Below are 72,089 nucleotides of genomic sequence, written 5' to 3' on the forward strand. Positions count from 1 at the left end.
CACCTCTGGAGAACACACGGGAACATTCATGTGTGGCGGCAGGGGGGCAGGGGGCCGGTTGGCCCTCCGGGGCCAGGGTGAACAGGAGGTCACAGCTATATTTACCAACATGACTCTCCAGATTTCGTCACACATACACCCTGAGAGAGAGAGAGATCTACTCTTCATCACCACAGACCCCCCTCTCTCTCATATACAAAATGTTTCTTTCTGTCTTTTTTCGCTCTGACTCAAAGACAAACCCACATCCCACACAGACACGGCCCAGCCCAAAGCACCTGGACCTGCACAAATATCTCACACCATCCACGATCCACCAGCCACGATGCGGCCTACAGAACACCCTGCGGTACGCCTCGCACCAACCAGGAAGTGGGAATACCTGCGTGTGTCTGTGCCTTGCTCCGGCCAGGACCAGTGACTCAGCGGAGCGACACCCTGCCTCTCCCCCTGCAGGGGGGCCGGCCTTGTGGGAGACAGGTGTGTGTGTGTACGCCAGCCTCACTATCCAGCCTCGCAGAAGGATGTCTGTCTGCCGGCCCCTGGAGAAAACCTTGCAGAGGTGGCAAAGATAGCGGAGGAAAAAGAGCGGGGTATGCGATTAGTCTTATCTGACGTGTGTGTGTGTGAACACGGCGGGCCTTGAGACATAGACGCAGGCAGCAGATATGTCACATGGTCAGACATTACTCAGCAGTCTAGGCTGAAGATGAAGGGTGACCTTTCACCTGGGCCTGAGACGCAGGTCTGGGGGCTCGCTAGCACACCCAGAGCAGGTCTGGGGGCTCGCTAGCACACCCAGAGCAGGTCTGGGGGCTCGCTAGCACACCCAGAGCAGGTCTGGGGGCTCGCTAGCACACCCAGAGCAGGTCTGCCTGCCAGGGAGAGGGCCAAACCCACCCTCCATGCCGGAGGGATCGAGAGAGGAAGAGCGGGGAGAGTTGAGGAATGCTTTTGCAGTGAGACCCATCTCGACTGCGCGCTGCCTTATAAGGCAGGGGAGACTCGCCCTGCCTCATTCACAGTAGCCAAGCCCGTAGAGGAATTCAACAGAACCAAAATAAAGTCAACGTTTATCAAGCGGGAACGGATATGCGTCGTGTGAAAGGAGAGAGGGGCGGGAGGGGGGAGAGAGGAAAGGGGTGTTTGGGGGAGGGGGGGTGCTGGGGTTTTTGCCAGGAGCAGAGAAGGGAGGCATCGTGAGGAGGAGGAGGGGGGTAACTTGTACCTGTGCCAGTAACACAGTCCACCTCAGATTGCCTGTGGTCTGTACAGAGGTGTGGGGGGAGGGGGAGGGGGGGGGGGGGGGGTCTGGATCTGTGCCGTGACGAACACATGCTGTACAGCTGTTGTACATCCCCTCCTGGACAGAGGGGGGAGGAGGGGGGGAGGGTCTACCTGTCTTAGCCAGACCTTTTGGATGCACACCATACATCCCCCCCACCTCCCTCTCGATCTCCTCCCTCCTCTATCCCCCCACCTCTCTCTCTCTCTCCCCCACCTTTCTGTCTCTCTCTCTCCTGTCTGTCTCTCTCTCTTACCCCCCTCCTCTATCCCCCCACCTCTCGCTCTTGTCTCTGTCTCTCTCTCTCCTGTCTGTCTCTCTCTCTCCTGTCTGTCTCTCTCTCTTACCCCCCTCCTCTATCCCCCCACCTCTCTCTCTCGCTCTTGTCTCTGTCTCTCTCTCTCCTGTCTGTCTCTCTCTCTTACCCCCCTCCTCTATCCCCCCACCTCTCTCTCTCTCACTCTTGTCTCTGTCTCTCTCTCTCCTGTCTGTCTCTCTCTTACCCCCCTCCTCTATCCCCCCACCTCTCTCTCTCTCCCCCACCTCTCTCGCTCGTCTCTCTCTCTCCTGTCTGTCTCTCTCTTACCCCCCTCTTCTATCCCCTCACTTCTCTCTCCCTCTTTCTCCAGAGTTAAGTGAGCCAGGACACTGTCTCTCCACTAAGGATGGAAGTGGATGATTCTGTACAGATGGTGTACTTCTGTGCGTCCACACTGTGGAAGCTGGCCAGCGTCTTGTTAGATGGGAAACGATGAGGGCAGGTAGGAATGGGTGGATGAATACAGGAGTGTAGTAGTTGTTGGTGTGTGTGATGTCGTGTTGGACAGTTTGCAGCCTTGGGGGTGGGTGTGGGTGTGCGGTGGTCTAATTGGATTGTGGTTTCATTTCAGTTGCTGTGGGCTCCAAGTTTGTTTAATTTTATTAACTGATGGGGCGAAAGTATCGAACTCGAGGACTCTGGGAAGCATTGATTTTGCTATCATTGTGTTTTCCGTTCACTGCTCTGATCCCCCCCCCCCCCCCCCCCCCCCTTCAGCAGCGACCCTCACCCCCCCCCCCCCCTCCCTGAGGAGGCCTGGAGTTGATCTAAATTGTAAAGATCTGATGACCTCTGACCTCTATGGATTAGCAAATGTGAGCTGTCAGCAAGTCTCATCTCCATTCCTGATGAGCGAAACACTCTCCACTTAATGAGGCCCGCCACCAGGCCCTGGGGGGCCCCACACACACACACACACACACACACACACACACACACACACTGCAAGCATGTATGGTCACATTAGACACAGACACAATTACGTACAGTACACACCTTCTGTGTGCACACACACACACGCTCACAGAATAAACGGCCCTCCCCAGCACACACACACACAGCCAACAAATCTACTTCCTGATGGCTGCATAGGATTCAATGCGCTGAGCAGTTAGAACGGGGGAGAGTTGGGGATGTGGGGGGAGGTGGAGGGCTGGTTGGGGTGGGAGGGGTAGAGGGGTTTAGCTGGAGGGGTGTGGGGGGGGGTGGAGGGGGAGCTCATTAAAGGGTTGCTGATTTGGGGGGAGCCTTCTCCCTCTCCAGGCAGTGACCCTGAACGAGGTTCTGCTGGTTCCTGTCTCTGTGGAACCCAGTCAGCAGTCTGATACACAGCCTCCCCCCGCCTCCTCCTCCACCACCTCCTCCTCCTCCACCACCTCCTCCTCCTCCACCACCTCCTCCTCCTCCTCCCCTCCACCACCACATAAGCCGGGTCGGAACTAGGGGGCGCTGCTGAGAGGGAAATCCGAATACATCTTGTGGAAAAAGGTTTTGGAAGATGTTTTGTGAGGACTATTCATTGTCATGAACCTTCCCAGTGAAAGACAACTTTGTCCCCAGAGGGAGAGAGGCCAGATTAGCAAAAGCAGATCCCATCCTCTAGTCCTGTCACCATCACACAGCACAGATCCCAAGGATAAAAGTCATTAATCTTGTCAAACAACACACCTCCAGATATCTCATTCCTGTCACGTGTGAAGAGGCCTATCAGCCCCTCCCAGGCACTGATAAAGCCTTGCTAATTGACATGCTAATTGCATGTGTGTAGCATGGCTTCCATATGATCAGCTCTGGCTGGGATAGATTAGCCAATCAGGAAATTAACCATTGTGATAAGACAAAGAGAAAAGAAAACATTAGGGATGAGTATGTGTGTGCGTGTGTGTGTCTAGGAACAGCACTGAACCATCAACCACAGTCTTTGAGATGTGTAACTCTTAACCTGCAGTTGTGTTTGACTTTTGAGTCAGTGAGAATCCACTCTGTCTTTGTATTATACTGTACTAGTAATGAGACAAGCTGAAATTGTTCGTCTCATCACATAACCTCCTGGATCATGCTGAGATGGAGATATCTTAACCAGACCGTCAGACGAGGTATAGGGTTGCGTTTGACATCGCTGATGACTGAGCCCTTTAGTGACTGTGGGAGATAATGTACTGAGTGTCCTGGGAACCCAGCGCACGCCTGCACTTTTATAATGAGGTTCATATAAGGTGAATTCCTGTCCCATGCCACACACACACACATAACCACCAATTGCCTAGTGCAAATCCCAGGTATCCACTGGTTACCTATCCCCCATAGTCGACTATTAATCAGTCATTTCCATATGCTCACTATCGGAACTGGCATTACAGGCCAACGCGCGAATCTCAGAAAACCCACTCTCTAATAGGTGTGTGTGTGTGTGTGGGGAGTGTATGACATCATATAGGTCTATCATTATCATGCATGGCCTAAAATGGGGTCTGTGTGCACGCATGAATTGTGGCGTGTCTCAATCCCCTAGACGATTGAGGGTAGGATGTGTATTGCACGTTTAATCTCTGTAAACTGCCCGTCGACTAGGCCTTGCTGCTAATTACATTTAGTCATTTAGCAGACGCTCTTATCCAGAGCGACTTACAGTAAGTACAGGGACATTCCCCCGAGGCAAGTAGGGTGAAGTGCCTTGCCCAAGGACACAACGTCATCTGGCACGGCCGGGAATCGAACTGGCAACCTTCTGATTACAAGCCCGCTTCCCTAACCGCTCTGCCACCTGACTCCCATTAACGCAGCTGGTGCGTTTGATAATAGAACGGCACAAAGTTTGGAAAGGAAAGTAAATGCTTAGGGAAAGCCCTAGTAAAAGCCTTAAGGATTATCGCCAATGTTTTTGTTTTGATTTAGTTCGATAAAGTCGGCGTAGGCGGCGTGTGTGTGTTGTCCTTGCAAGTGACGATAGAACCGATGAAATTCGGAGCTATGCCGACCACAGACACCCGTCCCAAGTCAAAGTCTGATTGACCTACCTGACCAACAGACAATGCAGAGACCCCCTGATCTGGTCTTTAGGTAGGTTTAACTTTGATTTCTAAAGGGTCATCTCTAGGCCTTGTGTTTGCTTTTGACAGTTGGCACATTTGAATAACGGAACTCTGTCTCCGCTAAACGCGTTCTTCAATGTAGTGGCCTAGTTTCCTGCTATACTCTCATGCAGGGGCTGTTCTACACGGGGGTCTACAGGGGCCAGTGCCCCTGTAAAAACAAATGCAGGTTGTTTTCCTTCTTCGCGTAGTCATCATGAAATGAGGAAGGGACATTGCATCCTTTTTTTGCCCCAGTAAATAAACAAGTGAGAGAAACATATCAAGGTATTGAGAGAGCTGAGAAGCTGAAGAGGGAGACAGAGCCGTTTGTATGATTTTAATGTAAAGCAAAATTAAAGTATTTAATGTTTAAATATCATCGTTTTTTTATGTGCCCCTCAGATTAAACACTGGCCCCCTCTTGGCCCCCCCCCCAGTAAAATTAGTCTAGAACATCCACTGCTCTAATGGGGTTTGTTAAAAAAAATTCTGACTTCCTTTTCTTATGTGGAAGGAGATTATGTTTCTTGGGTAATGGTGATAACTGTGTGTGTGTGTGTGTGTGTGTGTGTGTGTGTGTGTGTGTGTGTGTGTGTGTGTGTGTGTGTGTGTGTGTAGGGATAGGTTAGATATTAAGTTATTATGGAAGAAAACCCTGATATAACAAGGGGTCTTTAAAGATCTGTTGTCACAGATCATTGTTTTAGATTTTCCCCCGAACAGTTTTCAATCCTTTCCAATGTCCCAATTATTCCAATTAATCTGATCTGCTTTTTAGACACACAGTAGGGCTTCTCCATGCAGGCATATTTATCTGTCCTGTCAATCACTGGGTCTCTAGGGCCATGGTCTTTCAAGAGTGTGTTTAACTGTGTGCATACACATCGGTCTAGGTGTGTGTGTGTGTGTGTGTGTGTGTAAGTACAAGAGTGTGTCACTGATAGATGATTGGCACATGTCACGCGGGTCCCGAAGTGAGACTGAATTTCACATAATACAAACTCTAATGGTCTTTTTTAATGTCTCTTCTCTCTGTAATTACTCAAACTCTGGATCTGTGCGCCTTTAATTAAGAACCTCAACCGAAGAAAACCCCCCAGAACAGAGCCCCTGTAAATATAACATTAATTGAGTGGAATTTGTAATTCAAAGCGAGAGAAGGAGGCGAGATGAAACGGTAGTCCTTTTGAGTTTAGCCCCCTGAGGTTTTCCTGTTCCAGGCCGTTCTTCTCTCCGCAGAGAGGGCACAGCCTCCACTCCTAACCCGCAGCAAAGAGCCTATTCAATACAGACCCCAATCATTATCTGACGGACTCGGAGACAAACTCTCTTTAATAAGCAATACTAGACTAAGGTCTTTTTTACTTTCGGAATGGAGACCACAGAATCCTGTCTGACACACTTTCTGAAGTGTAAAGAAATCACTAGTGCTCATCCCTATTTATTTGATTTAGCAGCTAACAGCACATAAGGTTGAATTTAAAACCTGTATTTCCATTCAAGTGTCAAATTAATTTCACAGAAGCCTTGGTAAACATTGTTAGATTGTGTTTGCTGTCTAGAAGGTCTTCACTCCTCGAGTATTGATGGTCCCTTCTACTCCAATGTGAATACTGAGCTATACTATTGGGGATGAATTAGTAATGTCCCTTATTGATATAAAATAGTATTCTGATGCTAGTGCATGTAAGTTGAGGGGGTGAGAATTTGATGCTGAATTAAAAAAATGAAAGTTATTTTGTTAAATGAACAGTATTATCCATAAAACAAAAATGTGAAAGATGATAAAAAATAGGTAACTATTTAATTTTTTTGTGCTCCTTTATTCATGTTGAGGATATCGTAAACTTTCAGGATAAAACATACAGTTAAAGGTTTTTAACAACAAAAAAAAGAACAATTGTCAAATTGACTCAAACAAGACAGGAAAGTTAAAGAGAGGGAATTAGCTATCTTATGGTGATCTTTTTATAGCAACAATAAATCAGGTAAGGCTTGCTTGCAAGCTCCAAGTTGTCTAAAAACACACAACAACCGAAACCAAAGTCTGAATTTGGACAAAATATTTCTTTATTCTGCGTGGGAAATTAACATGGTGGCGTTCCATTGAAAACATACATGAGTTCTGATCATACCAAACGGAAATACTACAACTGATACGAACGATTGCAACAGAATCAGGAAACGAATGTGCGGGAGGGGGGATGGAGGGAACGTAACTGAAGGAATACCTATCGAAATCCGAAGCCAACAAGGTACGATGTTGGGTAATACTGAGAAAGAGGTATTTAGAATTAGAGTCGGTGAAGTGAACACCACTCGGGTCGTCGTCATCATAACGACCGTCCACATGCAACAACACAGGGATGGTCTAAAAAACACTAATACCAGAATGTGTATCAGCGATAAATTTAACGTTTTCCATTACAGCGCTAACGTGAGTAAAATAACCAACGTTTTATTGCTTATATCTATCTATTTTGTAAGCTGTCATATGAAAAATAAACTGCCGCTCATACATTTGAGCAAATATGTGAAATAAGAATATTTTTTTAGAAAATGCTTTCAGTCAGGAAACATTCAAAGTGTTGTCTTAGACACTGATTTATATGAAAGACTTAACACATTTGAACAAGCCAAGCAAACTAGAATAAGCATCCATGTTTTCCTCTTTCTCAGTATTACACAGTTTAAAACGTTATACAACTGACAGAAATATGACTCTTAACTTGGTTCAGCAAGAAGTGACTTTCTCAGTTAGCTATAATAAATTCTGATCTGAATACACCATTAACAGACAAATAACAGTTGTTTTAAGACATCTTTTTAACATTTTTCTTTTATACACAAAAAACAAGAGTCAGGAGTACCAAAGATGCATGCTGGATCTGTACGTGTGTCAAAACAGGGAGAGTGCTGTAATACACTTCTTTTTTTTTGCTTTGTATGAATGTTTTATATTTTTTCCACTTTTTTTTTTTTTTTTTTACAATAATGTTTTTAAAATCTGTTTTTGTAATTTTCTTTAACCCTTGTGCTGCCTTCGGGTCACATGACCCAAAGGTTCATAACGAACCATTGTTGTGTTTACCCAATACAAAAACAAATAAAAATAATTTTCTTTTAACCTTTGCAATGTGGGGGGTCTGAGACAGCCCAACGGTTAAAAGAAAATGCTTCACTTTGTTTTTGTATGCGGTAAAGTTGTCGCAATACGACGGTGGGTCACAATGACTGATGGGTCAGAATGACCCGAAGATAACACAAGGGTTAAAGAAGCTGTACTTCTTGTAGCTGTGCTGGGTATTGTGATCAGACAGCTGTGGTAAGAAGAAATACGACTCCTGGTAAGAATCACAACATATTCAAACCTGAACTGCAAATAAAACTTTGCAGAACTGCTCAAGGGCAAGATGAACAGACAGTTGCTATGTAACAGTCCTGGGGTGGTAGTCAACATAAGCCTCCTGTAGTTGTCAAACTTTGCGTTTCGTTTTCAAACCGAAAACTCAAAACGAAACAGTCAAGAAGTAAACTAGAAGTCAACGAGATATTTTGGTTCATACCCCCGCCCTAACCCCTTCCCAACTGCATTTCTCCTTGTTCGTAAACCTCTAAAAGACCCAAACGTCCCTCAAACAGCCGCTCAAACACACTCAACTCTGTCCCCGATCCCTGACCCCTGACAAACAGAAAAGGAAGGGATATTGCATGCGCTCTGGAGACCTGAGCTCAGTCTGCTCTCTGTCCTGCAGATAACTTGTCGCTACACCTCTTGCTGAGACTACCCCTCCTCCTCCTCACCCCCCTCACGTACCGAGGGTGGAGGTGGTGGGGTGGAGGTGATGGGGTGGAGGTGGTGGGGTGGAGGTGGTGGGGTGGAGGTGATGGGGTGGAGGTGATGGGGTGGAGGTGGTGGGGTGGAGGTGATGGGGTGGAGGTGATGGGGTGGAGGTGATGGGGTGGAGGTGGTGGGGTGGAGGTGATGGGGTGGAGGTGATGGGGTGGAGGTGGTGGGGTGGAGGTGGTGGGGTGGAGGTGATGGGGTGGAGGTGGTGGGGTGGAGGTGATGGGGTGGAGGTGGTGGGGTGGAGGTGGTGGGGTGGAGGTGATGGGGTGCATGAAGCTAACCCATGCACACAGTCCTTCTTAGCAGAACGTTTAAAAGGAATTAAAAACGACATCTCCAGCAATACGTTTCAACCTGTGCAAATATATGATGATAACATGAGAACAAAACACGGGCCTTTTTTTGTTGTTGTTTGTTTTGGTAAATAAAGAGTTCCTTAATAAAACAATATGAAACACCAATGGCATACATGGTACTATGATGTTGATGAGTGAACTCTACAGTTAAATGGAGCCCTGACTGGATAAAGGAGTTTTGTGTTGCAAACTTAACTCTCTCTCTGTGGTGGCAGAGCAGAGACACAGAGGCATTTGAATTTAATACAAAAACGGTGGTAGAATTTGAGCGTGAAACCGTTATTCAAATATTGCTCTGTATAAACAGCATACTTGTATTTGTTGCCCTGGAAATTAACTCTCTACTTCACTACGGTAATCAACTTGACGTTATTCGAATCAAGTTTATAAACAAAAACTATTGGAACAAGCTCACTCAAGAAACTATCTATTGTATTGTTTCTGGGAAAAGCAAGGCGAGAATGAAATTGTGAAGAAACTATTTGAACATCCCTTTCAAACTTTTCAAAGGACAACAGGAAATTAAATCTTTGGTCTCAATGCAGGGAGAAATAGAAAGAGGTGAAAACAGTCAAAAAACGAAATAAAACACTTATTTTAGTTTCACGAAGGAGAAATGGCTGACACTTTCATCACGGCAGAACCGTGACTTCGTGTGCACGCACGCACACACACACAACATATCTATAACACGCGTGTTGTTTTAATGGGTGACGTGTGCATTCAGACAACCCCCCCTCCAAAAAAAAACATTAAAATCACATCTCGGAGAGATTCCAAACCTCCCTTAACCTCATGAGGAAACCATGACAACCTGCATCCGCAAAGCCAACTGTCAATCATCAGCTCACTTGCTTTACCCCCCCCCCCCCCCCCCCCCCCCCAAAAAAAAAGAATCTCTTAATATATATGTATATTTTCAAAGACATTCAACAGTGAGCAATGCAATAGTTCAAGTAATAGAGGTTGGGCCCTCTGTCTCCTGGTAAAGAGACTAGACTAAACACTAAACCCTCCAACACTGGTGGAGGACCATGTTAGATAGGAAACCGGAGGTGAGACGCTGGCTCTATAGTAATCAGTAACCTCATAGGCTAACTTCATACTGAATGTGTCTAAAGACACCACTGCCATCAACTAACTTGTCTAGCTTACTGACTGACCCTAGCTGACACTAACTTCAACCCAAATTGCTGGTTTTGTTGTGGACTGAGTTTGGGCCGTTTCCCCCCCAAAAAACGAAAGAATTCTATCCAAGCGAATAGCGTGTTCCTGTTGTACATTCAACGTTTTATCCATCCCTCCTCCTGTCCTACCAGACACCCCATTATCACCCTCCAATAGAAGATTCAACTCTGCTGTTGCTAGGCAGGATAGACAGAGTGTGACTCAGCATTGAAAAAGGTCCTAATGCATTGTGTGTGTGTGTTCAGGCTTAAACCCCTGTCCCCAAACACACGTGACCTGGCTTATCATACAGCCCTCCTCTGAGGGGGTGGAGAGATGAGGGCTGATAAAGATGATGCGCTCAGGGGTGCAGGGTCTTCTGGAGGCCTTGTGGGGGGAGGGGAGATAAGATGACGGGCTACGACAAGTATCGTATCAGTCACTCGCGGCGGTTCCGACGCGCTACAACCATCGTGGCCTCCCTCTCGTTCAGCTAACACACCGACCCAGTCAAGCTCTACTCACCCACGCGTGTCACCCTGCTGGTGAGAACGCGGCACTGCAGACGATGCACGCAGCGTTTAACTTTGTAACCAGTGTCTGCTCCTGTCTTTAGAAATTGATCCGGCTTCTCCCGCTCTTAAGAATCAGATTTGGTATGTTGTATCTACGGTCAGTCGTTTTGCGTCCCGGTTAGTGTTCCTGGAGTGTGATCTGCAGTTCTGGGATGGTAGGGAGCACCTAACACCAAACAGCTGTTTTTTTTTTATTCTTTGCTCTCTCCTCCCTGGTCATTAAATCACTAAGTCGTTGCTGCGCTAACCTCTCCTGTCAGTGGGACCTTAAAATAGGGTCTAGGAAGACTAGGGTGGCAGGCCAAAGGCCCGGAGTCTAGCCCTCGGGATGAACTCACTGGTCTCAGGGGATTCTGGGACTTATTGTGAGCTCTGCACAGGAACAGCCAATGACTGAACGGTAGCCCACGCACAACAGCCAATCAGAATATAGAATGCGAAGGCAGGGAAGAGAAGGAAGCGAACACAAACTGCACGTGGGCACATTGCAGTCGGGTTTGCAGTTTTAGGAAAACTTTTTTTATTATGCGATGGTGTCTTTTTTCTTTAAACAGAAACGGCTTCCACTGGTTATAAAGTAAAGCACCGGTTTTAGAAGCTGCTTGATGAGTAAAACACAAACACAAAAGAATCTCTTCAGAAACCGTTACTGTTTATCTTGATTCCCTCCCAAAGTTGGGCCTACCCTGCTCTCTCTCTTCTCTACGCTGCTGCAACGACGGCCTACATACTCATAATACGATGTTGGATTGCACGGTCTTTCAAGTTTTCGCCATCTAAAGCCTTTGTCATCAGCTGGGTAATCTGTGTTGGGGTACACTGCAGTTCAAAGCTTATTTCCAAAAAGTTTGTAACAAATACAACAGTCTGAGGATTACTCTCTCTCGTTCGGTCTTTCTCTCAATGACAAACATTAGCATATACACATGTTTAGTTATTATCTGAAACCACACATAAAACGTGTTTTAGGTTTGACGGTCTGTTGTGTGTGTGTGTGTAGGGTGGACTTATCCTGAACGATAAGTGCTTCTAACTCAACCATTTTTGTGCGTACCATTTGGTTACCAAACCTCTGCAACTTATAGTGCATAAGCACTGGGCCCAAACTCTGTCGTGTGTGTGACATCAAACAAAATCACTCGCTTATTTGCCACCTCCATCCCCCCCAAAAAAACTATAATACTAATAAAGATTTAAAAAACTTTCCCCCCCATGCAAACTTTGGTGTCCATGACTGTGATGACACACACACAGAACAAAAGAAAACATAACATGAACCACCCAAAAAAAGAATCTCCGAGCCCCCTCCCCCCTCCCTCCCATCCCTCCCCCAACCCTTTCAGCAGCAGTCTACATGGAGGAAAGCTCTGGCCATCGTCTGGTATGCTACATTGTTTTTGCTTTTCGTACGGATAGGGACAGAGGTCATACACATCATCATCATCATCATCATCATCTCTCGCATTCCGTGAAACAAGCAGGAACAAACAAAGAACGAGTCAAAATTTCAAAAGAACAAAAATGAGGGGGGAAAACAAACAAAAACAAAAGCTTAAAATGGGAGTGTATCATTTTTTTCTCTGAAAGTTGTCCCGTCTGAAGCGTAGCAGCGGGTCCCCTGAAACTCGTCTCTTCAGTTGCCTTCCGTTTTTTTCACATTCACAAACATTAAAACGTCCTTGTGCAAATCAAGCAGTCTTTAGGTAAGAATGCCCTCCGAATTGTTCTAGTAAAAATATATATAACTTCAAGGTGGCTGAAGTGTTGCAGCGAGTGTTTTTTTTTTTTCTTGTTTGTTTATTTCTTTCTGGTGTTGGAGGGGGTGGTTGGTGGTGAGGGGATCCGATCGCGTCTTTAGACCCCCTGCCCCCCTCTGGGTCTCTGTGGCACAGGGGCCTGTTGTCTCTGTGTGTGTGTGTGTAGCAGGGCTCATCTGCGTCCAGAGGGCATCTGTGCGTAGACGGGGTATGCCAGGCGCACGTTGAGGGAGTCGTTGTGCTGGACCAGGGAGGTTTGGTGGTAGTGAATGACCAGCTCTTTCAGGGAGCCGTATAGGTTGTATGGCTCGGCGAAGCCGTAGCCGCGCGCCGTGCTGTAGATCACGCAGTGCTTCACCTCGCTCTCCACGCTGCAGGAGGGGCCAGAGAAGGAACACGGAACCAGGTGAGGTTAGAACCCTCTCGCCTGGTTTCTAGTTGGGTGTGCTCAAGCCTTCGGCGAACACAACCATTGTTCTCTCTCATATTTATTATTATTATTATTTTCCCACCCTTAAGGATCCCTCAATATTTGGACTACAGAGACAGCATCGAGTGGTGTACTCACACGACGGAGCATGCGTAGCAGCCCTTCTTACTGCTCTCCCTGATGAGGAAGGCCCCGTCTGGCTTCCCCAGCAGCAGGTCCTCTGACTGCGTCCGGTTCAGGTCTCCCACGAACCAGCTCTTCTCATCGTAGTGGGGCAGGACCTCGTCCTCCTCGTTCACAAAGTACCCTCTGGGTGGGGAGAGGGAGGGAGACACGGGTCATACAGGGCGCCGTAACTCGCTCATCTAGCGCTGGGGTTGACACGGTTGGTGTGGCTGAACTAGGTTAGCTTGTCCCCCCCCCCCCGCTGGCAGGAATAACAGACTTACTCGTCAGTGTTGTCGCTTTTGATCCCCAGCCAGTCGTTAATTCGTTTCTGACGCACCCCTTTGTGGTTCAGCCAGCTGTACAGAAAGAAGAAAACAAGGAAGAGTTAAAGAAAATCAGTCCAGCTACGCATTCATGTCATCCTACACGTCAATGCTGGAGCGTGCCAAGTCAGGCTGTCAAACAAGCGAGGAGAGCCCACAGGAGAGGCGCGTCTGGATTGGAAGCAGACTAGTAATGGTAATGCCCGTTCTTAGAATTCAGGGCATCCAGCTAAGTAGCTTCACCTAGAAAGCCTCACTAAGACCAACCTCCCAAGCCTCCAACCTGGCAACCTGAAGGATAACCCCCCCTGGGGGTAACCTTGCACCCTCCGACCTAGCGCAGGTTGTCAAGCTTGTGGCGTTCACGCCGTGCGCAGGCTTAACGTTAGAACATCACACCTTTTTATTGGATCAGTGTCCTTCCTGGAGTTCACTTAAGTCCCCACAGAGGATCACAGACACACAGGGGGTACCCAGTCCCCACAGAGGATCACAGACACACAGGGGGTACCCAGTCCCCACAGAGGATCACAGACACACAGGGGGTACCCAGTCCCCACAGAGGATCACAGACACACAGGGGGTACCCAGTCCCCACAGAGGATCACAGACACACAGGGGGTACTCAGTCCCCACAGAGGATCACAGACACACAGGGGGTACCCAGTCCCCACAGAGGATCACAGACACACAGGGGGTACCCAGTCCCCACAGAGGATCACAGACACACAGGGGGTACTCAGTCCCCACAGAGAATCACAGACAGACTGATACTCACACAAGGTACTGGTCTCGGATCTTGCGCAGCTGGATCAGGTCGGGTTTAAGGCTGTTCATCTTCTTGTCCGTTTCCCGGTTGTCCAGCGCCTGGGTCTTCAGGTCCTGCTCCAGACTGATCTTGCTGTCGTGGATTTCCCCAAGGCGAGACTTGAGCTTCTCGTAGTTCATCATGATCCTGTGGAGCGAGGAGGATTACACCAGGTTAGTTTGGGATTACGTGTCGTTACAGGAGATTTCACCTCTGCCGACTGTCGAGGCACTGAATGGTCTGGGTTCCAAGAAATGCACACTTGACCAAAACACTTCAGAAGTGTTTCCTTTTTTTAGGCGTGTGTGTGTATACATTTTCTTCAGTGCAAAAATACACATTCTTACTTCAAAAACAAGCCTCTTGTTGTAGTCGCCGGCAACAAAGAAATATTGTTCTATTGGCATTTCTATTGTCTGAGCTGGTGTTGTGTGTGTTCACCTCTCGATCTCCTTGTCGTTGCCCTCTCGGCGGAAGCGCTCGATGTACTCCTTGCTGTAGCGTTCCTGTGTGTGACACTGCTCCTCGAAGATCTTGATGGTCTCGTTGAATGCCTCGATGGCTGTCCTCTTCATCTGGATCTCCTGAGGGGGCCACCACGGACAAACCAGAGCGTCAGACCACGAGCCATGGTCGAGCAGGTGAAGGTGTGTGTGTGTGTGTGTGTGTGTGTGTGTGTGTGTGTGTACCTGCGAGGTCTTGGTGTACTCCTCGTACAGCCGGTCGTACTCTTTGCTCTTCTCCTGATATTGATTGTGATATTCCTGTAGCTTCTTCCCCACAGCGTCGATGTTGTCCTCCTTCACCAGCTGATCCTGAAGACGGGGGAGGAGGAGAGAGTTACAGAGAGGTACAACTACTGCACACACAGAGAGAGAGGTACAACTACTGCACAGAGAGAGAGAGAGAGAGAGAGAGAGAGAGGTACAACTACCACACAGAGAGAGAGAGAGGTACAACTACCACACAGAGAGAGAGAGGTACAACTACCACACAGAGAGAGAGAGGTACAACTACCACACACAGAGAGAGAGAGAGAGAGAGAGGTACAACTACTGCACAGAGAGAGAGAGAGGTACAACTACCACACACAGAGAGAGAGAGAGAGAGAGAGAGGTACAACTACCACACAGAGAGAGAGAGAGAGAGAGAGAGGTACAACTACCACACAGAGAGAGAGAGAGAGAGAGAGAGAGAGAGAGAGAGAGAGGTACAACTACTGCACAGAGAGAGAGAGAGGTACAACTACCACACACAGAGAGAGAGAGAGAGAGAGGTACAACTACCACACAGAGAGAGAGAGAGAGAGAGAGAGAGAGAGAGAGAGAGGTACAACTACCACACAGAGAGAGAGAGAGAGAGAGAGAGAGAGAGAGAGAGAGAGAGGTACAACTACCACAGAGAGAGAGAGAGAGAGAGAGAGAGAGAGAGGTACAACTACCACACAGAGAGAGAGAGAGAGAGAGAGAGGTACAACTACCACACAGAGAGAGAGAGAGAGAGAGAGAGAGAGAGAGAGGTACAACTACCACACAGAGAGAGAGAGTCCAGGGGTGCTGGGCAGGGGGAGGACAGAGTCCCCTCTGCCCTGCTCTTTCTGCTCCCATGGGGACCGAGCCCTCCGTCGCTGCTCATTAATAAACGAGCAGAGGTGTTCGGTGGGAGTGGCTGAGTAATGACTCGCCCGGCCGCCCGGAGAGAGCGGCCGCTAGGAAACGCGGAGGCGTCCTGTCCACATCAAGGACGGGCGCAATTATTTAGGAGAGCGCGGCGCCGGCGAGGCATCAGGGCCATATTTCACACCGTGCGCAATCCTGCTGCCGCAGCACTTTCTACAACACCCCCCTCTCCTACCCCCAACACCCCCCTCTCCTACCACCCCCTACCCCCAACACCCCCCTCTCCTACCACCCCCTACCCCCAACACCCTCCTCTCCTACCACCCCCCTACCCCCAGGACAGGATGAAATAGAGTTGGAGAAAGGGGACAGAAAGCATAACAAGAAGAGTGTAGAGAGAGAGAGGGAGTTACATTTACATTTAGTCATTTAGCAGACGCTCTTATCCAGAGCGACTTACAGTAAGTACAGGGACATTCTCCCAGAGGCAAGTAGGGTGAAGTGCATTGCCCAAGGACACAACGTTGTTTGGCACAGCCGGGAATCGAACCAACAACCTTCTGATTAATAGCCCGACTCCCTCACCGCTCAGCCACCTGACCCCCCTGAGTTGTGTGTGTATGTGCTCACCTGCTGGTAGCGGGAGATGGGATACATGAGCTTGACGTCCAGCTTGGTGTTGTACTGGGCCAGGGACTCGTGTCGGTAGTGGCTGATGAGCTCCACCACAGAGCCGAACGTCAGAGGGTCTGAGAAGCCGTACTTGCCGTCCCGGTGGTAGATCTTGATCAGCTTGTTGTTTCCCCCTTTCCTGGAGAGAGGGAGAGAGAGAGCTATAACATACATACTCAAACAGTGATGCTCCCTTATAGACTGTTGCTGGCTTCACAGAAAGTGAGACTGTGTGTGTGTGTGTGTGTGTACCTCAGGGTTAGCGTGTAGTCTCCGTGCATCTTGGTGGAGGCGTCCCGGACCAGGAAGGTCCCGTCAGGCATGTCCCTCAGCTTGTCATTGACCTCCTCCCTGTGGACGAGGGGGGGGGAGAGAGAGAGAGAGACAGAGGGGGAGAGAGGGGAAGGGAGAGAGAGAGAGAGAGAGAGAGAGAGGAAGGGAGAGAGAGAGCGCAGGGTTAACACCAGTGAGCCAGTCCACAGACGGCAAACACAGACTCCCACAGAACCATCCAATTAGCAGGAGCTTCTCGTCTGGTAAGAACACTCTGGTCTGGTGTGCCCTGTCTCCCACACAGACATCTGTGCTGTGTGTGTGTGTTGGCTGCGGGCAGAGGCCTGTGTCCCTCCGGTCTGCTTTACATGGTCTACCTAACCCTGTCTACACACACACACACACACACACACACACACACACACACACACAGAGCTCCGGTCTGCTTTACATGGTCTACCTAACCCTGTCTACACACACACACACACACACACACACACACACAGAGCTCCGGTCTGCTTTACATGGTCTACCTAACCCTGTCTACACACACACACACACACACACACACACACACACACACACACACACACACACACACACACACACACACACACACACACACACACACACACACACACACACACACACACAGCTCCGGTCTGTAGGTTTCCCAGCGTCCCAGACAGGCTTTAGGGGGGCTTCTGTGTCTGTCTGAAGAGCAGCTTGCCCCCCCCTGCCCCCCCCCGCCCCCCCCTGCCCCCCGCCCCCACCCCCCGTCTGAGCCCGTGGGGGCAGTAAGCCATGTCATGCTGAGGAAGCAGGCAGACCAGACCCCCCTTCACACACCACCCAATCTCCCCTCCAGTCAGCTGACCTCTACATGCCAGTCACTGTGTGTGTGTCTAGGTCTGTGTGTGTGTGTGTGCGTGTGTGTGTGCGTGTGTATATCTAGGTCTGTGTGTGCGTGTGTGTGTGCGTGTGTATATCTAGGTCTGTGTGTGTGTAGGTCTATGTGTGATAATGGAGTTTCATTTGGCATGACAACACTATTCTGAAACTTGGACCCCAGAGAGAGAGAGTTCCTGCCAAAACTCATTAACATGCATCTGTGTGTTTGTGGAGATGTCATGTGTGTGGGGGGGGCATGTATATGTATGTTTATGCATGTCTGTGTGTGTGTGTTGATGTTCTGAATAATGTGAGTAATCAGAGCATGAAAGCTGACCCAGGGCTAGTCCTGACAGACTGTCTAGAGCTCCCAGCCCTGCAGATCTGCTCTCCTCCCAGCCCTGCAAACGATACCTCTGTCTGTCTGTGTGTGTATGCATGCAAGTAAATCACGATGTCTCTGTTCTCGACAGAGACAACATTTCAATTGAAATGTCTGTGTGTCTTTGTATGCATTTACAGTAAACCTGTGTGTGTGTGTGTGTGTCTGCCTGTCTCAGATGTCTGTCAGCTTTGGAGGGGCAGTAAGCTGCACTTACTGGTGTTGGACATCAGATATAGACTAAAGCCAGGCTCTGAGCACTGCTGTAATCTGCTCAGACCTGGGACTGGCTGACTGGTCCAGCCTCACACACACACACACACCCTGGCCCAGCCACACACACACACACACACACACTTCTAAAATAGCTGATGGTGAGGCAAGAGCAGAATGGATAAGAGCAAAGCAGGCCTGAAATAGTAACATTATAATCAGGAGAGTTGGAACAAACACACAGGTTCTGCAAGGTGTGTGTCCTGTGTGTGTGTCCTGTGTGTGTGTGTCCTGTGTGTGTCCTGTGTGTGGGCGGGTGAGTTAGCATGTGAGACAGTGTGTGTGTGTGTGTGTGTGTGTGTACACATACCTGGATATGTCTCCCCAGTACCACTCGGCCTCCTGTAGCGAGCCCACAGACCCCTCCTTCATCACACTGCTGCTCACTGGAGTCACTGGAGTCACTGGAGCCACTGGAGCCACTGGAGTCACAGGCTTGGCTGGCTTAGGAGGAAGAGCTAGAGAGGGAGGGAGGGAGGGAGGGAGAAGGAGAATGTTAAGTATGAAACGGATCAATCCCTTGACTACTCCTGCTTCTCTTAGTCTCTGGCCCTAGTCCTGATCCGAGTTCATGCCTCCCTCTCTCCCTCCCTCCTGAACAGGCTCAGACCTCAGTTGTCCAAACAGGAATATCGGAGACATCTCCCCCTCCTTCTAGGAACTGATTAATAATTCAAGAAGGACAGAAAAGAATCCCAACACCAGCGGAGAATACTAATCCAGCGTTCGTACCGGCCCTTCTCTCTCCAACACCCAGCGAAGGGTTTCTGTGTTCTAACAAACACGTCCACGGTAGATGGATGAAGCAGAGAGCTGGGAGCAGAACACAGGAGAACTCCATTCATTATCACCCCCTCCCAGCCTTCTGTGCTGGAAGCAGCTTCACAGCAGTAACTCACACAGAGAGGGGAACACTGGAACTGAATAAGCATCGTACATCATGCTCTTCCTTAGAGATGGATGGCGTGTGTGTGTGTGCGTGTGTGATTGTGACCACGGCCCGACACACTAGTCTGTGTTTGCTTTACACACACATTAGCAGCTGGCTGGATCGCGATGCACACACACACATCCGATGCACTCCTCGGTGTGTGTGTGTGTTTTGACTTTGTGGTCAAACTCTTCTACATGAATGTTCAACAAAAGAGAGTTGGGAAATTTCAACTTGCTTTCAGCCTAACTGTCTGTTAGGTGGTCTTTCAGAGGGCGGGGGGGGCAGACTAGCCAGGTGCAACTAGGAAAAAAGTGAAGTCATTTTGCTGGCTGGGGGGGGGGGGGGGGGTGGGGGGGTGCCTCTTACCTCCTGCAGCTCAACAGTGGCTCCTCTGTTACCCAGAGCAGCTTGAGCCAAGTCAAACTAACCTGCCTCTGACCCAGACACCACTCTACACACACACGCGCGCGCGGAAGGACTCGATGCGGACAGGAAGGTCTGGATGATTGACAGGAGTTGTAATGGCCTACTTGACTGGAGCGTTTGGAGAGACTGAATGGGAAGTACATTTGATGAAGGGGCCTACTGAGAAAGTACAGTACACAGCCACACACACACACACACCCAGCCACACACACACACACCGGATATCATAGTGAGTGGGTTGGAGTGTGCCCATGCAGGAGAGTGAGGTGCCACACTGAACTGCAGAGAGACTGGTGCCTGAGAGAGAGAGAGTGTGTGTGTCATGGAGGATTAGACATCCTCTAGTCACCAGATAGGGCTACATAAGCTTCTCCTGTTCTGGACATCATCTAAAAGATCTGGGACTTTTAACATCAGAAGTGATTTAAATGTGATTCTTCTGATTGCAGTAAAGTGCCAGGTGTGCTTTCTGAGCTGCGGTGTGGAGGCGAGCCAGCAGGGGGCGACGGTCAGGCCTGCCTGAGGAAGAGGCTCACTTTTCTTCTACTTCAGCAGGGAGAAACTTGAGTCTGTTTAATGGAAACCAGTTCCTGCCGTTGGCCTGGCAGTTGGCGTGCACACACACACGGCGGCAAGGTGTGGGGTGAGTCGGCTGCTCCAGTCAGAGAGGAGGGGGCGTGGCCGCTTCTGACGGCGTGTGACACGACACACACTTCCCCCTCGCCTCATCCCTGCCTCCCTTGCCCCCTCCCTCCTCTCATCCCTCCCTTCTCCTCACCTTATCCCTCCTCACCTCCTCTCACCCCTCCCTCCTCACTTCACCCCTCCCTCCTCACCTCACCCCTCCCTCCTCACCTCACCCCCTCCCTATCCCTCCCTCCTCCTCCTCCTCACCCCTCCCTCCTCCTCCTCACCCCTCCCTCCTCCTCCGCTCATCCCTCCCTCACCTCCTCCTCACCTCACCTCCTCACCCCTCCCACCTCCTCACCTAACCTCATCCCTCCCTCCTCCTCACCCCTCCCTCCTCCTCACCTCATCCCTCCCTCCTCCTCACCCCTCCCTCCTCCTCACCTCATCCCTCCCTCCTCCTCCCTCCCTCCTCCTCCTCCTCCTCCCTCCATAGACTCACAGGTGCACACACGCGTCTTTCTTTCCTGGCACACTAGGAGGGAGGCAGGAAGGCACGAGGGGGGCTGGAGGGGGGCTGGAGGGGGGCTGGAGGGGGGCTGGAGGCCAAGTGAATATGAAAGCCCTGGCTAGCTTGTTCCCGTGTGTGTGTGTGTGTGTGTGTGTGTGTGTGTGTGTGCAGGCCACCTGGTGCAAGGCAAGGCGTGGCGTGGTGTTTAATGTGGTACTTTAGATTTATGCGTGGCTGCTTGGTTCAGACAGAAAGAGTCATTAGCAGATTAATTATACATCCGCCTCAACCCAGCACCCCCCCTTCCTTCCTTCTCAAACTTTGATGCAGAGGAAACTTGCATCTTACTTTTTGTACTCTACAGAAGAAGAAAAAAAGAAAAAAAGGCTACGAGTTGGCTACAGTGCCACACACACACACACACACGGCAGATGAATTTCATCTGGTAACAAAGCTCCATTGAGGAATCTGTGAGTGTAGTGGCAGAGAAAGCCGGACCCAGAGCCAGCGAGCAGAGAGCAGAGAGGAAATGCCAGAGCTCCTCCACCCTCTCTCTCCCTCCCTCTCCACACTATCTCCCTCTCTCTTCCTCTCCACTCTCTCCCTCTTCCTCTCCACTCCACTCCCTCCCTGCACTCTCTCCCTCTCTCTCCTTCTCCACACCCTCCCTCTCTCCATCTCCCTCTCCACACCCTACATCTCCCTCCCTCTCCCTCCCTCTCTCCATACCCTACATCTCCCTCCCTCTCTCCATCTCCCTCTCTACACCCTACATCTCCCTCCCTCCCTCCATCTCCCTCTCTACACCCTCCCTCTCTCCATCTCCCTCTCCACACCCTGCCTCTCCTCCACCCTCTCTCCGCTGCTCTGACCACAGCAGAAGTCAGGTGCACCAGGAGGGAACCAAACTGTCCTGGCTGGGCTGTTTCCCTGCATCAGCTGGGACACACGCACGCTATTCCTTAAACCACACTTAGGGGAGAGAGATATGGAGAGCTTTACAGGCACAGAACAAGGGGCAGTTTGAAGGTTCCCTTTGTCCACTGTGTGTGTGTGTGTGTGTGTGTGTGTGTGTGTGTGTGTGTGTGTGTGTGTGTGTGTGTGTATATAGGCGTGTGCATGCATGACAACAACCTCCAAAGCCACAACACAATGCTATTCAGCCAACAAAGGACAACAGCATCAGTAGACCACACACACACACAAACACACTCCGGTTTGTCATTAGAAACAAAACATTAAATGAACCACAGGGCAACCTTTCACCCCACCCCCCACGGAGAAGAAAAATGTTAAGGGGGGGGGGGGGCTGTAAATGTGCCTGTCTGTTAACGAGGACCCCCGGAAAGTCTCGAACCAAAGTCAGTTCTCTGAGACAAAAAATAACCGATGCAAACTTAACAGTATTATCAACTGTCAAGTGATTTTCCAAATCAGTGTTCTTTTGACACTGTGCTGGGTCAGGACAAGTCACTGGGAGGTTTCACTGTGAGAGAGCGAGACACACGAGAGGAAGAGAGAGAAAGAGTGTGTGTGTGTGTGTGTGCTCTAGCAGGTGACCAGTGCGCTGCTGAACAAAGGAGCATCAGCGCCCAGCGCTCTCTCTCTTGCTCGCTCGCTCTCTCTCTCTTGCTCGCTCTCTTGCTCTTTCTCTCGCTCGCTCTCGTTCGCTCTCTCTCGCTCTCTCTCGCTCTCCTGCAGCCCCCAACCCCCCCTCGCAAGACAAAGGAGCACTCCTCAGCCACCCGCTCTGACACACACACACACACACAGCAAGATGGATCACCCGCCTACATCAGACACACTCCCTACACAGGCTTGGACGGGGAATTGAAACAGATAGTGTCCCTTTTAACAATAACTGTCACTTTAGTGTAAATCTATGACAGGCACACACACACACACACTACAAAGAGCCACCATGGGGGCAGCAGTGCAGCGCGGGGCTTGAGATCAGGGCACAGAGGAAGAGCGTGTCCCCGCAGAGTTGCAGCCAGCTGTTCTACTCAGGAGCATGGGAAGCACAGGTTTGAGCGGCAGACCAGTGACCTAGCATCAACACTAGCACCCTACAGCTATCCCTGTCTGCCCTTCCACACACACACACACACACACACACACACACTGATTACCATGTCAAAGCAGAGCTCTTAATAACTCTTACCCAATTTACCCCACAGTAGAACTGTCACCTAAATGAGCATGAAGCACTGCACTGGCGCCACGCACACTCCAAACTACTGCCAGGTAAGATGACTGCCGGGGGCCGGAGGGGTCTTGAAGCCCCTTAACCCTGTGTGTGTGTGTGTCGGGGGTGGGAGCCCAGAGGGTCCCCCTGACACACACACACAGACATGTAGAGACATGTCTGCCTGAGCAGCAGAGACATTACCAGGTTTAGCCTGTACACACACACACACACGTCCAGGCAGACAGCTTATCTTACCCTGGTGCCCTCGGAGCTCATGCACACACGCTATACTGCACTCCACTTCACACACACAATAGAGAGAACAGCAAGTGCACACAGACGAGAGAGAGAGAGTAACATAGAGGAAGAGAGAGAGAGAGGGAGGAGAGAGAGAGAGGAGGGCATAGGGTAGCAGAACACAGGAGACACAGAGCGAGAAAAGGAGAGAGAGAGAAAGAAGAAAGAAAGAAAAGAAGTCGTTCTTACCTTCCTCCTCCACTGGAGTCTTTGTGAGCTGCATGTTTAGTCAGCTGATCTCAGTCCACACACACACTCTCTCTCTCTTCGTCTCTCCTCCCTCTCTGTTTCTGTCACTCCCTCTCCCCCTCTCTCTCGCTCTCTGCCTCTGCTCTCTCTCCTCCTCTCTGTCCAACTGTCTTAGAGAGACCAGTGCTGATCCTAATATCAGACAGCTAATCTCTGAATGGAGACCAGCCTCAGCCAATCCAAGCAGAGGGGGGTGGGCCTAGTGAGAGAGGGGGGGGGGGCATGAGAGAGAGAGAAAACGAGAAGACCTTAAGGGGGTGGAGTTGAAGACCCCTACCCTCCCCCAGGTAAATAAATGGTGTCAGAGACACCTGGAGAACGACACAGGGAGAGAACACTAAAGACTCTGACACACACACACACACACCATCCCGTACCACTTCCCAAACGTGTGGCCTGTATGAATGGAAAAAGGGTCCTTAATCCTCAGAGCCCAGTTTCCACAGAACGGCCAAGCCATGTCTTAGAGATCCAGCTGACTATCTACACACACACACACACACACACTGCCCTGCGTGTGGAGGATGAAGGCTGAGACAGACAGACATTAACCAGACTCATGTGTTCTGACTGGGTTGCCTACAGTCCCACATGTGGAGAGAGAGAGAGAAGTAAAGAGAGGGAGAAAAAAAAGTATAGAGAGATATACGGAGGGAGGGATGGAAAGACAAAGGAAAGCTAGAGAGTCCTCTGTGTCGAAAGACTAAGAACACCAGACCAGCGTAGGAACCAGTGGCCAGGTCATGCTGCCCTACGGCTGCATGATGTCATCCCCCCATTTAGACTGGAGAAGAGAAGAAAGAAAACTGCTGATATTCCATGTGGTGTCGTCCGACCTGCGAAGTAACCTACACCCCATCTCTGGAACCTTACACACAGTGAGGGGCGTAGCTACGTTGCCGTTAGAGACGAAGGCTGACCTTCCCTTGGGACTGTGCTCCACCTGTAATGATCACCCAGCGCCACGGTCACACACACACACACACAGAGAGCTGCTGCCCCCGGCGCTACCTCCTGACTGTCAGTGCCTTTCACAATTTTCTTCCACTGTTATGAATATTCGAATGAACATCTGTATGACTCTCAGCTTGCCCCCTCCCCTCCTCAGAGGACGGAGGCCACAGAGAAAGACGAGACAACGAAAGCCCCCGAACACAACGAGAAGGACGTGCTTTTCCCTGAGCCAAGATGTTTTTCTCTTGTTTGTGTGTGTGCGTGCGTGTTTTCTGTGTGTCGGGGACCGCACTGGCATTTAGCGCTGAGATAAGATTAATGTGCGGATCACATAGGGTCTTTCATTCAGGAGAACAGAGAGAGAGAGAGGCGGACCATTCAGCCCGTCGGCCTCCCAGCCCTCTCTCTCTCTCCCCCCCTTGCAGCAAGGTCCGTCCCTCAGCCTGGAGCACTCTCACAGGCCCAGCACAAAGAAACACTGCACATTACACAACCGAGCCACCAGACAGGAAGCTAGCTCCTCTGGGTGATTTTTTATTCTGCTGTAGAACACAACAGAGAGCAGGAACAGGCTTCCTTCAACGTGTAATTATGTAATTACCCCTTTATTGTCACCACTAAATAATTATTCGGAGCGCTGAATACCTTTTTTGGAAGTCTAGCTACTCTAGACCCGAATTTAATTCGTTCTAAAGGCAAGTACACACTCGGAGACTAAATTACTGACACCTATGGCTATGATAAAGAATTGGGTATGAACTCATAACGAATAGGTGAAAGCCAGAGCAAGAACAGCGCCATTACAGTGCATCGCCAACGTATATGAATGGAAAGGACAGGGCATAGGGGACCACTTTCTTCATTCATTCCCTCCCAGGAACGACACAAAGCCTTTTCTAAGGAGATATCGTAAATGTTTGACCCGGAGAGGTTTACTGGACACGCAGAATAGCTAAGAATATTGTGACAAGCCACTTTACTCGCATGCGCAAGGCTAGGCTATACAAAGCAGCTTCTAGATATCTAAAAGCGTTTTACCAAGGACACGAGACCGGGGGGGGGGGGGGGGGGGGGGGGGGGGGATCTACCGGCAATTCCATTCAGTGCAATTCAACTGTGCGACATGAATTCAATAACGCACAGACAAGGATGGATTGGATGGGGGCTGCAAAATTGGGGGGATTGAGGGATTTATTCAAATATATGCGATTAGAATACCTACATGTCAGCCAACTAGAAAGATGCGCAGGCATACATTACATCGTCCCCTTTGCATGCATTCTGCGTCTTCAGCTGCGCGATAGTTCAACAGAGGGTTTTGAATCGAGACAATCTATTCAGATCTCTCGTTTCTGCTCTCTCTCCATCCCCTCCCCCACCACCATTTGGCCCAAACGTAATATATTTAACTAGGACACCGATGGCATTTCAAAGACGTAAAATCTATTAAATAAACTTATCCTTTGAGGTTCCTTGACTGTAAAAATGATAGACCGCTGGCATAGACTAGCCTACGGATCAAACAACTAAAGTAGACGCGCTGGTGATAATGTCCCAAAGAAACCGCGTATTTAACAGTAGCCGTTTAGCCTACAAATATAATTTTGTCAACTTTATCTGCGTTAATCTACAATGACAAAACGGTCCGAAGTTGACTTGTGGGACAATGGGGCAACAATTGTGTCCGAATATGACCGTCCGAGATAATACTGTTCATTGAAGCCACATCTCGCACGACATTAAGGCACCATTCTGTAGCAGTCGCTACACTTTACAGAAAACACGAAACATATTAACGAACCGAACAACGCGTCTGTTTCACTGTAACATGGCATGTTATATGGATGTCATTAACGTTTCGACAGTGGTGGAGAGATGATCACAAGTTTGCCAAACGACGTCTTGTCAGCTTGTGGCTCAATCATGGCGATGGAACGAACTATGCGAAAACGATACAGTGCGATAAGACGGAGAAGCAGCCTAGACAACTTAGTTATAGGACCATGTACATATGTAAGCTAAGTTTAGGCGGTGATAGTAGACCTATATGAGAAATAAATACATTTTAATGACTAGGGAGGGTGAATAGGCATTGTATGAATTCATATTGAAGCTATGCAAATCTCGCGATTTAACTGACAATCGCTCTACAAACAACCTGGGTCTCAAAGTTTTCACCATTGCATGCAATGATGACACATCTTCTCATACTATTACGTACACTGAGATAATGTGTTAAATCCGTTGTCATACCTGGCGGTTGGTCCATTTCTATGTAAAATATTAACTCTGTGGAATATGGCATCATAACATCCCTCCAATCATCGTCCTCTTTATCCGACGTCCAGACTGTGTTGTACATTGTCTCACTTCTCTTGCAGATCGCACTTAAGCAATCTTTCTCAAAACGATTATTAAAAAAACGGACCACGAAACACACGTATAAAACACTGGATACTGCTATCTATCTAGGACTAAACTTATATGATCTGAATTCCTGCTTCAGAATCAATAAATATAAGATGTGATCTGTAGAAGCGGCGGGTTCGACTGTTTTAACATCGTTTCTCCTGTTCTAAAGGCCTATAATATGTTCTAACAGTCTTACAGAACAGAAAGTAGATGCCAGCTCTACAATCCTGTCCGTTCCTTAGACACCGGGCTGTAGACTTCATTTTAAGCACACTGACAGAGCGCGGAGAACTCTTCACATCATATAGGACAAACCACTTCACACACGCACACAGGGGTCAGGCGTTTCTAACAATGACGCACCTAAAATGCTTGCGCGCTTCTATCGCGCTGAATTCCAACATAACAGCGGCATTTGTCTACGAGTAGACGAGTTGGATTTTAATGTTGTTCAACTGCTTTGTGATCAAAAGCATCGCATTTGGTTAAGAAGTAGGTGACATCATTTTTACGCCCCCCTTTTTCCTGCGGTACATTGGTATGATCCTAGTCTCCGATTACCTTCAGAAGCCAGGAGAGGAGCAGTGCGCAGACTCGGATGTGGAGAGGGGTCTGCCTGCTGTGAAGACCAATAGGAAAATTACTTCACCTAAACTCAGAAGTTTTGTACTTTTTTTTTTCTTTCTTTTCTTTTCAGCCTTGCCCTTTTACCCCATGATCATGGCAGGGATGAGGAACTAAACTGCTCATTGGACCTTACTATGAGGGACAGAGGGAGGTAAGCTACAATAAGATAGCAAAGTCACATTTATTTTCAAGTGAAATTATTCAGTTAAACATTTAATAGGTACTAACATCCCTCCTGACAGATGACATATACTATCAACCCTTATATGTAAGTGGTCAACCTTTGGGATTACATTTTGTCTCAACTTCTCAACACCACAGCCGGCGCCAAACTAAAACCCCACAACGTCTCTCTAGCGACCCAGACAGAGTCCACACCAGGACGTCTCTCTAGCGACCCAGACAGAGTCCACACCAGGACGTCTCTCTAGCGACCCAGACAGAGTCCACACCAGGACGTCTCTCTAGCGACCCAGACAGAGTCCACACGAAAACGTCTCTCTAGCGACCCAGACAGAGTCCACACCAGGACGTCTCTCTAGCGACCCAGACAGAGTCCACACCAGGACGTCTCTCTAGCGACCCAGACAGAGTCCACGCCAGGACGTCTCTCTAGCGACCCAGACAGAGTCCACACGAGAATGTCTCCAGCCTCAATCATCTGCACAGCGACCGTCTAACAATCGTGTCATATCAATGGAGGGAGCCAGCACAGATCGCACAGTGATTACAGCCAGTCTGGCCAGTGGCCTAGTTGAGACAACAATAAGAGGGGGCTGGTCACCAATCTGCCCCCCAGCCCTACAGCCCTCCCCATCTCCTCTCAGCTAGATCTGTCCATCACAGAGGATCCGGACAACCCTCTGCATGCCCAGTAAAACAGACCAGAGGTGTCAGAAGCGTCTACTTAACACAGCACGGGGGGGGAAGGGGGCAGAGGGCCCCCAGATGGCCCGTGCCGGACACAGGCCCCTGTCTGTCAAGTGTGTCAAAGTGCTTTAATTGCTGCTGTCTGTGCCACACAGGGCAGATGGATCCAAACAATGACACAGGAACTGATGGGGCTTCTTCATAATCCACACGACCGACGCGAGAAGAGAGAGAAAAAAAAACATTAATCTTCTCTGCTCCACATCCCTCCCCCCACCCCCTCTCCCCTCCATCCCCAAAACTGACTAACAATGGACGCGAGAGGCTTCATGCCTCAATTTACATAATTGCGCATGCCGTGTGTGTGTGTGTGTGTCAGCACCCTGTGTACCAGTTTATGCCTTTAATAATTTGTCTATCTGTTGGGAGTCTGAAAAGGATGTGTAATTGCTTGCCAGACCTTGGAATCTAGCTCATCCCATGCATCTGCTAGACAGGTGGTGAGCTAGCGCGTGTGTGTGTTTGTGTGTGTGTGTGAACACACTGAGCACAGGTGACCCCAGGGACTCTCAGGTGTTTGGTTTGCCATTTCCGTAGCCATAGCAACCCTGCGCCAGCTCTTAAGAGCTGTAGCGTGTGGCGAGAGAGATGATCATTAGACAAACTCTGAATAAGGCCTATGAGGAGGTTTAACAAGTCCTTAAAAGAGTAAAGTAAAGTTAGTTTGAGCTGTTATATATTTGGAGTCACATCATCTGTCTTTAGACTGCAATGTACACCATGGACAAGAAAAGTGTTTCTTTAAACCTTCTAACACAGTCATTTAACTAATTTACATTTAGTCATTTAGCAGACGCTCTTATCCAGAGCGACTTACAGTAAGTACAGGGACATTCCCCCGAGGCAAGTAGGGGGAAGTGCCTTGCCCAAGGACACAACATCATTTGGCACGGCCGGGAATCGAACTGTCAACCTTCAGATTACTAGCCCGCTTCCCTAACCGCTCAGCCACCTGACTCTCTAATTTATCTGCTTTGTCAAGCCAGCAACCATTTTTACACTGCAATGAGAAAGCAAAATCTGCAACGGGGACATAGACTGACAGTGATGAATAATGCAAATGTGACCAAGTGCACCCGGAGATGTGGTTTTATCCGAGTGTGTGTGTGTGTGAGGGAGCGAGAGTTGCAGATTGTCATCCCTGGATGTAAGCTTCAACATTTCCCCAAATGCAGGTCGCACATTCATGCTCACAGCCATATGGGGTGGCACGAGGAAGAGAATGAGTCTCAAATCTGCCTGGATACAACACAAGACCAAGACAACCAAAGCCTGAATAAAAACAACAGTGTTTAATGTTGCTGAAGATAAAGGGACAGTATGTGATTGCGGATTTGGAAAGAAAGGTGTGTGTGTGTGAGGATGAGGAGGAGGAGGGGGTAGAGGTTTCACCAGAGGTGACCAAAGCCTGCTTGCACTGTGACACATTTCTGACTGAGCTATTTCAATGTTGATTATCCCTAGCCCTTAGCAATTTCATATTTTGTCTGCCACTGTAGTAAGTAGAGTGGAAAGTACAATTCAGCCACAGACACAGGCCTCTTCATGGTCCCATTCTAAACATAGACGCTTGGAGTGTGTGTGGAGTGGGATTACAAAGAAAAACTGGAAACAGTTGCATAAGGTTCATAAGAAGTCCTGTATACATTATACATAACTACTTTGTTAGCTTGTGAAAAACCATACATGTTGTGCATTTATTAGCTAACACAGGTCAGTGAGATGACACGTTCACAAAACCTCGGTCAATATTCGGCTTGTCTGTGTCTTGCTAGTTCCACAGGGAATATAACAGTGATATCAGACAGTGACAACATATGTGATACATGACCTAGAATGAATCAGACTTGGTGTGTGTGCCATACGGACACACACATGTAGGGTGGTAACAGCAGAAGAGGACATGTGGAGAGGCCATACTTCCTGCAAGGTGCATATGGCGGTAAAGCACTCCCTGTACCCTCTCACCCCACTCTCCCATATGTGCCACAAAACCTCACGCCTGCCCTCTCGACCAGACACAACTCATCTGAGAACATCCTCCATTGGGCGCACTCCCTGCGGGGGGTCTGACCTAGCGACCAGGGGGGTTCGGTGGGAGCGTTTGATCATGTCTTCTCCTGACAGGCTGTAAACCAATCGGTAGTTCTCTCCTCTGGCCTCGGCTGCTGTTCTGACTGTGTGTGTGTGTGAGCCGGCTGCAGCAGCGAGCCTCCAGTCATGTGCGCTCAAGACTCGAGGTAAACGATTAGCTGCACTGCCTGGAAGTTTCCACCTCTCCCCTCTCACTCCCTCCTCTCTCTCTTCCTCTCTCTCCCTCCTCTCTCTCTTCCTCTCTCAAATTCCAAGTCCTGTATCATTCTATCCAAAACCGTCAGGCTTCGTGGCACATCATTCTCTCCCTCCCTCCGTCTCCCTCTCTCTCTTTATTGCAGAGCAGACACTGTGCTGGGAGAGCTACCGTCTGCAGGGCCAGTAGGTAGGGTGATGTCATCCTGCAACGTGAGAGTCCCTGTTGCACTGATGCAATACTCCAGTGACACTCTGTAATGAGCTGCTGGCTGCCAGCATGGCTCCACCAAAATTGCTGAGCCCTCTCTCTACCCCTCCCTCTGCCCCTCCCTCCATCTCTCTCTCACCCTCTCTCCCTCTCTCCCCCTTCCCTCTCTCTACCCCTCCCTCTGCCCCTCTCACCCTCTCTCCCTCTCTCCCCCTTCCCTCTCTCTACCCCTCCCTCTGCCCCTCCCTCCCTCTCTCTCTCACCCTCTCTCCTATCTCTCCCCCTTCCCTCTCTCTACCCCTCCCTCTACTCCTCCCTCCATCTCTCTCTCTCCTATCTCTCCCCCTTCCCTATCTCTACCCCTCCTTCCATCCCCCTCCCTCTGTGTCTCTCACCCTCCCTCCATCTCCCTCTACCCCTCTCCCTGTCTCTCCCCCTCCCTCCCTGTCTCCCTCCCTGCCTCTCTCGCCCTTCTCTCTCTTCTCTGTGTTACTCTTTCTCTGCCCTACATTTTTATTATTTCGGGAGGTTCGTTTGATCTGAACCCCACCTCCCCGCCTTTCTATATTTGCTCTTCCTGCCCACACACCTCCTCTACCCACCCCCCCCCCTCCCGTCCTCTCTCCACCTCCTCCTCCTCTCAGCTTTCTGGTTGTCAAGGCACCGCGGCACCAAGACTCAGCATTCCTCATTCAGCGGGGCAGGCAGGCTTGCTCCAGATATAAGCCTGGCTCCACGACGTTAACTCTTACACCCCCAGTCCGGTGGCCCTGTTTAACCCCTCCTCTTGTGGGGAGGGCTAGGAAACAGAGTCTTAAATAAGGGGGTCAGGTGGCTGAGCGGTTAGCGAATCGGGCTAGTAATCATAAGGTCGCTGGTTCGATTCCCGGCCGTGTCAAATGACGTTGTGTCCTTGGGCAAGGCACTTCACCCTACTTGCTTCGGGGGGAATGTCCCTGTACTTACTGTAAGTCGCTCTGGATAAGAGCGTCTGCTAAATGACTAAATGTAAGGGGGTGACAATCGCATGTAAAAGGAAACCATGACCCATTTTAGCTAGAGTACTGTATATTCACTGTGTGGCGTTTTCCTGGCTGAATTTAAATAGTGAGTCGTTATTTTATCAACAGCTCTAGATCTCTTTCTAGATCCCCCCCCTCCCCGGGATACGATTACTCAACCGAACAAACGACGCAGACAATCTGTCTTCTGATACATCAGTCAGGTGGGTCCTCACCCTTTTTCCCTGCCTCGCCCCAGTCCTCCCTCTCAATCTGCCCTCTCACCCTCCCTCCGTCTAGCCCTTCCAATAAAAGAAGCCATTGTCTGCTAGGGATGGAGTTTCAGTTATCTGGAGAGACACCTCGGGCTAGCTTCACGGTCATGTTGGAGTTTAGCTGCAGAACAGGGGTTGGCAACTGCAAAACCGACAGCCATGCACGCAAGCCCTAAAGGTAGCCTAGCTTAGCATCATCTCTATTAGCACTAGCCTAGCATAATCTCTACTAGCACTAGCCTAGCATCATCTCTACTAGCACTAGCCTAGCAGCCTAGCATCATCTCTACTAGCACTAGCCTAGCATCATCTCTACTAGTACTAGCCTAGCATCATCTCTCAAAAAAGCAGCATCGCCAAAGATCGCCGTGCCAGGCGACCTGCTTGGTCGGTGTGCAGACCTACAACGGCAGCGAGGATCGGTCTTTGGTACATCGATATTGAACGACAAGGGCCACAAAAGTAGCAATTCATTCGGGAGGTTTTTGGTTGTTTTTCACCAAACATCGTCCTCCTCGTCCACGTGCTCCACGCCCACGAGGCTTGTGGCGGTGTTAGTCACAAGCCATCAGGAGCCGTGTGTGTCAGTCGATGGCCAAGCGAGGTAAAAAAATAAACGAACATAAGTCCTTCGGGCTGTGCTGTCTGGTCAGACCCTGTCAAAGGCTGGTCAGGGTGTGATATAAGACATCTTCAAACAGCGTGAGTCTGTACAGAGTCCAGTGTCTGTACATTAGGTCACCCCCCCCCCCGTCCCCGTCCCTGTCCCAGGGTCAGATGAGGAGACTCGATGGTCGTAACAGACAGAACAAAGAGATCCCAGATAGGGAGAGCACACCCTCCATGGGCCCCGACGTTCCTGGAACATCATCTCGTGTAAACTGGGACTGAAACCAGGTCAGACTGTGTTCGCTATGATTTGATAAAGCCTCACTTTAAAGAGGTTAATCTTGATTGGGTCTTGATTTAACTCAATGCGTGCTTGGGTCTTCATCGGTCATATAAGGTGCCGTGTAAGGTTTGGAATGCATGCGTATAGAATGTAACAGCAACTTATTTACGCTCACGGTAATAAAATAAAAAATGTAAAGAACTTAAGCGGCAGTTGGCCTGCTCTGCTAATCACGCAGAGAGCCTTCGCCGACGCATTCGTCTGTACAATTCACCTCACCGTTCTTGAGGTATTTCAAGTCAAAGTCCGTCAAAGTTTTTTGAGATGAGAAGTCTTTAGGTTAGATAAATCAAGCAGGGGTCTAGATGATTGGTAAAGATAGCCTATGTCAACAAACTTGCACATACCAAACCCATATAAGCCCTTCAGGGAGTGCTGGTTTGACAGAAGTCATTTACATACATAAACCCTCATGCTCAACAGCAGTTTAGACACACAGTCTCAGAGGCCGAACCCACACGAAGCAACCGCGAAAACGGTAGAGCTATATCTAAGTACTGTGTCCCAGCTGAACCCAGTTTGTATGAACAGCATGGAGGACGACTGTTTGCACACAGGATGGGTACAAGCAAAACAGCGGGTCGTTCCGAGGGCTAGCTAACTAGCCAAACATTGAACTAACCAACCTCCTAGATGGAGCGCTCGTGTGTGTCTGTGCCAGGTGTACAAACAGATCTACCCAGAAGACAACAGGGAGGGTGTCCCAACAGCGACTGAGCCCGTGTTTGTCCCACACTGGGCGGCTTGCGGTGACCGGGGGCGTGGGGTCACCGAGCACACAGGGCCTGGTTACCCCGAACACAATGCTGCATGACACCCACAAATCACACCAAACTAAATGAAACACGTCGGCGCGGGCCAAGACCAACCCAGCGCCGGCAGATGAGATGGAATCCAACGCCCCGAGGTTGGAAAGGAAGGATTCGACGGAGGACAGAGGGAGCGCGAGGCGGAGAGGAGAGAACGAGCTGGACCGACGGTTCTGCTGTGGGCGGGAGGAGGCTGGGATGCCGCCAGGGCCCAGATCCTTCCAAGCCTGAGGTGTGAGAGAGGCAGAGCAGATGCTGCTTCCCTGTCCACCCACAGCTGTACGGGCTGCATACAGATGCCCCTGGTCGTGCCCTGGTCAATAACGTCAGTCCAGCCTCCTGCCAGCAACACCCTCTCTCTCTCTCTCTCTCCACTCCTCATCTCAGAAGTCCTCAGGAAACCTGCAATTTACGACGCCAACGTCTCAAAGGGGTAAAAAAAACAAAAAAAACAACAACTGGCCAGACAAATAGAAAACATTTGGAGGGGGGGGGGGGGGGGGGCGCTCCGTGCTACAAACACACACAGAGCGAAACATAACGTACTTGTTAACACTGAGACTGCCTTACCACTCCTGCTGATAAGAAGAGGTTGAAATGGGGCGTCAGGTGGCTGAGCGGTGAGGGAAGCGGGCTAGTAATCTGAAGGTTGCCAGTTCGATTCCTGGCCGTGCAAAATGACATTGTGTCCTTGGGCAAGGCACTTCACCCTACTTGCCTCGGGGAGAATGTCCCTGTACTTACTGTAAGTCGCTCTGGAGAAGAGCATCTGCTAAATGACTAAATGTAAATGAGCCCTGGGAGAACAGTCAGAACTTATCATCCGTTACTTCTATTTCCAGATCTGCAATGACAGAGCGAAGGTCAGAGAGCGCGGTGTACTGGCCTGTGGCCGAGGCCTTGGGGAAGGCTCAGAGACAGACAGATAGATGGCAAAGGGAGAAGGGGGTTCAAAGGCCAGCTGTGTATATCTGTGTGTGTCTCCTGTACACACGACAGCAGCACCGCCATTTACATTACATTTAGTCACTTAGCAGACGCTCTTAACCAGAGCGACTTACAGTAAGTACAGGGACATTCCCCCCGAGGCAAGAAGGTTGAAGTGCCTTGCCCAAGGACACAACTTCATTTTGCACGGCCGGAATCGAACCGGCAACCTTCTGATTAATAGCCCGATTCCCTAACCGCTCAGCCATCTAACCCACCTGCCACCTCCTGTTGGAGAACACGGGGAAAGCTTTGAGGTGGGCCGCAAGGGGTTAACGTGAGGAACAAGCAGAGGGTGAAGAGAATTAGTAATCGAGCATTTGAATATTTTTCAGACAAGTGAAGTACCGAGATAAAAAGGAATCTGCCCCCTACAAATCTCGCAAGTCATGCTGCACTGATTAGGAGATGGACGTTTTAAATCCTCCAACTCCGCTGCCCTCCTCCCCATACAAACCCTTGGGGGGACACAATACATCTGGCTACAATTTGCTGAAACAGGTTAAAATAACCTTAACTGACTTAACTTGACATGAAAGGAGTTCTGGCATCAGGCGTCCAGCGAGGTCATGTGAGGGTGCGAAGACACACAGTCCTGCTCGGCCTTGTGTGTGTGTGTGTGTGTGTGTGTGTGTGTGTGTGTTCGTGCCCTCAGCTGGTTAGGCCAGGGTGTGATCTGCTTGGGATCACCTCATATTAGATTAGAGGAGGACGGTCGAGAAAAAGCAGAAAAAAGGATTGCTTATCTATGTGGAAAAAGCTTGGAGGCTCTCACCTCCCGCCTAATTTCCCCTCAAACTGCGCCTCTCCCAGCCAAGGCAGACATTACAGCATTGCTGTAACCCAACAGGAGAGGAGAATATGACTGTTCGTTTTCAGAGGCGTTCGTGAATTTGCTAATAGGACAGCTGTGCTCTTAGAGCTACGAGCTAAAAAGAGACCGTTTTGAAAATCAAGGGCAATCAAATTGACCTAAAAGCTCAGTGAGGTAATGGTGTCCCTGTGTTTAGTCGCTTGTCATGGTGTTATTTTTCACCTCGGTTTTGTCTCAGTGTTTTAGTCGTTCCCATCCAGGGCAAGGAAGGAGAGAGGCCACACCCAGATCCACGGCGGTTGCGGGGGGGGTGGTGTTGTCACCCTGACCGACAACACCTGACACCGGTGGTGCCCACCTTCCCTCCAGCTCACTGCTTTGTCACCGAATAGCCAATCAAAGTGCTCGGTTGTAAATAATTCAAGCGCCGTTGGACGCGTCGGAGTCATCCAGCTATGTGTGTTTTGGATTAAATGACCAAAGGGGTTAGTATGTGTGTTTTGGATGAAATGATCAAAGGGGAAATTACCAAAGGGGTTGGTATGTGTGTTTTGGATGAAATTAACACAGGGGTTAGTATGTGTGTTTTGAATGAAATTAGCAAAGGGGAAATTAGCAAAGGGGTTAGTATGTGTGTTTTGGGAGAAATGACCAAAGGGGTTGGTATGTGTGTTTTGGATGAAATGATCAAAGGGGAAATAACCAAAGGGGTTAGTATGTGTGTTTTGGATGAAATGACCAAAGGGGTTAGCATGTGTGTTTTGGATGAAATGACGAAAGGGGTTAGTATGTGTGTTTTGGATGAAATGACCAAAGGGGAAATTACCAAAGGGGTTAGTATGTGTTTTTTCGGAGAAATGACCAAAGGGGTTGGTATGTGTGTTTTGGATGAAATGGCCAAAGGGGTTAGTATGTGTATTTTGGATGAAATGATCAAAGGGGAAATTACCAAAGGGGTTGGTATGTGTGTTTTGGATTAAATTAACAAAGGGGTTAGTATGTGTGTTTTGGATGAAATGATCAAAGGAGAAATTACCAAAGGGGTTGGTATGTGTGTTTTGAATGAAATTAGCAAAGGGGAAATTAGCAAAGGGGTTAGTATGTGTGTTTTGGGAGAAATGACCAAAGGGGTTGGTATGTGTGTTTTGGATGAAATGACCAAAGGGGTTAGCATGTGTGTTTTGGATGAAATGACGAAAGGGGTTAGTATGTGTGTTTTGGATGAAATGACCAAAGGGGAAATTACCAAAGGGGTTAGTATGTGTGTTTTCGGAGAAATGACCAAAGGGGTTGGTATGTGTGTTTTGGATGAAATGATCAAAGGGGAAATAACCAAAGGGGTTAGTACGTGTGTTTTGGGAGAAATGACCAAAGGGGTTAGTATGTGTGTTTTGGATTAAATGATCAAAGGGGAAATTAGCAAAGGGGTTAGTATGTGTGTTTTGAAAGAAATTAACAAAGGGGTTAGTATGTGTGTTTTCGGAGAAATGACCAAAGGGGTTGGTATGTGTGTTTTGGATGAAATGATCAAAGGGGAAATAACCAAAGGGGTTAGTACGTGTGTTTTGGGAGAAATGACCAAAGGGGTTAGTATGTGTGTTTTGGATGAAATGATCAAAGGGGAAATTACCAAAGGGGTTAGTATGTGTGTTTTCGGAGAAATGACCAAAGGGGTTAGTATGTGTGTTTTGGATGAAATTAACAAAGGGGTTAGTATGTGTGTTTTGGATTAAATGATCAGAGGGGAAATTAGCAAAGGGGTTAGTATGTGTGTTTTGAAAGAAATTAGCAAAGGGGTTAGTATGTGTGTTTTGGATAAAATGACCAAAGGGGTTAGCATGTGTGTTTTGGATGAAATGACCAAAGGGGTTAGTAGGTGTGTTTGGGAGAAATTAACAAAGGGGAAATTACCAAAGGGGTTAGTATGTGTGTTTTGGATGAAATGATCAAAGGGGAAATTACCAAAGGGGTTAGTATGTGTGTTTTGGATGAAATGATCAAAGGGGAAATTACCAAAGGGGTTAGTATGTGTGTTTTCGGAGAAATGACCAAAGGGGTTAGTATGTGTGTTTTGGATGAAATTAACAAAGGGGTTAGTATGTGTGTTTTGGATGAAATGATCAAAGGGGAAATTAGCAAAGGGGTTAGTATGTGTGTTTTGAAAGAAATTAGCAAAGGGGTTAGTATGTGTGTTTTGGATAAAATGACCAAAGGGGTTAGCATGTGTGTTTTGGATGAAATGACCAAAGGGGTTAGTAGGTGTGTTTGGGAGAAATGACCAAAGGGGTTAGTATGTGTGTTTTGGATGAAATTAACAAAGGGGTTGGTATGTGTGTTTTGGATGAAATGATCAAAGGGGAAATAACCAAAGGGGTTGGTATGTGTGTTTTGGATGAAATGATCAAAGGGGAAATTAGCAAAGGGGTTAGTATGTGTGTTTTGAAAGAAATTAGCAAAGGGGTTAGTGTGTGTGTTTTGGATAAAATGACCAAAGGGGTTAGCATGTGTGTTTTGGATGAAATGACCAAAGGGGTTAGTAGGTGTGTTTGGGAGAAATGACCAAAGGGGTTAGTATGTGTGTTTTGGATGAAATTAACAAAGGGGTTGGTATGTGTGTTTTGGATGAAATGATCAAAGGGGAAATAACCAAAGGGGTTAGCATGTGTGTTTTGAATGAAATTACCAAAGGAGTTAGTATGTGTGTGTTGAAAGAAATTAGCAAAGGGGTTAGCATGTGTGTTTTGGATGAAATTACCAAAGGGGAAATTACCAAAGGGGTTAGTATGTGTGTTTTGGATGAAATGATCAAAGGGGAAATTACCAAAGGGGTTAGTATGTGTGTTTTGGATGAAATTAACAAAGGGGTTAGTATGTGTGTTTTGGATGAAATGATCAAAGGGGAAATTAGCAAAGGGGTTAGTATGTGTGTTTTGAAAGAAATTAGCAAAGGGGTTATTATGTGTGTTTTGGATAAAATGACCAAAGGGGTTAGCATGTGTGTTTTGGATGAAATGACCAAAGGGGTTAGTAGGTGTGTTTGGATGAAATTAACAAAGGGGTTAGTATGTGTGTTTTGGATGAAATGATCAAAGGGGAAATTAGCAAAGGGGTTAGTATGTGTGTTTTGAAAGAAATTAGCAAAGGGGTTAGTATGTGTGTTTTGGATAAAATGACCAAAGGGGTTAGCATGTGTGTTTTGGATGAAATGACCAAAGGGGTTAGTAGGTGTGTTTGGAAGAAATGACCAAAGGGGTTAGTATGTGTGTTTTGGATGAAATTAACAAAGGGGTTGGTATGTGTGTTTTGGATGAAATGATCAAAGGGGAAATAACCAAAGGGGTTGGTATGTGTGTTTTGGATGAAATGATCAAAGGGGAAATTACCAAAGGGGTTAGCATGTGTGTTTTGAATGAAATTACCAAAGGAGTTAGTATGTGTGTGTTGAAAGAAATTAGCAAAGGGGTTAGCATGTATGTTTTGGATGAAATTACCAAAGGGGTTGGTATGTGTGTTTTGGATGAAATGATCAAAGGGGAAATAACCAAAGGGGTTAGTATGTGTGTTTTGGATGAAATGACCAAAGGGGTTAGCATGTGTGTTTTGGATGAAATGACGAAAGGGGTTAGTATGTGTGTTTTGGATGAAATGACCAAAGGGGAAATTACCAAAGGGGTTAGTATGTGTGTTTTCGGAGAAATGACCAAAGGGGTTGGTATGTGTGTTTTGGATGAAATGATCAAAGGGGAAATAACCAAAGGGGTTAGTACGTGTGTTTTGGGAGAAATGACCAAAGGGGTTAGTATGTGTGTTTTGGATGAAATGATCAAAGGGGAAATTAGCAAAGGGGTTAGTATGTGTGTTTTGAAAGAAATTAACAAAGGGGTTAGTATGTGTGTTTTCGGAGAAATGACCAAAGGGGTTGGTATGTGTGTTTTGGATGAAATGATCAAAGGGGAAATAACCAAAGGGGTTAGTACGTGTGTTTTGGGAGAAATGACCAAAGGGGTTAGTATGTGTGTTTTGGATGAAATGATCAAAGGGGTTAGTATCTGTGTTTTGGATTAAATGATCAAAGGGGAAATTAGCAAAGGGGTTAGTATGTGTGTTTTGAAAGAAATTAGCAAAGGGGTTAGTATGTGTGTTTTGGATAAAATGACCAAACGGGTTAGCATGTGTGTTTTGGATGAAATGACCAAAGGGGTTAGTAGGTGTGTTTGGGAGAAATTAACAAAGGGGAAATTACCAAAGGGGTTAGTATGTGTGTTTTGGATGAAATGATCAAAGGGGAAATGACCAAAGGGGTTAGTATGTGTGTTTTGGATGAAATTAACAAAGGGGTTGGTATGTGTGTTTTGGATGAAATGATCAAAGGGGAAATAACCAAAGGGGTTGGTATGTGTGTTTTGGATGAAATGATCAAAGGGGAAATTACCAAAGGGGTTAGCATGTGTGTTTTGAATGAAATTACCAAAGGAGTTAGTATGTGTGTGTTGAAAGAAATTAGCAAAGGGGTTAGCATGTGTGTTTTGGATGAAATTACCAAAGGGGTTAGTATGTGTGTTTTGAATGAAATTACCAAAGGGGTTAGTATGTGTGTTTTGGATGAAATGACCAAAGGGGAAATGACCAAAGGGGTTATTATGTGTGTTTTGGGAGAAATTACCAAAGGGGTTAGTATGTGTGTTTTGGATTAAATGTTCAAAAGGGAAGTTACTAAAGGGGTTAGTATGTGTTTTTTGGATGAAATTAGCAAAGGGGTTAGTATGTGTGTTTTGAATGAAATTACCAAAGGGGTTAGTATGTGTGTTTTGGATGAAATGATCAAAGGGAAAATTACCAAAGGGGTTAGCATGTGTGTTTTGAATGAAATTACCAAAGGGGTTAGTATGTGTTTTTTGAAAGAAATTAGCAAAGGGGTTAGTATGTGTGTTTTGAATGAAATTACCAAATGGGTTAGTATGTGTGTTTTGGATGAAATTACCAAAGGGGTTCGCTTGTGTGTTTTGGATGAAATTACCAAAGGGGTTAGCATGTGTGTTTTGGATGAAATTACCAAAGGGGTTAGCATGTGTGTTTTGGATGAAATGATCAAAGGGGAAATTAGCAAAGGGGTTAGTATGTGTGTTTTGAAAGAAATTAGCAAAGGGGTTAGTATGTGTGTTTTGGATAAAATGACCAAAGGGGTTAGCATGTGTGTTTTGGATGAAATGACCAAAGGGGTTAGTAGGTGTGTTTGGGAGAAATGACCAAAGGGGTTAGTATGTGTGTTTTGGATGAAATTAACAAAGGGGTTGGTATGTGTGTTTTGGATGAAATGATCAAAGGGGAAATAACCAAAGGGGTTGGTATGTGTGTTTTGGATGAAATGATCAAAGGGGAAATTACCAAAGGGGTTAGCATGTGTGTTTTGAATGAAATTACCAAAGGAGTTAGTATGTGTGTGTTGAAAGAAATTAGCAAAGGGGTTAGCATGTGTGTTTTGGATGAAATTACCAAAGGGGTTAGTATGTGTGTTTTGAATGAAATTACCAAAGGGGTTAGCATGTGTGTTTTGAATGAAATTACCAAAGGAGTTAGTATGTGTGTGTTGAAAGAAATTAGCAAAGGGGTTAGCATGTATGTTTTGGATGAAATTACCAAAGGGGTTAGTATGTGTGTTTTCGGAGAAATGACCAAAGGGGTTGGTATGTGTGTTTTGGATGAAATGATCAAAGGGGAAATAACCAAAGGGGTTAGTACGTGTGTTTTGGGAGAAATGACCAAAGGGGTTAGTATGTGTGTTTTGGATGAAATGATCAAAGGGGAAATTATCAAAGGGGTTAGTATGTGTGTTTTGAAAGAAATTAACAAAGGGGTTAGTATGTGTGTTTTCGGAGAAATGACCAAAGGGGTTGGTATGTGTGTTTTCGGAGAAATGACCAAAGGGGTTGGTATGTGTGTTTTGGATGAAATGATCAAAGGGGAAATTAGCAAAGGGGTTAGTATGTGTGTTTTGAATGAAATTACCAAAGGAGTTAGTATGTGTGTGTTGAAAGAAATTAGCAAAGGGGTTAGCATGTGTGTTTTGAATGAAATTACCAAAGGAGTTAGTATGTGTGTGTTGAAAGAAATTAGCAAAGGGGTTAGCATGTATGTTTTGGATGAAATTACCAAAGGGGTTAGTATGTGTGTTTTCGGAGAAATGACCAAAGGGGTTGGTATGTGTGTTTTGGATGAAATGATCAAAGGGGAAATAACCAAAGGGGTTAGTACGTGTGTTTTGGGAGAAATGACCAAAGGGGTTAGTATGTGTGTTTTGGATGAAATGATCAAAGGGGAAATTAGCAAAGGGGTTAGTATGTGTGTTTTGAAAGAAATTAACAAAGGGGTTAGTATGTGTGTTTTCGGAGAAATGACCAAAGGGGTTGGTATGTGTGTTTTGGATGAAATGATCAAAGGGGAAATAACCAAAGGGGTTAGTACGTGTGTTTTGGATGAAATGATCAAAGGGGTTAGTATGTGTGTTTTGGATGAAATGATCAAAGGGGAAATAACCAAAGGGGTTAGTACGTGTGTTTTGGATAAAATGATCAAAGGGGTTAGTATGTGTGTTTTGGAAGAAATTAGCAAAGGGGTTAGTATGTGTGTTTTGGATAAAATGACCAAAGGGGTTAGCATGTGTGTTTTGGATGAAATGACCAAAGGGGTTAGTAGGTGTGTTTGGGAGAAATTAACAAAGGGGAAATTACCAAAGGGGTTAGTATGTGTGTTTTGGATGAAATGATCAAAGGGGAAATGACCAAAGGGGTTAGTATGTGTGTTTTGGATGAAATTAACAAAGGGGTTGGTATGTGTGTTTTGGATGAAATGATCAAAGGGGAAATAACCAAAGGGGTTGGTATGTGTGTTTTGGATGAAATGATCAAAGGGGAAATTACCAAAGGGGTTAGCATGTGTGTTTTGAATGAAATTACCAAAGGAGTTAGTATGTGTGTGTTGAAAGAAATTAGCAAAGGGGTTAGCATGTGTGTTTTGGATGAAATTACCAAAGGGGTTAGTATGTGTGTTTTGAATGAAATTACCAAAGGGGTTAGTATGTGTGTTTTGGATGAAATGACCAAAGGGGAAATGACCAAAGGGGTTATTATGTGTGTTTTGGGAGAAATTACCAAAGGGGTTAGTATGTGTGTTTTGGATTAAATGTTCAAAAGGGAAGTTACTAAAGGGGTTAGTATGTGTTTTTTGGATGAAATTAGCAAAGGGGTTAGTATGTGTGTTTTGAATGAAATTACCAAAGGGGTTAGTATGTGTGTTTTGGATGAAATGATCAAAGGGAAAATTACCAAAGGGGTTAGCATGTGTGTTTTGAATGAAATTACCAAAGGGGTTAGTATGTGTTTTTTGAAAGAAATTAGCAAAGGGGTTAGTATGTGTGTTTTGAATGAAATTACCAAATGGGTTAGTATGTGTGTTTTGGATGAAATTACCAAAGGGGTTCGCTTGTGTGTTTTGGATGAAATTACCAAAGGGGTTAGCATGTGTGTTTTGGATGAAATTACCAAAGGGGTTAGCATGTGTGTTTTGGATGAAATGATCAAAGGGGAAATTACCAAAGGGGTTAGTATGTGTGTTTTGAAAGAAATTAGCAAAGGGGTTAGTATGTGTGTTTTGGATAAAATGACCAAAGGGGTTAGCATGTGTGTTTTGGATGAAATGACCAAAGGGGTTAGTAGGTGTGTTTGGGAGAAATGACCAAAGGGGTTAGTATGTGTGTTTTGGATGAAATTAACAAAGGGGTTGGTATGTGTGTTTTGGATGAAATGATCAAAGGGGAAATAACCAAAGGGGTTGGTATGTGTGTTTTGGATGAAATGATCAAAGGGGAAATTACCAAAGGGGTTAGCATGTGTGTTTTGAATGAAATTACCAAAGGAGTTAGTATGTGTGTGTTGAAAGAAATTAGCAAAGGGGTTAGCATGTGTGTTTTGGATGAAATTACCAAAGGGGTTAGTATGTGTGTTTTGAATGAAATTACCAAAGGGGTTAGCATGTGTGTTTTGAATGAAATTACCAAAGGAGTTAGTATGTGTGTGTTGAAAGAAATTAGCAAAGGGGTTAGCATGTATGTTTTGGATGAAATTACCAAAGGGGTTAGTATGTGTGTTTTCGGAGAAATGACCAAAGGGGTTGGTATGTGTGTTTTGGATGAAATGATCAAAGGGGAAATAACCAAAGGGGTTAGTACGTGTGTTTTGGGAGAAATGACCAAAGGGGTTAGTATGTGTGTTTTGGATGAAATGATCAAAGGGGAAATTATCAAAGGGGTTAGTATGTGTGTTTTGAAAGAAATTAACAAAGGGGTTAGTATGTGTGTTTTCGGAGAAATGACCAAAGGGGTTGGTATGTGTGTTTTCGGAGAAATGACCAAAGGGGTTGGTATGTGTGTTTTGGATGAAATGATCAAAGGGGAAATTAGCAAAGGGGTTAGTATGTGTGTTTTGAATGAAATTACCAAAGGAGTTAGTATGTGTGTGTTGAAAGAAATTAGCAAAGGGGTTAGCATGTGTGTTTTGAATGAAATTACCAAAGGAGTTAGTATGTGTGTGTTGAAAGAAATTAGCAAAGGGGTTAGCATGTATGTTTTGGATGAAATTACCAAAGGGGTTAGTATGTGTGTTTTCGGAGAAATGACCAAAGGGGTTGGTATGTGTGTTTTGGATGAAATGATCAAAGGGGAAATAACCAAAGGGGTTAGTACGTGTGTTTTGGGAGAAATGACCAAAGGGGTTAGTATGTGTGTTTTGGATGAAATGATCAAAGGGGAAATTAGCAAAGGGGTTAGTATGTGTGTTTTGAAAGAAATTAACAAAGGGGTTAGTATGTGTGTTTTCGGAGAAATGACCAAAGGGGTTGGTATGTGTGTTTTGGATGAAATGATCAAAGGGGAAATAACCAAAGGGGTTAGTACGTGTGTTTTGGATGAAATGATCAAAGGGGTTAGTATGTGTGTTTTGGATGAAATGATCAAAGGGGAAATAACCAAAGGGGTTAGTACGTGTGTTTTGGATAAAATGATCAAAGGGGTTAGTATGTGTGTTTTGGAAGAAATTAGCAAAGGGGTTAGTATGTGTGTTTTGGATAAAATGACCAAAGGGGTTAGCATGTGTGTTTTGGATGAAATGACCAAAGGGGTTAGTAGGTGTGTTTGGGAGAAATTAACAAAGGGGAAATTACCAAAGGGGTTAGTATGTGTGTTTTGGATGAAATGATCAAAGGGGAAATGACCAAAGGGGTTAGTATGTGTGTTTTGGATGAAATTAACAAAGGGGTTGGTATGTGTGTTTTGGATGAAATGATCAAAGGGGAAATAACCAAAGGGGTTGGTATGTGTGTTTTGGATGAAATGATCAAAGGGGAAATTACCAAAGGGGTTAGCATGTGTGTTTTGAATGAAATTACCAAAGGAGTTAGTATGTGTGTGTTGAAAGAAATTAGCAAAGGGGTTAGCATGTGTGTTTTGGATGAAATTACCAAAGGGGTTAGTATGTGTGTTTTGAATGAAATTACCAAAGGGGTTAGTATGTGTGTTTTGGATGAAATGACCAAAGGGGAAATGACCAAAGGGGTTATTATGTGTGTTTTGGGAGAAATTACCAAAGGGGTTAGTATGTGTGTTTTGGATTAAATGTTCAAAAGGGAAGTTACTAAAGGGGTTAGTATGTGTTTTTTGGATGAAATTAGCAAAGGGGTTAGTATGTGTGTTTTGAATGAAATTACCAAAGGGGTTAGTATGTGTGTTTTGGATGAAATGATCAAAGGGAAAATTACCAAAGGGGTTAGCATGTGTGTTTTGAATGAAATTACCAAAGGGGTTAGTATGTGTTTTTTGAAAGAAATTAGCAAAGGGGTTAGTATGTGTGTTTTGAATGAAATTACCAAATGGGTTAGTATGTGTGTTTTGGATGAAATTACCAAAGGGGTTCGCTTGTGTGTTTTGGATGAAATTACCAAAGGGGTTAGCATGTGTGTTTTGGATGAAATTACCAAAGGGGTTAGCATGTGTGTTTTGGATGAAATGATCAAAGGGGAAATTACCAAAGGGGTTAGTATGTGTGTTTTGAAAGAAATTAGCAAAGGGGTTAGTATGTGTGTTTTGGATAAAATGACCAAAGGGGTTAGCATGTGTGTTTTGGATGAAATGACCAAAGGGGTTAGTAGGTGTGTTTGGGAGAAATGACCAAAGGGGTTAGTATGTGTGTTTTGGATGAAATTAACAAAGGGGTTGGTATGTGTGTTTTGGATGAAATGATCAAAGGGGAAATAACCAAAGGGGTTGGTATGTGTGTTTTGGATGAAATGATCAAAGGGGAAATTACCAAAGGGGTTAGCATGTGTGTTTTGAATGAAATTACCAAAGGAGTTAGTATGTGTGTGTTGAAAGAAATTAGCAAAGGGGTTAGCATGTATGTTTTGGATGAAATTACCAAAGGGGTTGGTATGTGTGTTTTGGATGAAATGATCAAAGGGGAAATAACCAAAGGGGTTAGTATGTGTGTTTTGGATGAAATGACCAAAGGGGTTAGCATGTGTGTTTTGGATGAAATGACGAAAGGAGTTAGTATGTGTGTTTTGGATGAAATGACCAAAGGGGAAATTACCAAAGGGGTTAGTATGTGTGTTTTCGGAGAAATGACCAAAGGGGTTGGTATGTGTGTTTTGGATGAAATGATCAAAGGGGAAATAACCAAAGGGGTTAGTACGTGTGTTTTGGGAGAAATGACCAAAGGGGTTAGTATGTGTGTTTTGGATGAAATGATCAAAGGGGTTAGTATCTGTGTTTTGGATTAAATGATCAAAGGGGAAATTAGCAAAGGGGTTAGTATGTGTGTTTTGAAAGAAATTAGCAAAGGGGTTAGTATGTGTGTTTTGGATAAAATGACCAAAGGGGTTAGTAGGTGTGTTTGGGAGAAATTAACAAAGGGGAAATTACCAAAGGGGTTAGTATGTGTGTTTTGGATGAAATGATCAAAGGGGAAATGACCAAAGGGGTTAGTATGTGTGTTTTGGATGAAATTAACAAAGGGGTTGGTATGTGTGTTTTGGATGAAATGATCAAAGGGGAAATAACCAAAGGGGTTGGTATGTGTGTTTTGGATGAAATGATCAAAGGGGAAATTACCAAAGGGGTTAGCATGTGTGTTTTGAATGAAATTACCAAAGGAGTTAGTATGTGTGTGTTGAAAGAAATTAGCAAAGGGGTTAGCATGTGTGTTTTGGATGAAATTACCAAAGGGGTTAGTATGTGTGTTTTGAATGAAATTACCAAAGGGGTTAGTATGTGTGTTTTGGATGAAATGACCAAAGGGGAAATGACCAAAGGGGTTATTATGTGTGTTTTGGGAGAAATTACCAAAGGGGTTAGTATGTGTGTTTTGGATTAAATGTTCAAAAGGGAAGTTACTAAAGGGGTTAGTATGTGTTTTTTGGATGAAATTACCAAAGGGGTTAGTATGTGTGTTTTGAATGAAATTACCAAAGGGGTTAGTATGTGTGTTTTGGATGAAATGATCAAAGGGAAAATTACCAAAGGGGTTAGCATGTGTGTTTTGAATGAAATTACCAAAGGGGTTAGTATGTGTTTTTTGAAAGAAATTAGCAAAGGGGTTAGTATGTGTGTTTTGAATGAAATTACCAAATGGGTTAGTATGTGTGTTTTGGATGAAATTACCAAAGGGGTTCGCTTGTGTGTTTTGGATGAAATTACCAAAGGGGTTAGCATGTGTGTTTTGGATGAAATTACCAAAGGGGTTAGCATGTGTGTTTTGGATGAAATGATCAAAGGGGAAATTAGCAAAGGGGTTAGTATGTGTGTTTTGAAAGAAATTAGCAAAGGGGTTAGTATGTGTGTTTTGGATAAAATGACCAAAGGGGTTAGCATGTGTGTTTTGGATGAAATGACCAAAGGGGTTAGTAGGTGTGTTTGGGAGAAATGACCAAAGGGGTTAGTATGTGTGTTTTGGATGAAATTAACAAAGGGGTTGGTATGTGTGTTTTGGATGAAATGATCAAAGGGGAAATAACCAAAGGGGTTGGTATGTGTGTTTTGGATGAAATGATCAAAGGGGAAATTACCAAAGGGGTTAGCATGTGTGTTTTGAATGAAATTACCAAAGGAGTTAGTATGTGTGTGTTGAAAGAAATTAGCAAAGGGGTTAGCATGTGTGTTTTGGATGAAATTACCAAAGGGGTTAGTATGTGTGTTTTGAATTAAATTACCAAAGGGGTTAGCATGTGTGTTTTGAATGAAATTACCAAAGGAGTTAGTATGTGTGTGTTGAAAGAAATTAGCAAAGGGGTTAGCATGTATGTTTTGGATGAAATTACCAAAGGGGTTAGTATGTGTGTTTTCGGAGAAATGACCAAAGGGGTTGGTATGTGTGTTTTGGATGAAATGATCAAAGGGGAAATAACCAAAGGGGTTAGTACGTGTGTTTTGGGAGAAATGACCAAAGGGGTTAGTATGTGTGTTTTGGATGAAATGATCAAAGGGGAAATTATCAAAGGGGTTAGTATGTGTGTTTTGAAAGAAATTAACAAAGGGGTTAGTATGTGTGTTTTCGGAGAAATGACCAAAGGGGTTGGTATGTGTGTTTTCGGAGAAATGACCAAAGGGGTTGGTATGTGTGTTTTGGATGAAATGATCAAAGGGGAAATTAGCAAAGGGGTTAGTATGTGTGTTTTGAATGAAATTACCAAAGGAGTTAGTATGTGTGTGTTGAAAGAAATTAGCAAAGGGGTTAGCATGTGTGTTTTGAATGAAATTACCAAAGGAGTTAGTATGTGTGTGTTGAAAGAAATTAGCAAAGGGGTTAGCATGTATGTTTTGGATGAAATTACCAAAGGGGTTAGTATGTGTGTTTTGGGAGAAATGACCAAAGGGGTTGGTATGGGTGTTTTGGATGAAATGATCAAAGGGGAAATAACCAAAGGGGTTAGTACGTGTGTTTTGGGAGAAATGACCAAAGGGGTTAGTATGTGTGTTTTGGATGAAATGATCAAAGGGGAAATTAGCAAAGGGGTTAGTATGTGTGTTTTGAAAGAAATTAACAAAGGGGTTAGTATGTGTGTTTTCGGAGAAATGACCAAAGGGGTTGGTATGTGTGTTTTGGATGAAATGATCAAAGGGGAAATAACCAAAGGGGTTAGTACGTGTGTTTTGGGAGAAATGACCAAAGGGGTTAGTATGTGTGTTTTGGATGAAATGATCAAAGGGGTTAGTATGTGTGTTTTGGATGAAATGACCAAAGGGGAAATGACCAAAGGGGTTATTATGTGTGTTTTGGGAGAAATTACCAAAGGGGTTAGTATGTGTGTTTTGGATTAAATGTTCAAAAGGGAAGTTACTAAAGGGGTTAGTATGTGTTTTTTGGATGAAATTACCAAAGGGGTTAGTATGTGTGTTTTGAATGAAATTACCAAAGGGGTTAGTATGTGTGTTTTGAATGAAATTACCAAAGGGGTTAGTATGTGTGTTTTGGATGAAATGATCAAAGGGAAAATTACCAAAGGGGTTAGCATGTGTGTTTTGAATGAAATTACCAAAGGGGTTAGTATGTGTTTTTTGAAAGAAATTAGCAAAGGGGTTAGTATGTGTGTTTTGAATGAAATTACCAAATGGGTTAGTATGTGTGTTTTGGATGAAATTACCAAAGGGGTTCGCTTGTGTGTTTTGGATGAAATTACCAAAGGGGTTAGCATGTGTGTTTTGGATGAAATTACCAAAGGGGTTAGCATGTGTGTTTTGGATGAAATGATCAAAGGGGAAATTAGCAAAGGGGTTAGTATGTGTGTTTTGAAAGAAATTAGCAAAGGGGTTAGTATGTGTGTTTTGGATAAAATGACCAAAGGGGTTAGCATGTGTGTTTTGGATGAAATGACCAAAGGGGTTAGTAGGTGTGTTTGGGAGAAATGACCAAAGGGGTTAGTATGTGTGTTTTGGATGAAATTAACAAAGGGGTTGGTATGTGTGTTTTGGATGAAATGATCAAAGGGGAAATAACCAAAGGGGTTGGTATGTGTGTTTTGGATGAAATGATCAAAGGGGAAATTACCAAAGGGGTTAGCATGTGTGTTTTGAATGAAATTACCAAAGGAGTTAGTATGTGTGTGTTGAAAGAAATTAGCAAAGGGGTTAGCATGTGTGTTTTGGATGAAATTACCAAAGGGGTTAGTATGTGTGTTTTGAATTAAATTACCAAAGGGGTTAGCATGTGTGTTTTGAATGAAATTACCAAAGGAGTTAGTATGTGTGTGTTGAAAGAAATTAGCAAAGGGGTTAGCATGTATGTTTTGGATGAAATTACCAAAGGGGTTAGTATGTGTGTTTTCGGAGAAATGACCAAAGGGGTTGGTATGTGTGTTTTGGATGAAATGATCAAAGGGGAAATAACCAAAGGGGTTAGTACGTGTGTTTTGGGAGAAATGACCAAAGGGGTTAGTATGTGTGTTTTGGATGAAATGATCAAAGGGGAAATTATCAAAGGGGTTAGTATGTGTGTTTTGAAAGAAATTAACAAAGGGGTTAGTATGTGTGTTTTCGGAGAAATGACCAAAGGGGTTGGTATGTGTGTTTTCGGAGAAATGACCAAAGGGGTTGGTATGTGTGTTTTGGATGAAATGATCAAAGGGGAAATTAGCAAAGGGGTTAGTATGTGTGTTTTGAATGAAATTACCAAAGGAGTTAGTATGTGTGTGTTGAAAGAAATTAGCAAAGGGGTTAGCATGTGTGTTTTGAATGAAATTACCAAAGGAGTTAGTATGTGTGTGTTGAAAGAAATTAGCAAAGGGGTTAGCATGTATGTTTTGGATGAAATTACCAAAGGGGTTAGTATGTGTGTTTTCGGAGAAATGACCAAAGGGGTTGGTATGGGTGTTTTGGATGAAATGATCAAAGGGGAAATAACCAAAGGGGTTAGTACGTGTGTTTTGGGAGAAATGACCAAAGGGGTTAGTATGTGTGTTTTGGATGAAATGATCAAAGGGGAAATTAGCAAAGGGGTTAGTATGTGTGTTTTGAAAGAAATTAACAAAGGGGTTAGTATGTGTGTTTTCGGAGAAATGACCAAAGGGGTTGGTATGTGTGTTTTGGATGAAATGATCAAAGGGGAAATAACCAAAGGGGTTAGTACGTGTGTTTTGGGAGAAATGACCAAAGGGGTTAGTATGTGTGTTTTGGATGAAATGATCAAAGGGGTTAGTATGTGTGTTTTGGATTAAATGATCAAAGGGGAAATTAGCAAAGGGGTTAGTATGTGTGTTTTGAAAGAAATTAGCAAAGGGGTTAGTATGTGTGTTTTGGATAAAATGACCAAAGGGGTTAGCATGTGTGTTTTGGATGAAATGACCAAAGGGGTTAGTAGGTGTGTTTGGGAGAAATTAACAAAGGGGAAATTACCAAAGGGGTTAGTATGTGTGTTTTGGATGAAATGATCAAAGGGGAAATTACCAAAGGGGTTAGTATGTGTGTTTTCGGAGAAATGACCAAAGGGGTTAGTATGTGTGTTTTGGATGAAATTAACAAAGGGGTTAGTATGTGTGTTTTGGATGAAATGATCAAAGGGGAAATTAGCAAAGGGGTTAGTATGTGTGTTTTCGGAGAAATGACCAAAGGGGTTGGTATGTGTGTTTTGGATGAAATGATCAAAGGGGAAATAACCAAAGGGGTTAGTACGTGTGTTTTGGGAGAAATGACCAAAGGGGTTAGTATGTGTGTTTTGGATGAAATGATCAAAGGGGTTAGTATCTGTGTTTTGGATTAAATGATCAAAGGGGAAATAAGCAAAGGGGTTAGTATGTGTGTTTTGAAAGAAATTAGCAAAGGGGTTAGTATGTGTGTTTTGGATAAAATGACCAAAGGGGTTAGCATGTGTGTTTTGGATGAAATGACCAAAGGGGTTAGTAGGTGTGTTTGGGAGAAATTAACAAAGGGGAAATTACCAAAGGGGTTAGTATGTGTGTTTTGGATGAAATGATCAAAGGGGAAATGACCAAAGGGGTTAGTATGTGTGTTTTGGATGAAATTAACAAAGGGGTTGGTATGTGTGTTTTGGATGAAATGATCAAAGGGGAAATAACCAAAGGGGTTGGTATGTGTGTTTTGGATGAAATGATCAAAGGGGAAATTACCAAAGGGGTTAGCATGTGTGTTTTGAATGAAATTACCAAAGGAGTTAGTATGTGTGTGTTGAAAGAAATTAGCAAAGGGGTTAGCATGTGTGTTTTGGATGAAATTACCAAAGGGGTTAGTATGTGTGTTTTGAATGAAATTACCAAAGGGGTTAGTATGTGTGTTTTGGATGAAATGACCAAAGGGGAAATGACCAAAGGGGTTATTATGTGTGTTTTGGATGAAATGACCAAAGGGGAAATGACCAAAGGGGTTATTATGTGTGTTTTGGGAGAAATTACCAAAGGGGTTAGTATGTGTGTTTTGGATTAAATGTTCAAAAGGGAAGTTACTAAAGGGGTTAGTATGTGTTTTTTGGATGAAATTACCAAAGGGGTTAGTATGTGTGTTTTGAATGAAATTACCAAAGGGGTTAGTATGTGTGTTTTGGATGAAATGATCAAAGGGAAAATTACCAAAGGGGTTAGCATGTGTGTTTTGAATGAAATTACCAAAGGGGTTAGTATGTGTTTTTTGAAAGAAATTAGCAAAGGGGTTCGCTTGTGTGTTTTGGATGAAATTACCAAAGGGGTTAGCATGTGTGTTTTGGATGAAATTACCAAAGGGGTTAGTATGTGTGTTTTGGATGAAATGATCAAAGGGGAAATTACCAAAGGGGTTAGTATGTGTGTTTTGAAAGAAATTAGCAAAGGGGTTAGTATGTGTGATTTGGATAAAATGACCAAAGGGGTTAGCATGTGTGTTTTGGATGAAATGACCAAAGGGGTTAGTAGGTGTGTTTGGGAGAAATGACCAAAGGGGTTAGTATGTGTGTTTTGGATGAAATTAACAAAGGGGTTGGTATGTGTGTTTTGGATGAAATGATCAAAGGGGAAATAACCAAAGGGGTTGGTATGTGTGTTTTGGATGAAATGATCAAAGGGGAAATTACCAAAGGGGTTAGCATGTGTGTTTTGAATGAAATTACCAAAGGAGTTAGTATGTGTGTGTTGAAAGAAATTAGCAAAGGGGTTAGCATGTGTGTTTTGGATGAAATTACCAAAGGGGTTAGTATGTGTGTTTTGAATGAAATTACCAAAGGGGTTAGTATGTGTGTTTTGGATGAAATGACCAAAGGGGAAATGACCAAAGGGGTTATTATGTGTGTTTTGGGAGAAATTACCAAAGGGGTTAGTATGTGTGTTTTGGATTAAATGTTCAAAAGGGAAGTTACTAAAGGGGTTAGTATGTGTTTTTTGGATGAAATTACCAAAGGGGTTAGTATGTGTGTTTTGAATGAAATTACCAAAGGGGTTAGTATGTGTGTTTTGGATGAAATGATCAAAGGGGAAATTACCAAAGGGGTTAGCATGTGTGTTTTGAATGAAATTACCAAAGGGGTTAGTATGTGTTTTTTGAAAGAAATTAGCAAAGGGGTTAGTATGTGTGTTTTGAATGAAATTACCAAATGGGTTAGTATGTGTGTTTTGGATGAAATTACCAAAGGGGTTCGCATGTGTGTTTTGGATGAAATTACCAAAGGGGTTAGCATGTGTGTTTTGGATGAAATTACCAAAGGGGTTAGTATGTGTGTTTTGGATGAAATGATCAAAGGGGAAATTACCAAAGGGGTTAGTATGTGTGTTTTGAAAGAAATTAGCAAAGGGGTTAGTATGTGTGTTTTGGATAAAATGACCAAAGGGGTTAGCATGTGTGTTTTGGATGAAATGACCAAAGGGGTTATTAGGTGTGTTTGGGAGAAATTACCAAAGGGGTTAATATGTGTGTTTTGGATGAAATGACCAAAGGGGAAATTACCAAAGGGGTTAGTATGTGTGTTTTGGATGAAATGACCAAAGGGGTTAGTATGTGCGTTTTGGATGACTCCAAAGCTGATCAAATGAAGACGGCCCAATCAGGGGCAGGGGCCACAGAGCTGGGGGCGACACATGGTTCAAAGGACCATGTTACACGACAGACAGGTTTTTTCACCGTGGCATTTAAACAAGACAATCCTCGAATATATTGTTCGTATGCACCTTCCTGCCACAGTAAATTACTTGTATGTCACTGATTTGCTTCCATAAATAAGTGTAACAACAGTATAACAACAGTGTATATATACTTTGTTACTTCCCATCTCTGCTCAGTGCTAAATACTGCCTTGAGACAAGAGCCCTTTCCCCAAGCAGGATAGCAGGGAGCAAGTGTTTAGTCCTTACAGGTTTGTCCAAGGACATGTGATGGGTCAAGGGCTACTAGGTCTGGGCTTAGTAGCTACAGCTAACCAACTTATCCTTTTCTAATACGGATTTCAGTGTCACTCTAACCAAAATACTCTCTTTCGAACCCAAACACCCATTTGTGATATGTCAACTCACCTCAACTAACCTTGCCCTCTTAGTGGCTGAAATCTGTCTAAGCCCCGGTTAGTTCACCAGGCCTAAGCCAATCAGGCTAAGAGGCCAGTGTTGTCTCCATGGAGATAGAAGAGGAGAGAGAGAGAGAGTACAGTAGCAAGTGCGGAAAGCCTTGGTGGATGATTGCATGGAACACAGCAAGTGCCAAGTTCTAATCTTTCCTGTTCTCTCTTGTTCCAGCCTTCCCTCTCTCTCCTATATCTGTGCATCGGGTTATCAGCTTGGCGTGGAGTGGCTGTCCAGAGAGACACAGCGACCTGCTAACCACCCTGCGCCTCTTACGCACTCTTACATCACCCTCAGTCAGCAGTCTCGTACAGCTGGTACCTGTTCACCGTAACTTCCACTGATCAAAGACCACAGCGGACCAATTAGTGAACACTTTTTTTGAGGTCACTAGAGAACTGATGAACCATGTTGGTGCATGAGTCCCGTGACTCGGTCCAGAACTACATTACCCATAATGCAAAAAGACAGGTAGATGACTGATATTACCAGCTACTGTTACAGTGGGAGGAGTCGGAGGGCAGGAGACAACGAGAGCGTGCGTTAGGAATGTGAGCCGGGAGAAGTGAGAGAGGAGGTGTGTGTCAGTGTGTGTGTGTGTGTGTGTGTGTGTGTCAGTGGGTGTGTGGGTGTGCGTGAGTGAATAAGCTCTCTAGCTCTCTTCTCTGTGCATTTCTAATAGGATTAATGGGGTCAAAACTAGGAGAATGAATCAGGCTTTGCAGTGAGACCGGCTGATAGTGAGCTTTACCCAGCTGAAGGTAGACTTGAGCCTGGCTCAGACTCCAAGGTGCAGGTCACACACACAAACACACACGTATTAGTACAGCATTTTTACACAAAACCCCCCCGGAAAAAAACTCTCTTAAGGTTTGGAACACACCAAGTCAACAGTCGGAACAGCAACTTGAAGCTCTTGTGAAGGTTGTCTGCTGGTGAGCAGCATCTGTCTGCAGGGTCACGACACACAACCACACGAGAAAACCCTGCTTGTTTATTGAAGACAGGTAAGGCGTCTGAAACCGTCTGTTGTCTTTTTGTGTGTTGGGTGTTTTAAGTGTTTACCTCAACACCGCTACTGTGTCTGGATCACACACGTAGAGAGTAAATATCTCCCTCTCTCTCTCTCTCCATCCCTCTATTTTTCTCTCCCCATCTTTCTCTCTCTCTCTCCCTCCTCCTCTGTCTACAGTTTTAATTCCCCTATAGGTGTCCTGACATGCACCATATTGCATGTGTGTGCCACTGTGGAGGCCTGGCACAGCAGGCCTGGGTGGCGCTGGGGGCTGGACACACACACACATCTGCTGCTGTCCCTTTAAGAGAGCTTCATGGCTGGTGGACCATTTCACACTGTGACGTACAGTGTGCCCGTTCAGAGTGCCGAATCAGTAGTTTTGATGAGCAAAGATGTGTTAATCAACACATCACACACACACACAAGTACATACGCACATCCTCTGTACAGTATGTCTGTGGTGTGTGTGTGTGTGTGTGTGTGTGTGTGTGTGTGTCTGTGGTGTGTGTGTGTGTGTGTGTGTGTGTGTGTGTGTGTGTGTGTGTGTGTCCAGGCCCGGGGTGGCAACGAGGCTTATCGGAGAGAGCAGCTGTTTCCTTCTCAAGCCCACTGGGCAGCGAGCAGATGAATCCACCGTCCGAGCACCCATACCAGACGTGTGGGCTCAGGAAAGGGTGTGTGTGTGTGTGTGGGTGGGTGGGTGTGTGTGTGTATGGGTGGGTGTGTGTGTGGGTGTGGGTGTGTACGTATGTGTTACGGGTGAGAGAGTGTGTATGTGTCCATGCAAAGGGAGTACATGCACATATGTGTTTGTGTGTATGTCTGTGTGTATGTCTGTGTGTGTGTGTGTGTGTGTGAGAGAGTGCCTGCCCTTGCCCAACATGATGGATTAGTCTGTGAGGATTGCTGCAGTGCAAATGTAGCATGAAAGCCCTGCCCCAGGCCAGATTGGGGAACAGTCCCTATCAGAGGAAAGTCTGAACAACTGGTTGTGTGTGTGTGTGTGTGTGGCAGACCTATGAACAGACATGCAGGGGGGCTTATCAGAGGTCATCTGTATATGCGGACACACCCTTCCCCTCTCCTCCACAAACACACACACCTAGTCAGACATAATGATCTTCTGTCTAAACAAGCCCTAATTTAAACCGAGATCTGCGCAGCATGGATTACTCTTTAGATAAAACGCATTAGGCACGATAATTCACAGCTAAAGTACTGAAGTGAAATATGTGTGTGAGTTGGAGAGACAGAGAGAGGGGGAGACAGAGACAGAGAGAGGGGAGAGAGTGAGAGGGAGGGAGAGAGACAGAGAGGGGGAGAGAGAGACAGAGAGAGGGGGAGAGAGAGAGAGAGGGGGAGAGAGACAGAGAGAGGGGGGAGAGAGAGAAACAGAGAGAGAGACAGAGAGAGACAGAGAAAGAGAGAGAGAGACAGAGAAAGAGAGAGACAGAGAGAGACAGAGAGAGACAGAGAGAGACAGAGAGAGACAGAGAGAGACAGAGAGAGCTTCAGCTGTACTGCTGAACAGGTCAGCTGATGGGGCCTCCAGCAGGCTTCAACTCCCCCCTGCAGATTAGACTCACTACTCATGTAACACAGCCCAGGAGAGGCAGCCCAGGAGAGGCAGCCCAGGAGAGGCAGCCCAGGAGAGGCAGCCCAGGAGAGGCAGCCCAGGAGAGGCAGCCCAGGAGTGGCAGCCCAGGAGAGGCAGCCCAGGAGAGGCAGCCCAGGAGTGGCAGCCCAGGAGTGGCAGCCCAGGAGTGGCAGCCCAGGAGTGGCAGCCCAGGAGAGGCAGCCCAGGCGGGGGGGGGGGGTACAGGGGCGGACTGTGGGCATGGGAAGCCCGGCAGTCTTAAACTAGTGTGTGCTCTCACGCATCACACTCTCTCTCACACACACACACACACACAGTTTCACACATTCATGCACACACACACTACTGCATTGATTGCAAACAAACACATGAAACTCAATGCAACTATGCAAACATCAATGCTGGAATTTGACATACCCTTTTCTTTGGAAAAAAGACTCTAGTATAAATAAGCGTGGTAAACTGTTTCATGAATTCATTGATTTGTTGAAACAAATGAACAAGCTTTCTCTATTAGTCAACTGCATAGGTAGCATAGCATGTGAGCACACACACACACACACACACACACAGCCCCCCCCCCCTCCACCCACACGTGCCTTTTAATACAATTGAAATATGGAATTATGGATTAAATTGTCAACACACTAATCTGACAAATTGAGTACCCCACAATACATCTGTGCTTTAAACACAAACAAAGCCACGGCACACGACAAAATATTTCCCAGAATGCCTCACCGAATTCAGCAGCTTGTGGAGAAAGGTTGGTTCTTGTCTAGGGGGAGGGTGTCAGGTGGCTGAGCGGTGAGGGAAGCGGGCTAGTAATCCGAAGGTTGCCAGTTCGATTCCCGGTCATGCCAACTGACATTGTGTCCTTGGGCAAGGCACTTCACCCTACTTGCCTCGGGGGGAATGTCCCTGTACTTACTTTAAGTCGCTCTGGATAAGAGCGTCTGCTAAATGACTAAATGTAAATGTCTAGGGTTTCCCTGGATAAGCCACACTCACTGACGAGTCAGAGTAAATAAGAGGGGGATGCGTTTCGTTGAGCTCTACAGGACGAGGGGGGGGCGCTGAGAGACTTGCCCAGGATCCTGAGATGCTGTCTGGGGAAGAAACTAGCCACCTCCTGTCTAACCTGGCCCCCGGTGAAGGTCCACACCCCTGTGTCTTGTTGGGGGAACGGGAGGGTCATACTAGGCCGTGGTACACCAGAGACCAGAGACAGGTTTATGATGTTTTGATGATATTTTATGATGCTGGGGAAGGGGGGGGGGGGTCCTCTGGTTAACCTAATCTGGTACGTTACTGCTAGGCAGGGAATGGCATGCCATCTATATCTGAACACCATTGTTCTGAGTGAAACTGAATGCAGAGCACCAAGCACTGTTAGCTGGGGGAAATCTAAAGCAAATAGTCTGGACTAGATATGAAGGGTTTGAAGATGTGTGTGTGTGTGGGGGGGGGGGGTCTGTATCTCTGTATCTGTCTGAGTATGTATCTGCTTGTCTCTCCGTTCCTGGTCTCCCCATATATCTCTCTCTCTCTCTCTGCCTGTCATTTGGTCCATAACCCCATGCCCTACTCCCCACTCCTTTGTCTCTCTCTCCTGTCAGAGGAGACAAACTCTCGAAGAGGCAAAATCAAGCAAACACTAATGACAATTATGTGCCAGTGACATCTTTCACTGTGACATGCACCAGATGCACATATGCCTGGAATGCTGCGCTCTCATGAGTGAATGACAACCTTCCCAGGGTCCCTTGTGTTTTGTGTGTGTGTGTGTGTGTGTGTGGCCATGCTGTGCGTGCGAGAGAGAGAGAGAAAGAGAGTGAAACAGGATATCAGAGAAGGACATTTGGGTGGAGAGGGGACATTGGGTGGAGAGGGGGAGGGGGAAAGGGCTAAAAGGAGGAAATAAAATAAATAAAAAGAGGAGATATAGAACAAAGAGTAAATTGGGTTAACAAAGAGGAGAGGGACACTGCCGTGAAAGACAGAGAGAAGAGGAGAGAGAAGAGAGAGAGAGAGAGAGAGAAAGAGAGAGAGAGAAGAAAAGATGAGAGAGAGAGATTAGAGAGAGAGAGAGAGAGAGAGAGAGAGAGAGAGAAGAGAGAGATTGAGCCATCTGCTCCAGGTCCCTCTACTACACTGATGTGACACATGAAGCTGCCTGAATTTATCACTCTAATAAGATTTTCCTGAGCCCAAGAGTGTTGGCCTGGCCCGGGTCTTGTCTTGTATAAACACTGTTAAACCAGCTGACGAATCCTTCTCCCTACATCAGTCCTCAAATATCAGCATTTGTGTTATGTGTATGTAAACACGAAGAAAGAAAGAAAAGAAAACAAGAAACAAGAAAATCTAAATCCATCAGAAATCCTGCCCATGTTAAAAGGTTTCATCCAACACATCTGACATCTGTTCATCAAAGAGCCCCCCCACCCCCCCTCCCCCCAGCCCCCCCTGCTCCCCCCCCCCCCCCCCCCCCCCCCCCGCCTGTGAGAATTACGAGGATTAGACGATGTTTCCCAGCGCCTACACAAAGCCCACTAGCAGCACTTCTTAAGTCCCATTAAAATCACTCTTAATTGATGGTCAACAGCATGAGGGCGGCATGCAAATTACAACAGCAGTCACTTTGATTGGAGGAAATTAATAAAGAATGGGTTTGAGGGTGAGGAAGTGTGTGTGTGTGTGTGTGGGGGGGGGGGGGTGATCGGCTGACGGGGGGATCAGTGAATTAGTTTAGGGAAGATGAATACAAATAAATGGTTGAGGGCTTGGCTATTAATTATTAAAAAGAGGTGTTGGGGGGATGGTGAGTGTGTGTGTGTGTGTGTGTGCACGTGCGCCTGCTCGCCCAGTAAGCCGTGACACAGATAAAGGATAATGGCTCTTCAGACAGGGCCATTAAAGCAGTGCTATAACTATATTGGGCTTATCGCCAGGACACAGAGCACAATTCTCACCACAATGGCATCATTATTTAGACCCAGATGGAGGGGCCTATTGTTAGCGGGGCTGGCGTAGCCCAGATTGATGCACCACTTCCCCCAGAGCCATGAACTTTAACCCCCGACCTTCCCTGGGAAGACTCAGGTCTGGGGAATTGATGTCTGGGGGTTCCCTGACTGGGCTGGACAGTGAGAGGGAACTGGGGAGTGTGGTGGCTGGGGAGGTTTCTAGGGACTGGGTGTAGGGGGACTTGAACTCATGGACTTGAATTTGTGGATTGAGGTTGGGGCTGGGGATCGTGGAGGCAGGGGGCTGTGAGGCTGGGGGCTGTGAGGCTGGGGGCTGTGAGGCTGGGGGCTGTGAGGCTGGGGGCTGAGAGGCTGGGGGCTGTGAGGCTGGGGGCTGTGAGGCTGGGGGCTGTGAGGCTGGGGCTGAGAGGCTGGGGGCTGTGAGGCTGGGGGCTGTGAGGCTGGGGGCTGTGAGGCTGGGGGCTGTGAGGCTGGGGCTGTGAGGCTGGGGCTGTGAGGCTGGGGGCTGTAGATACTTATAGGCTCCTACAGGCATACAGCAGAAAGTTGCAACATTCAGCCATCAGTACTGAGAGTCGATATCTCAAAAAATAGCTACTGGAAAGATCATTTGGTGTTTACTGAGGTTGGGGTTGTGTGTGTGTGTGTATGTGTGTGTGTGTGTGAGAGAGGGTGAGTGAGAGAGGATGGGGGACAGGGATAGGTGTTCATGCTGATGCATCATATCTGTCTGAGAATGCCCTTCACAGATGATGTCAACCATATTCCGTCCACTTAACTCTCTGGCCACCAATCATCTTCCCACGTCCAGAGTGGACATTTTTATCAGAGCCCCCTGGGTTATCACACTGATCAGATAAGAAGTGGACCTCAGTGAGAATAGTGGACCTCAGTGAGGATAGTGGACCTCAGTGAGAATAGTGGACCTCAGTGAGGATAGTGGACCTCAGTGAGGATAGTGGACCTCAGTGAGGATAGTGGACCTCAGTGAGAATAGTGGACCTCAGTGAGGATAGTGGACCTCAGTGAGGATAGTGGACCTCAGTGAGAATAGTGGACCTCAGTGAGAATAGTGGACCTCAGTGAGGATAGTGGACCTCAGTGAGAATAGTGGACCTCAGTGAGGATAGTGGACCTCAGTGAGACTCCTTATACTCTGGCGCCTGTGGGTGAAGGGGGGGGGGGGGGGGTGGAGTTAAATCATCACACAGCCCCCCCCCCCATGACCCCCAGGCAGCCCAGTCACACACAGACTCATAAGGGACGTCCCAGTTCTGCTCTGCTGTCTGATTGAACCACCCAAACCCCCCCCCCCACACACAGCCCCCTACACCCCACCCCCACAGCCCCCTACACCCACCTACCCCCCCCCAATAATGTAAATGCCACAGCCGGGGGTGAGCGCCACACACACACAACAACACTTTCAAAGAGATTTTTCCTTTGAGGATGTATGCTTGGCAATTCGATTACACAATTGCACTGCCGATATACAAAACCATTTAGATTTGCGTAGATGGAGGGAATTGAGAGAGAGAGACAGAGAGAGAGAGAAAGAAAAGAATGAAGAATGTGGAAGAATTTTTTTTCGAGGTAGTTCTCTGAGGACAAGGGGGAGGCACACACACACACCCTTCCACACACACACACACACACACACTCACACGCACACACAGAGCAGTGGAAATGATGTATGATGTTCCTGGACAGCGATAACAAGAAGGCGTGGGTCAGCACAGAGGAAAGAAGGGAAAAACCCAAACAGCAGATGAGGAGAAGAGAAAGAGAGACTGACAGAAAGAGGAAGAGACAGCAGAGGATTAGGCATCTCTCCCTCCCTCCCTCCACCTCCTCCTCCTCTTTCATCCATCTGTCTCAATCCCATTACGGGCGAGGCAGAGCGGGGGGGGAGCCCTGACACGTAGGTGTGCCCCTGTGTTCGTCCAGGCGGGGGAGAGCTGTAGCGTGTTGCAGACTTGCTGTCCTGCCGTGCCAGCCTGCCTGTGGGCATGGGCACCCGGGGGGGGCAAACGAGCCCCTGGGATCCTCCCCTCCAGCCTGGGGAAGACGGGGTGGATGGGGGCCGGGGTGGATGGGGGCCGGGGTGGATGGGGGCCGGGGTGGATGGGGGCCGGGGTGGATGGGGGCCGGGTTGGGTGGTGGTTTGTCCGACACACCTGGCCTGACTTAGAGCACGCGAGCTAGATCCACACGCCCTGCAGGGCAGTGAGCAGCCCCAGCCTGGCCTCACAGGGCCTGGCCTCACAGGGCCTGGCCTCACAGGGCCTGGCCTCACAGGGCCTGGCCTCACAGGGCCTGGCCTCACAGGGCCTGGCCTCACAGGGCCTGGCCTCACAGGGCCTGGCCTCACAGGGCCTGGCCTCACAGGGCCTGGCCTCACAGGGCCTGGCCTCACAGGGCCTGAGAGCGGGGCAGTGAGAGGGCACTGCTCTCACACTCTTCCAGAGAAGCTGGCTGGACGTCGATACGACACACACACCAACACACAACCTTTGCTCTCCGACTCCCCCCCTCCCCCCATTTCACATGTGTACATGTGTTGCTGTGTGCCATTATGTTCATGCATGCTAAAGAGTGACCGATGAGCTATGCTGTGGGGGGGGGGGGGGACCAGGGCGATGTGCGATCAATAGGACTATAAAATGGACAATCAGGCAGTAGCCTGGACAACTGGAGCATGACTGGGAAGGGGTCCTGAGAGATGAAATTACCCAGAAGTCTGCAGGGGGGAAAACACACAGATTTTTAATCTGGCTTCTCTCAGCAAATATCTTAGCCCCTGACAGCCTCCAATTAAAATGCAGTTGTATGAAGCCAGACCGACACTCTCTCTTTCCTACCTTATCTCCCTTCTCCTTTTGAGTTTCTCTCCATTCTCTCTGTTCCATCTTCACTTCCCCCTGTCCCTCCATCACAGTGAACTTTGACCCCGATGACAATATCGTGACCTCAAGGTGCCTCCTTTGATAGGCGGGATCCATCAGAATCTCCACCCCTTCTCCCCCCCCCCTCCCCATCCCCACCATCTACCCTCCGGTCATTTACGTCTTTGTGCACCTAGGTCTCTACTTCTGTTTGTTTCTCTGTCAATCTCTCACACTCCTCTTGGACGACACGGATGCACGCACGACAAGTACGCACTGACACACACACACAGCATTCCATAATGCCATTCTGGTCTATAGGACCTGTCAGCGTGGGTAGTGTATATGCTGTCCATCCTAGAAGGGGTTCATTAACACCGTACTTGCCTCCTCAGCCTCCGTGACACCAGTGCGGAGCTCTGCTCTAGCTTCCCTGGGGTCCCAGTTAAAAGCCCCAGTCACATCGCAGCAAACCTGGCAACCTGACAGGCTGGCCTCGGGGGAGAGGAGCTCAAGACAAACCTCAGAGCAAACCTGGCAACCTGACAGGTCAACCCACACAATCCACAACCTCAACGAGACTGATTCTCAATGAGTTCATCTATAGGGTTAGGGTGAAAGGACAGAGCAGTTCACCAGGCCAGGGGATAAACTGCAGTTAAGATGTAAATACAGCATTGATTTCTGAGGACAAACTCCAGTGCCTGTCTTGACAGGGCAATAGATGACCTTCGCAGGCTGGCTGGCTGGTTGGCTGGCTGACAGGTTGGCTGGTTGGCTGGCTGGCTGGCTGGTTTGATGACATGTTTGGAAGTTCGATCCAGACGGAGAGATGGATCGGAGAAGGGACGGAAAAACTGAAGGTAAACGTGAGCAAGAGGAGGATAGGGAGTGAGTGAAGGGGGGGTGCCCATACGCACACACACACACACACACGCACGCACGCACGCACACTCAGCTTGGAACTCTTGATCCAATGTGGAAGTGAGAAAGAAGAAGCATTAATCCACACCGGGTGCTGCGAGAGGGAAGCCCTCCTCAGTCATCCAGGGGAAGACAGGCTGACTGAAGAGCCCTTCCCCCCCGAAGGCAGATTCATATCTGCCCCCTCGTGCATCACAGGCCCCCTGCAGAGCGACGAGACGCTAGTTAGCGCGCCGCTAATTTGTTAGCTGGAGCGGGGGTGCCCTCGGCGTGACATCATTACCGCCGCAGGGGTCAGAGTTCAACATCATCACCGGCGGCGGCGGCGGCGGCCCCCCTCCGCATCTCCCAGGATGCTGTCTGTCTGGCGGGGCTGGGCTCATGCTTCATTCTCACGTTCTGTTCCACACCTCCCTCCCCCCCCCTCCCCCCCTCCCTCCCTCCCCCCCTCCCCCCCCCTCCCCCCCCCCTCCCTCCCCCCTCCCCCCCTCCCTCCCTCCCCTCCCACACTGTCCTCTGGATTCGCCGATTCTCAGCTCGACTTCTGAGAAGAGAACATCAGCTCCTTTTTTGTCATTAGGGCGACCATGTGACCATGTGTCACGCCTGGACTTCAGTGATAACAGAGCTCAGACGGCCCCGATAGGGTTAGAACATGCTGAGCAGCTTTAAGCTGAAGAGGGAGAGGCATCTTCTTGGCTGCTGTTCTCTAAGACACACACACACACTTTAACACTGTACACAGACCAAAAAAAACACAAAGAATAGTACAATACATTACAGTAAGCTGGAGACTAGCTTATTTTTCGTATTAGTCATCCATCTTAACCCTGGGCTCTGCCCGAGACCATCACATGAGCTGCAGGTAGTTCCTTGCAGGCTAACTGTAGGTAGTGAGTTATTAGCTTGGTGACAGGATGCGTTACTAAATATCGAGCAGCTTGATAATGGCCTGGAGAGAAACGAGGGATTGCTTTTCATCCTAGCCGCAGCGTCACACACAAGCGCCCTCACACACACACACACACACACACACACGCCATCACCCCAACACTTTGCGCCTGTTGCATTTGATGGGATCAGGAGATTGGTGGGTGGATCAATGATGGTGGAGGAGAGAAGAGAATAATTTAATAAATTAATAAACATCAATATAATGTAATACTGTAATAGCCTGGCCTCACATGTCTACCTTATCCCAGCACCAAGAAGGCAAGCACACACACACACACTCCAACACACATCCTGGCCTCACATGTCTCCCTAGTCGCAACACCAAGTAAACAAGCACACACACACACACACACACATATTCAGGCCTCACGTCACAACACCAAATCAGCTCACCAGTGGCGTCAACAGTCTAGAATCCTCCGTCACCAGAGCTGACAGACCTCCACTAAGCCACATAGGCTCTTAACCCCCCCCCCCCCCCCCCCCCCCCCCACACACACACACACACACACACACACACACACTACCTCCTTAAACACACAGCTGATGATGCTGTGGTTTAGAGCCAGGTGTGTATTGGGACGGTTGTTCCGCGTGTTCGGGATGTGTGTTTAGGCCTGGGCCGGTGTTCTTGTGTGATTCGTGACAGTTTGGTTCAAATGTATTTTTGCCATTTGGGACAGGTACAATTACAGGTACAAGTACAGGTACATTGTTTTATGCCCTGTTTCTCTGCACTGTTACTGGTAAAACGCTGGTTTGATCAGTGGCTGCTGCTAGCTCTAACATGAAGGAGACAGAGAAGGAGAGAGGAACAGAGAGCCAGATCTGAAGGAGAGAAGAACACTCCGTTTCCTCCCCTGCCGTGCAGGGCAGTGTGCTACAGCTGGTGTGCTTTGGGAGAACCCCCCCTGTGGAGAGGGGGGCGGTGTGTGGCACGTACACGGCAGGGCGAGAGGGAGAGGGGGGCGGTGTGTGGCACGGACACGGCAGGGCGCGAGGGAGAGGGGGGCGGTGTGTGGCACGGACACGGCAGGGCGAGGGCGAGAGGGGGGCGGTGTGTGGCACGGACACGGCAGGGCGAGGGGGAGAGGGGGGCGGTGTGTGGCACGGACACGGCAGGGCGAGAGGGAGAGGGGGGCGGTGTGTGGCACGGACACGGCAGGGCGAGGGCAAGAGGGGGGCGGTGTGTGGCACGGACACGGCAGGGCGAGGGGGAGAGGGGGGCGGTGTGTGGCACGGACACGGCAGGGCGAGGGGGAGAGGGGGGCGGTGTGTGGCACGGACACGGCAGGGCGAGAGGGAGAGGGGGGCGGTGTGTGGCACGGACACGGCAGGGCGAGAGGGAGAGGGGGGCGGTGTGTGGCACGGACACGGCAGGGCGAGGGCGAGAGGGGGGCGGTGTGTGGCACGGACACGGCAGGGCGAGGGGGAGAGGGGGGCGGTGTGTGGCACGGACACGGCAGGGCGAGAGGGGGGCGGTGTGTGGCACGGACAAGGCAGGGCGAGAGGGGGGCGGTGTGTGGCACGGACAAGGCAGGGCGAGAGGGGGGCGGTGTGTGGCACGGACACGGCAGGGCGAGAGGGGGGCGGTGTGTGGCACGGACACGGCAGGGCGAGAGGGGGGCGGTGTGTGGCACGGACACGGCAGGGCGAGGGGGAGAGGGGGCTACTGTACGAGGAGCAGAGTGTGTGAACCCCTAAAAAAAAAACACACACACACACACGGCTGAACGCTCCACTCATACAGGTCAAGCCAACTAGACGACTCTAGAACGATCCTTCACAGGCTGAGAGAAAGGGTTCCTGGCACAGGAAGGCAACAGAGAAACACGACGCTAGCTTCAATTCCTCTCAATCCCGCTCAGATCGACACGCTGTGCAGGTCACGCTCCCGGTACAGCTTGGAGCCGTGTGTGTGTGTGTGTGTGTGTGTGTAGTGTGCAGGCCAGCCCTCTTCCCTGCGTCAGGGGAGGGGGGGCAGGCGCAGAGACGGGCTGGGAGAGATGGCTTTCCTCTCGGCTGCTCCAGAGTTCAGAGAAAGGATAGTCTTTAAGTGGAAGCTTGGTTTTCCCACAAGTCTCTGTGTATAATTTAGTGACACAACCCTATGCTTAAGCAGCCTGTCCAATCCCTAATCTCATACAGGCTGGGAGACACACTTTGGCACAAACAAGAGCGCACACACACTCTCAAATGACACATGCATTACATTTACATTTAGTCATTTAACAGACGCTCTTATCCAGAGCGACTTACAGTAAGTACAGGGACATTCTCCCCCGAGGCAAGTAGGGTGAAGTGCCTTGCCCAAGGACACAACGTCATTTGGCACGGCCGGGAATCAAACTGGCAACCTTCTGATTACTAGCCCGCTTCCCTAACCGCTCAGCCACCTGACTCCACATGCGCAAGTAAAATGTAAACTGACACTCACACACTCTTCCATGTGAAGCCTGAATAAGAAAATATATTTTGTAATACAATTTAAAAAAATCCTACTAATATAGTTTGATTAAAACCATCCATTTTCTAAAGCACACAGGTTAGGTTATTTTCTTTCTGCTCCTTTAAGAGAGACATCATCAGCGCCAGACCACTGAAACATACAGGATTGTGTAACACTACAGCCTTTTGTTTGGTCAAGGTTTTATTACTTAGGAGAATCCCCAGAGGCAAATACACACACAAACACACGCTCACACGCTCACACATTCACACAAACACACATTCACACAAACACACACTCACACAAACACACACTCACACAAACACACATTCACACAAACACACACTCACACAAACACACATTCACACAAACACACATTCACACAAACAGACACTCACACAAACACACACTCACACAAACACACACTCACACAAACACACACTCACACAAACACACAAACACACACTCACACAAACACACATTCACACAAACACACGCTCACACAAACACACGCTCACACAAACACACACTCACACAAACACACACTCACACAAACAGACACTCACACAAACACACACTCACACAAACACACACTCACACAAACACACGCTCACACAAACACACGCTCACACAAACACACACTCACACAAACACACACTCACACAAACACACATTCACACAAACACACACTCACACAAACACACGCTCACACAAACACACACTCACACAAACAGACACTCACACAAACACACACTCACACAAACACACACTCACACAAACACACATTCACACAAACACACACTCACACAAACACACGCTCACACAAACACACACTCACACAAACAGACGCTCACACAAACACACGTTCACACAAACACACACTCACACAAACACACATTCACACAAACACACACTCACACAAACACACACTCACACAAACACACACTCACACAAACACACACTCACACAAACACACGCTCACACAAACACACACTCACACAAACACACACTCACACAAACACACATTCACACAAACACACACTCACACAAACACACGCTCACACAAACACACACTCACACAAACAGACACTCACACAAACACACACTCACACAAACACACGCTCACACAAACACACGCTCACACAAACACACGCTCACACAAACACACGCTCACACAAACACACACTCACACACTCACACAAACACACATTCACACAAACACACACTCACACAAACACACATTCACACAAACACACACTCACACAAACACACACTCACACAAACACACACTCACACAAACACACATTAACACAAACACACACTCACACAAACACACGCTCACACAAACACACACTCACACAAACACACGCTCACACAAACACACGCTCACACATTCACACAAACACACATTCACACAAACAGACACACTGTGCAGGCTGGCTGTCCTGTAAGGCTTGTTTGAGTTTGGGGTTAAAACGAGGGACAATGGCGTGACCTCTGACCCCTGTTGAGCTGTAAATGTCAGCTGCACAGCTCTGAAGTTTCCCATGGAAAGTTGGGAGCGATGTCACCCCAGGTGGAAAGCCCAAACAGCCTCTGGCTCCAACAGGTTCTGCATAATTAACCGAGAACCCTTCAAAACAGACTTCATCCAGTAGCTCCAAGCAGAGGAGGGGGTGGGAGGAGGTGGTGGGGAGGGGTGGAGGGGGTGGGGGTGGGAGGAGGGGGTGGGAGGAGGGGGTGGGAGGAGGGTGTGGGGAGGGGTGGAGGGGGTGGGGGTGGGAGGAGGGGGTGGAAGTCCTCAGTTGGGCTCCAGCCATCAACATGACTGTATGTCATTTTGTTTATCTGCTGTTTACTGTGTCGAGCACTAAGGTAAAAGTCCACTGTCACGCAAGAAGCAATGTCAAGATCTATTCTGGTCCCTGTTCTGCTGTCCTGATATGTTGAGAGGATGGAGAGAGACGGGGGCAGAGAAGTGAGTGGAGTGTTGCTCTGGGAGAGACGGAGAGCGAGGGAGGGAGAGAGGGGAGGGAGACGGGGGGACAGAGAGAGCAGTTGCAGATCAGGATTCTGGGATAGCGTGAGAAGCTTGGAGAGGAGACACGCAACAGGCCCCCATACACACACACACACCTTCACACACACACGACCGAGATATATCTTGCATGTCACTCTGTGGAACACACACTGGCCCAGTGAGGACCTGGTGAGATGGGAGTCACTGAGCTGTCAGGAGCAGGGCTGCTCCTTCACACTGAGCAGGAGGGAGGAGGGGGGGAGGGGGGGAGCAGACAGGCAGAGGAGAGAGAGGACTGTGCGTGATACAAAGAATCAACACCCCCCCACCCTCCACCTCCACCTTCATCCCACCACTCACACCCCACCCCCCCTCCATCGCCAGCACTCACCAGCCCCTTCCCAACTCCACCGTATCTCCCCTCCTCCTCCCACCACCACACCCCGCAGACACCCTGTTACGTTGTGTGGGGAAGCTGGTGTAGCGCGAGGGCTGAACGTGGCGAGGTCTTGGCACGCACGGCCTTCTCAGACGGGTCGTCTCGTCTGCAGGGGCGGCGAGCGTGTCACCGCCCTCACACCGCCGGGCGCTCCCCGGGGACCAGGGGAAACACGCATAGGAGTGTGTGTGTGTGTGTGTGTGTGTGTGTGTGTTTGCTGCTACAGGAGAAGGGAGGTTGCTCTTGAGAGACGTGTTTACGTTTTCTCTGACTGACTTCAGAGTGGTGTGGATGGTGCCTCTTCGAGCCTTCAGAAATGTTTAATGAAACTCTGGATCGTCTCTCTCCATCTCTCCATGTGTGCACCAGGGCATCTCATGATGCTGCTCGGTCTTCCAGTCACTAATCAGGAACCAAACTGATAAGTATCCTCTTCAGCATCGGGGGGGAGGAACATGCACAAACACATGTGCAAACACACGCACGAACGCACACAGGCAAACTCACACACACACACCCACACACACACACAACGTTCATTAGACGAGGTCTCTGTGGTTGTTGGTTCCTACAGCAGTCCGACCAGCTGACCAATGAAACGCCACGCCAGGATATAAATCGGTTAAGTCATTAGGCTGGCCAATCAGACCACTGCTGAAACACGAAATCGTGCAAAAAAAAAATCATACCGTCTCTCAAATCCACAAGGAGGGGGAGGGAACCTGTACTCCAAATGGGCCACGGGTGTGTGTGTGTATATGAAACAGCTTTATGCCTGAAAAAAAATTGGGTCGTTCCTGGCAACAGCCTTGGCGTTTTAAAACAATTAGGCCCCCTAATCTGCCACCGTGTCAAGAAGAGCAGAGCCAGACAGGCAGACAGGCCGTAATAAATCACATCATCGTCCTCCGTAGCCCAAGCTGATGTTCCTATTAGGCAGAGTAAACACATAATGATGTCTGGGCACTGGGATACATGAGACAGGGGTGGAGGGGTGGATGAATGGAGGGGTGGAGGAATGGAGAGGTGGAGGAATGGATGGGTGGAGGAATGGAGGGGTGGAGGAATGGAGAGGTGGAGGAATGGAGGGGTGGAGGAATGGAGAGGTGGAGGAATGGAGGGGTGGAGGAATGGAGGGGTGGAGGAATGGAGGGGTGGAGGAATGGAGGGGTGGAGGAATGGAGGGGTGGAGGAATGGAGGGGTGGAGGAATGAAGAGGTGGAGGAATGGAGGGGTGGAGGAATGGAAGGGTGGAGGAATGGATGGGTGGAGGAATGGAGAGGTGGAGGAATGGAGGGGTGGAGGAATGGAGGGGTGGAGGAATGGAGAGGTGGAGGAATGGAGGGGTGGAGGAATGGAGGGGTGGAGGAATGGAGAGGTGGAGGAATGGAGGGGTGGAGGAATGGAGGGGTGGAGGAATGGAGGGGTATAGGGCTGTTTCTCTTAAACATTCACATGCAAGCAGGCATGTGCGTATGCACACCAACACACTGTACACAGAGCACCTTAATGCAGGAGTCAGTCCTACACGCTTGCTTGTGTGTGTGGGGGCATTTGATTCTTTGTGTGCGTTTGTGTGTGTTTGTGCGTTTGTGTGTGTGTTGATGTGTTAATGTGTGTTGTACAAAATGACGCAAACCAGTGTGGGTGTGTGTGTGTAGTAGAGAGAGAGAGAGAGAGAGAGAGAGAGAGAGAGAGAGAGAGAGAGAGAGAGAGAAAGAGAGAGAGAGAGAGAGACAACATGAAGACAGATGAGGAATCTGATGACTGACCCTGCTTAAATCACACCGATTACTTAATGACCATCTCTTACTATCCTAATCCTTTGCGTATAATTGCATTGCATACAGTTTAAACAACACAGATCACCACCAGATCAGGGTTGACGCAAGTTGGGTACACACTGGACCAACTTAGCAACCATCAGCAGGTAAATCAGTCGGAAGTTTGCTAAGCGATGCAGGACGTGGCCTGTGGAGAGAGATTAGGAAGATCGAACTGGCTTCTCACAGGTTGCCGTGGGTGACGGGGGCGGGCTTACAGACTTTGTCAGAGCCGAGTCGGGAGGGGTCAGTAGAACAACGCCTGAGGTAACGCAATTAACCCCCAGACCAGGAAGGGTCAATCCTGTTCGGTCAGGTTGATACCTGCTAAAGATGGTTTAAACTACAGACCCAATGTACTTAGCAGGTAGGTCTTTGGATGGAAGCCAGATGACATCAGATACATTAAAGCAACCAGAATAAAGAGAGAGGGAGCTTAGTTTAGCCTGTTATGACGGGATGTTTAGCCTGTGTTCTGCTCCTCTCTTTCACCAACCGTCTCTGGAGGAGGGGATCCCTCACTGAATTGCTCCTCCCAAGATTCCTTAAATGTTTTCTCCTCTAATAAGTTTTTCTCAGAGTTTTTCCTTGTCTTCCTTGAGGGTTGAGGTTGCCTGAGAGGCACTTCTATGGGCGTATTTGAAGCCCTCTGTGACATTGCTTGTAAAAAGGATACAATAGATCTTAAATTTGAATTGACAG

At 47.4% G+C, this 72,089-nt stretch overlaps 1 protein-coding gene across 1 annotated transcript; it reads right to left on the reverse strand.

The window, feature by feature from the left end:
* Positions 1 to 11,976: 11,976 nt before the first annotated feature.
* On the reverse strand, positions 11,977 to 27,063 carry pik3r3b (phosphoinositide-3-kinase, regulatory subunit 3b (gamma)). Its single transcript, XM_067230366.1, has 10 exons — positions 26,665 to 27,063; positions 18,533 to 18,680; positions 16,656 to 16,754; positions 16,362 to 16,542; positions 14,802 to 14,927; positions 14,554 to 14,696; positions 14,083 to 14,259; positions 13,263 to 13,337; positions 12,952 to 13,122; positions 11,977 to 12,754 (listed from the first exon to the last, which is right to left on the reverse strand). Exons 1-10 carry the CDS (start codon positions 26,771 to 26,773, stop codon positions 12,556 to 12,558), a joined length of 1,428 nt encoding a protein of 475 aa, XP_067086467.1. The 5' UTR covers positions 26,774 to 27,063; the 3' UTR covers positions 11,977 to 12,555.
* Between the last annotated feature and the right edge of the window lie 45,026 nt (positions 27,064 to 72,089).

This window comes from Osmerus mordax, chromosome 27 (genome assembly GCF_038355195.1).
Source record: "Osmerus mordax isolate fOsmMor3 chromosome 27, fOsmMor3.pri, whole genome shotgun sequence".
Lineage (NCBI taxonomy): Eukaryota > Metazoa > Chordata > Actinopteri > Osmeriformes > Osmeridae > Osmerus > Osmerus mordax.

What these genes read in the sequence shown, in the direction of transcription:
- pik3r3b (XM_067230366.1), bottom strand. Translation starts at nt 26,773, where the DNA reads ATGTACAACACAGTCTGGACGTCGGATAAAGAGGACGATGATTGGAGG. An exon ending in TACTGGGGAGACATATCCAG is followed by an intron (nt 16,755 to 18,532) that starts GTATGTGTACAC and finishes CCTCGTCCACAG; the next exon opens with GGAGGAGGTCAATGACAAGC. An exon ending in AAAAGCGACAACACTGACGA is followed by an intron (nt 13,123 to 13,262) that starts GTAAGTCTGTTA and finishes CTCCCCACCCAG; the next exon opens with AGGGTACTTTGTGAACGAGG.